This window comes from Ananas comosus, linkage group 1 (assembly GCF_001540865.1).
Source record: "Ananas comosus cultivar F153 linkage group 1, ASM154086v1, whole genome shotgun sequence".
Lineage (NCBI taxonomy): Eukaryota > Viridiplantae > Streptophyta > Magnoliopsida > Poales > Bromeliaceae > Ananas > Ananas comosus.
The window spans coordinates 8,902,435-8,966,829 of record NC_033621.1 but is presented as its reverse complement, the minus strand read 5'-3'; the positions used below and the strand labels follow the sequence as shown (position 1 = coordinate 8,966,829).

The 64,395-nt window shown below is 37.3% G+C and overlaps 3 protein-coding genes and 1 long non-coding RNA gene across 9 annotated transcripts; all 4 read left to right on the top strand.

Annotated features, from left to right (window-relative positions):
- On the top strand, window positions 4,326–5,183 carry LOC109709809. Its single transcript, XR_002216213.1, has 3 exons — window positions 4,326–4,367; window positions 4,474–4,539; window positions 5,138–5,183. It is a non-coding gene; the product is annotated as an uncharacterized LOC109709809 (long non-coding RNA).
- On the top strand, window positions 15,215–29,232 carry LOC109711570. The gene is made up of 6 exons (XM_020234740.1): window positions 15,215–15,812; window positions 16,007–16,253; window positions 16,876–16,932; window positions 26,917–26,934; window positions 27,050–27,394; window positions 29,193–29,232. The coding sequence occupies exons 1-6, from the start codon at window positions 15,215–15,217 to the stop codon at window positions 29,230–29,232; spliced, it is 1,305 nt and encodes a 434-aa protein (XP_020090329.1).
- Window positions 30,757–54,805, top strand: LOC109713036 (phytanoyl-CoA dioxygenase 1). 6 transcript variants are annotated; one of them, XR_002217035.1, is made up of 11 exons: window positions 30,757–30,971; window positions 31,058–31,179; window positions 32,022–32,082; window positions 48,017–48,085; window positions 49,677–49,795; window positions 51,655–51,702; window positions 52,609–52,756; window positions 52,867–53,011; window positions 53,089–53,175; window positions 53,423–53,631; window positions 54,577–54,805. XR_002217035.1 is itself a non-coding variant. In XM_020236963.1 (10 exons), exons 1-10 carry the CDS (start codon window positions 30,917–30,919, stop codon window positions 53,463–53,465), a joined length of 897 nt encoding a protein of 298 aa, XP_020092552.1. In that variant the 5' UTR covers window positions 30,757–30,916; the 3' UTR covers window positions 53,466–53,776. The 6 variants fall into 6 exon arrangements, 5 of the variants coding, with proteins under 5 accessions (XP_020092552.1, XP_020092566.1, XP_020092586.1 ...); XM_020236963.1 differs by lacking the exon at window positions 54,577–54,805 and having other exon boundaries at window positions 53,423–53,776; XM_020236977.1 differs by lacking the exon at window positions 54,577–54,805 and having other exon boundaries at window positions 30,758–30,971; window positions 51,655–51,675; window positions 53,423–53,776.
- LOC109711503 (ent-copalyl diphosphate synthase 1, chloroplastic-like) lies at window positions 53,872–61,642 on the top strand. The gene is made up of 6 exons (XM_020234623.1): window positions 53,872–54,093; window positions 58,893–58,953; window positions 59,515–59,606; window positions 59,708–60,008; window positions 60,187–60,370; window positions 61,418–61,642. The coding sequence occupies exons 1-6, from the start codon at window positions 53,872–53,874 to the stop codon at window positions 61,491–61,493; spliced, it is 936 nt and encodes a 311-aa protein (XP_020090212.1). The 3' UTR covers window positions 61,494–61,642.

Here is a 64,395-nt window from a genome sequence, read left to right as displayed (position 1 = left end):
CGTAACTTCTCCATTTTAGCTCATTTTCTCCTGAAACTTGACGCGTGTTTATGTAATTAAATTACACACATAAACATCTTCAACAGAGAGTTTAGTTGCACTGTAAAAATCTCAGTCCTTACAGTACGAGTAGTGGCGATCAATGCTAATATGCTCAATAGCCAACCGTCGGCAACTAGCCGACAATCACTGCCCCTCGGGGCACACTTACTCAAAAGGTCATCGAACTGTAAGGAACACAAGTACCGACCAATCAGGTCAACTAGGATGGAACCACTCAATGTCCTATCGAAGATATGCAAGTACTGATCAATAGGTCAAGTAAAGTATATACACAAGAATCGACCAATAGATCACAAGAGTGTATCAATATAATCCAGAACTACTGTGAGCCACTAGCCGACAATTCTACCCCTCAGGGTACACCGACCTCATAGCTCATCAAACAATAAAAGTCACGAAACCGACCGACTAAGTCGTATAATGTCAAATGACGGATCTGTGTAAACTATAATCATCTATCAGCACTAGCCGACAATCCCACCCCTCAGGGTATACCGACATCAACGGTCATCGAACGAGAGAAGTCAAGGAACCTACCGAATAGGTCACAGTACTAGATACTAGAACTGACCAACTAGGTCACGGATCTCACAATCAGTCATAAACCAGCTCTACTTCTATTTATGATACTAGACATGAAACAACCAAGTAGAGCGTAACAAGAATAATGAAGGTGCTAGGCTCAACATAATATATATATATATATATATGCACAATATAGTAACAAGAGAGCAAGGGTAAGAAGATATCACCGAGCGTGCATCACTGTACCGACTTCGGATCGAAGTACCCACCTGTACGTATGTAGCACTGATCTCCCGACTGCGAAAGAAAGTCAACCGGACCTACGAAGGGTCCACCGGGTTAGAATGTAACCCACAAATAAGAAACACTAGATGCACAACCCCACAAATAAACCCACGAGAATCGATTTTCCAAAACCGATTACCGTAACTCGCCGGAAGTCCCGAAAATCACACCGGGACTCCGCCGGGACACACGAACTATCCCGGAACGCACCGACTCGTGCTAAGAGTCACCGCTGCCACTAAACACAAACATTCGTGCGACATGGCAGCAAACATACCGCCTCACATCGAAACGATTATCCTCGGATAATCGTTCTGATCCGGGTTCCCGGAAGTGTCCAATTCGACATCGGAACCCACCGTCGCTCACCCGTCGTTTCCAAACTCTCGAAACAACGCAGTTGACCAGCCAACAAGGCTTAGCNCCTACGAAAGGTCCACCGGGTTAGAATCTAACCTACTAACATGTAACGCTACTCACAATCCCCACTCATGGCCTCACGGGAATCGGTTTCCCAAAACCGATTGCCGAATACACCGGAAGTCCTGAAAACCGCACCGGGACTCTGCCGGGACCTACGAACAGTCCCGGGACACACCGACTCAGGATAAGAGTCGCCCGCTGCCACTAAACACCTATTTTAGTGTGACTTGGCAGGAAAAACATTAATTCGTTGCGAAACGATTATCGTCGGATAATCGTTCCGATTCGGGTTTTCGGAAGTGTCAATTTCGACACCGGAACCCACCGTCGCTCACCCGTCATTTCCAAACCCTCAAAACGATGCAGGTGACCAGCCAACAAGGCTCCGCGACACCACAATTACTCACGAGGCACCGTCAAAAGAATTCCGAACTTAAACCGCATTCCGTCGGCGGATTTCACCAAAAAACGCACCGAAAATCACTTTCTGATTTTCACAAAGGCCTGGGACCTTGGACAATCAGTCCAGAGGTCACCCACAGCCCGCACACACTACCGACAGCAGCCACTAAAAGTACAATTGCATATAAGCCCCTAAGACTACACAAAATCGCATCATTTTATGCGATTATCGTGATTTTACAACCCAACAACGTAAACCGAGGGTATAAAAGCTAGGCCGAGACCGCCGTTGATAGGTCTCGATGTGCCGGAGGCCGTGCTCACACTTCGGATCACTACCGGCCACTGTGGAGAGCGCGCGAGCGATGCGAAGTTCAGCGAAAATTGCGAAAATTGTGCGCTGAAACTAAAACGTCTCAAATTCTGTAATCCGAGGCTCGTTGACTCCAACTAAGGTGAGCACTATGATTAGCATTGAACAACAATCACCGTGCTCACCTCCGAAGGCATCGGGGTGGCCTCGGATAACTAGAACAGTGCAAACAACCTCGCAACAGTGCACAGAACAGCTACACTAATGCTTACCGGACCATGGGGAGCTCGGGCACGGCCGGCGGCGGCCGGGAGGCGGAATAACCGGCGGCAGGCAGGTGTGCCCGGTGCTGGGAGGTCAGTGCACACGTCGGCCGACGACGGGAGGCGGCCGTGGCGGTGGGCAATGATGCCCTAGCCGCACATACCTGAGGAGAGCTTGGTCTAAGCCCGGCTGACAGGGAGCTCCGGCGACAGGATAGCCGGCGGTGGATGAGTCCGGCCGGCCAGGCGGAGCCGGCACTCATGCTGGCAGGCGGCGGAAGGCGGCGATGGCGGCGCAGGAATGACCCCTGCCTGCACAGGCCGAGCTCGTCCAGGGAGCCTGCACGGGGGCTACAACGCGGTGGCGGCACTCTGGGCTACAGAGGCTGGCGGCGGAAGTCGTTGGCGCCTCGGGGAAGGGCGTCCCGACCTACAGTAGGCAGCGGCGACGTGCAGAAACTGTGCGGCCCAAGTTCGGCTCGATCCAACACTAGGTGGCCGCAAAAAGTCCAGGCGACGGCCGAGGGCCCACGATAACGGCGGCGCCGGCGGTGAGGGATCGCCGGAGGCCTAGGAGGGCGACACGGCCAATCCCGAGCAGCGGCTGCGCGAGGAGAGAGAGATCAAGCAGACGCAGCCAGATCTGCCCAGGTTGGCCGCATCCTGCCAAGGCAGCGGTGGCGGGGCTCGAGGGGCGGCGGCGATCGTCAGGGGGGTCGCCAGAGGTTCGGTCAAGGCTAGGGAAAGGGGCTCAAGGGTGTAGATCCCTCAGGGTTTCTCTCGGACAGAGATGGTGGAGGCTAAGTGGACAGGATAGTGGAAGAAGAGCAAACTCGGCTTTATCTAGCGGCCGGGGAAGCCAGCCGGCGGCCGGGGCGCGAGCACGGCTAGGGCATGGACCTGCAGATGATGGCTAGGGCATAGCTGGGGAGCTGGGTCGGATGGATCTAGGGTTTCGTGCATAGAAACCCTAGATGCACATACCATGTGCACTTTCGCAGAAAAGTCCCCCCGCAGCTGATTATTTTAGTCCAGTCCCTGCCCTTAAGTGTATTATACACACAAGCACCTCAACGATCGATCTCGCGCGATTCGGTACATAAAATATAGGGGATTTCGCACGAGATACAAAAATGCCGCTTCAACCTCACCTTGGAAAACGTCTGATATCTAGCGATCCGTCCGTCGGATTTCCGAACGGATCATGCCAGTGCGTTCAGCATGACAGAGACATCAAATCCACAATTTTGTTTCACCCTGTTTGGTCACAAATTCGCGACAAAACCCGTCCTCTCTCCAACTAATCCAAATATCACACATAGGCCTAGGTGGAAACCCAAAAACCTTTAATTCAAATTCAAATTTGAATTCCCTACCACCAGTAGGTACCAAAAACATCTCTCACCCAACCCTAGGTCACAAGCACAGAGCACGAGGAGCTTTATAATGCAAGAACAGCAAAGAGCGAAAACCCTTTTTTCAATAAAACTCCTTTTTCTCGAAAATCGTGCATCAAATCTAAAATCCGTCAGTGCCATTGGTTCTAGAATAGCTGAACCGTTCAAAACGAGTTATTGGATCGCTATGAACAGAGTCCGATACGCGCCGAAAGCCAACTCTACTCCTTGGCTCCTCCGAAAAATCGGAGTTACTATTCACTTAAGTGATTAGAATTTATCGCGTAACTTCTCCTTTTAACTCTTTTTCTCCTGAAACTTGACGAGTGGTTATGTAATTAAATTACGCACAAAAACATCGTCAATGGAGAGTTTAGCTACACTGTCAAAATCTCAGTCCTTACAATCCGTTGAAGCAGAAGATGGATATGCCTATGTAATAACATTGGCATTTGCTTTATTCCAACATATTTTCCAACAATCTTTTATCAATGGTAGGTGGTAGATGGTGGATACTCTATATTTTTATTTTATTATATTATTATGTACAGAAGTACAAACTATGTACAGATGTATAGATGTACTTTTTTTTTATGTTTTGTTATTTGATGCTTTGTTATTTTTCTTCAGGAATCCATCAGTGATCCACTACGTTGATTAATCTACTGTTTGGTGTTGCATTCCTTCGGATCTCCGGTAAGACCTAATACCTATGTGCTCATATTTTCTTTGATTTTAGATATGTTTGTGGTTACATGAAAGATATTAATATATTACATATAATTTTGTTATTTTTCCTCAGGAAGCCATCAACGATCTACTACCTTACTTGATCTCCTGTTTGGTATTGCATTCCTTCAGACATCCAGTAAGTCATAATGCATATATGCTCATATTTATATGAAATTAAGTTAGAAAAGAAGTCATAAAAATATGATTCTGAGGCGTATTCTCAAAAGACCTCTATCTACATGCGTTTGTTTTTATATTTTTGTATTTATGATTTTGCTTTAATTAGAAATTTATTACTTTTAAATATTTTTCTTTGCTTTGTTTTTCAATAGAATATGTGTTTAAAGTAAAACACATGTCAAAACTAAAACGACAGTCCTATGTGTATTAAAAATTAATGGATTGTGTCTAAAATTTTATTTACCCCTTGATAAAGAAGAACTTAGCAAACATACAGTTAGAAAAGTAATTTTTATTATTTAACAATAACTTTAATATAAAAAAATTAATAAAATAAATGTGATACATCACGTAATTAATAGAAAATTAAAAAAAAGTTATGTATCATAGTCTGTAAAATTGAAAATTATATTCTAAATAAAAAAAAATTAAAACCACATGTACGTATATGCGGCCCTCAAGGATAGTTGAGGGTAAAATTGTTAGTTTGTTAACTTAAATAGTGCTTAACTCTCTTTTTTCTTTTTTTCTTTCTTCTTTTTTCTTTTTTTGAGTAAATGGCATCAACTGTTTATATCGACATCAACTTTCGCCGTTTACTTTGCAAAATCTGCGCAAAATTTTCGTTACCTCCTCCCAGATATGGAACTACTGTGGTCGCAGAGTGTAACGTACCGAAACCTCGGTAATTAAATTCGAACCTTGGTCAAATTGACCAAAGTGCGAGATTGGTACACTTCGGAGAGGCCGAAAGCGTCGAATAATGCAAAAGTGCATTTTAGGGGACCTTCGAGAGCTTTGGAAATCAAAATCTGTAAACTGCAGGTTTTGTGCTCTCGAGGACCGGTCCCTGGTGGGAGAGACCGGTCCCCGAATGCGTAGGCAGCGAGATGGCTGAGAAATCGGCTAAGTCCTGGAAAATCAGCTCTCGGGAACCGATCCCTGCGATGAGAGACCAGTCCCCCAGAGACCGGTCCCATCAAGGGAGACAGGTTGCATCGCGCGTAGCCTGCGCAGTCCGCAAGAGGAGCTCTCGGGGACCGGTCCCAGGTCGGGGAGACCGGTCCCTCACTGCGAAAAATGCCAGTTTGAGCAGTACACTGGAGATAAAGTGCGGGGGTTTAAATGCAATTGTCACAACACCTTATATGGCCCCATCCCCCTCCCCTTTTCACAGCAAACACCCCAAACACCACTCCTCTCATTTCCTCTCCTCTCTCTCTCTAGAACTCATCTAGGGCTTGAAGAAGAAGAAGAAGAAAAAGCTTGAGGATGGATTTTTGTTGGATTTGGTGGGTCTAGGAGCTCTCCAACAAAAATGAGCTTGCTAGAACTTGGGCCAAGGTAGGTTTTTAGTATGTAGAGCTCTAGGGTTTGGAGATTAACCTTAGATTTTGGAGTTTTGGTTTCTTTAGAGGCTTTAGAAGAGTAGTAGAGCTTTGAACACCATGAAACCTTAGTTTTCTTCATGGTGCTCTAATGGGGGGATTTCTAGGATTTGCATTTTAAGCCCTAGAGATGGTTGGGATGGTTTTAAATGAGCTTCTAGAGATTAAACAAGCTCTCTTTTACTTGTTTTAGAGATCAAAACCTAGGGTTTAGCAATGGGTTTAGTTAGGGCACCAAATTTGGGGCTTTTGCCCCCGAGTGTTTCTAAGGCGAATTGACCTTGTAGAAACCTAATTGGGGGTGTCCTCGATACGTTGTACAACTCCGTTCGACGTTATGAAAATGTTTAAGTATGGTTCATGTACAAAAGGGCCTAAAGTGGCACTATTTTGGTTGTAGGTCACGGTATCGGCTTTCGTAAAGTTCGGGAGTCGCCATATTCTACACCCATGCGACCACTCGAGGTAGGTGGTGCATTCCAAGGACCTCGAAAATCCCTTTATGTCTAAAGTGTCATGTTTGAACATATATGTATATATTGAGCATATTGCATAGTAGGGTTAATTGTGAGCTTTATTGCATGATTGTGAATATAATTTCGTATTAAATATTGGTAAGAATGTGAGAATTGTAAACCCTATTTATGCATGACAAGTGATAAGAATCTAGAAGGGTTAGTGAACAAAAGTGACACATGGACATAGATCTGGTAAGTGACATTGATGAGTTTAGAACACTTAGAAAACAAGTGTGACATTTGGTATGAGAACAAGAACATAGCACATAGAAAATAAGTGTGGCATGAGTACAAAACTTAGTAATGTATATAACCCTAGTGATAGTAAGAAATGCAAACAAAAGAATGATTGAGACTATATGACATTTCAACCTTAGAGTTCGCGGTCATTTGAGCATGGTCTTCCTTAAAGTTAAGGAATGGATTGAACTTGGAATCCTCAATGTAGGATTGATCGTACTCACCTTTAGTCCTTACTTGACGGTGGTAGCTCCTCCTCAGGCGATGTGCTCCGGAGTCGACATCACTGGGTCGTAGCGGGTATCTCCCCAGAGGACGGTCCTATCGGGTTGTAGTGGGTATCTTCCCGATTAAATAGGATTTTGGGTTGGTGAGTTTGTTGAGGGCGAAACCTACGGGTTAGCCAAGAGATTGAGTAAAGTAATTGTGATCCTGCATTCATCATGTGCATTATATCAAGCATCGCATTTTATATTGTTCAGGCATATTAGTTGCATTTGTTAGTTGGTTACTTTCTTTCTTCTATTCTATTATGCCTGATTAGACCTAGTGGGATAGTCGGCGTGGTTGGTTGCCAAACCCACTGGAAACTTTGTTGTAGTTCTCACACCCCTATTTCCACAGAGCCGGGACCGAGCGAGCCGGCAGATGACCGCGGTAAGGGCATCGCGCCCTAGGTAGAGACCGCCCGAGATGTTCTATTTCATAGTTGCATACCCTTTAATATATCATCTTTTGTATTTGATGATTTTAGTATCCTGGACATGTTTAAATGAATGATGTAAAGAATATTTATTTTAAAGGTCAAAAGTTATCTTTTGGGAGAAATGAGATGTAAAAAGAAATGATGCATTAATTGTAATTGATTTCCTAAGTGTAGTTATTTACTTTCACCTTTGGCTATGTCTTGCCCTCGTGCAAGCCATTGTGTATACTTCCGCTTATGCAAACTTAATACCCTATTGATGCTTGTTGTTGAGCCTTAGGCGGACAGGGGAGGCTCTGTCCGTTCGGCGTCTGTTCGACGCTCTCGAACCGGCCAAAAGGATCAGGCTTGAGGCGTGACACAGACGGAAAGCTTCGTTCTTTTGTTGATGTGGAGGTTCCTAGGGGTAGCCGATTTATGGAAATAATTATATGTTGGGGTTGGTTCTTTCCGGACTCTGAACAATCTGAGGAGGACGTTGCGCGGATTGCTATCAAGAGGCTCCGTGACGAACTTGGCTTTGAAGTTAAGGATATTAATTATGATGAAAAGATAAGTTACAAGGAGTTATACAAACGTAATTGTGATGAGCATACAGAACTTCATGATGAGTACGAGATGCTTAACTTGGACTTTGATCTTCTTCAGAAGACCTATAATATTTTAATTGAGGAAAAAAAACAAATTGCTGCCGAATTGAAGGAAATTAAGGATGGTATTGCTAGGTGTCACGCCTTGATTAATCACCCTAACGTTGGTCCGATGGATGTAGAATCAACTGCCGAAGTGGCAATATTGGGTGATGTAGAAACAACGGCGACAACCGAGGAAGATCCAGAAGCTCCTCCCGGTTATTATAAGATCTAACGTTCTCCGCTGGCCCGCTGGCTCGGTGAATGCTATCTTAGTCGGGTTCTTTTGTTTGTAGTTTTTGTCGACCTATTCACTATGTTTTTAGGTTGGTTTATGGTCTATATTTGGATTACATTGTTTGCCTTCTCTTCTGTTGTTTCTCCGTACTAATTGTGTTATTATCCGTCTTTATAATGTAATGTAAGGGAAAAAAAATTATTATTATGGAATTATTGGGTGAATATGTTGTTGACAATGCATATATATATGAATACCAAAAAAATTTGAAAAGTCGATACAACACTAATCATCTACATGTACCGTCTCTTTTTAGTTGAAGGGTGTGACTAGGAATGTCAAAGGATATGGATATTAAAAATTTTAACCATTGAATTTTAAGGAGCTATTTTTTATTAAATCTACATGAAAATAATTTTGTTAGAAGGTAAAGAGATAAGAAGCATAGGGCTTTCAAGCTGAGCAAAAGGCAAAACATAAAGATAAAAAAAACCAAGCCTAAGCAGCAGAACCATACTTTATTTGATCATGGTTACCGCCGGAAGTGGCATTTGAGATAGCCCATGCAGCATCCTTTTGAAGTTATTTATGGATCCAAAAATAGCATGAACTAGCTCTAGATACAACATCTTATTTTCTTTCAGAAATTTTAATGTAAATCTTAAATATAAATTTAAGCTGACTATATATCATTCCTTCGAAACACAATTTTGTGGCAAGTGTGTAAATCATCTGCTTTTGATTTTCTTCATATGGCTCTTTTACTCTTGGCTTGAATTTGGGGAGTAGAGAAGACACAAGTCATATGTTTTGATATTTCCGGTCGAATCTTTAACTCTTGCTTTTTAAGGACATCTTTTTATATGATCTTATCCCATGGTTCATGGCATTTGAGATCTTCATATAAAAGGCTAGAGTTCATTCCTGAAATAAGAGGTCGAAATTGTCAGGGTTATAGTTTCTAATGTACCATCAGTATTTGGAACCTGTAAAATCCAAGTACTAGAAGAACTGCATGATTGATAGATTGGTAGTTAATAGAATGGTGGTTGTTAGCTGATAGGAGGTTCATTTTGATAAGGTTCTCTTTAAAACCTCAAGTTTATTCTGTAAATGTATAAAATTAAATTGCAATTCTAAACTTGACCATGATCATTTGACTCAGCTTCTATGATTGGTGTCCACCTTAATCACTTCATCATTGATATTGGTTAGTTTTAACTTTGTTAGTTCCATCTACATTGATGTTCATCTTTTTTTTACATTGGTAGTTAATAGAATGGTGTTGTTAGCTGATAGGAGGTTCATTTTGATTATTTCTTTATTCTTTCAAAGTAACAGGAAGTTGGATGATTTTTACATAATTGTTTTGAAGGATCTCAATATCTCTAATTGAGAATCAGCAACCAAATCAACCAAACTGAGCGCATTTGACCTGCTTTAAAGTCTTTCAATTAATATGGCGCTTTCAAGTTGAGCAAACTCTGCAGTCTCCTTCTTAATGTCAAACTCTACAGTCTCGAGTAAATGTACTAAAGGACCAATAATACCAACGGCAATTAGAGCCTTAATTCATTTTCAGCAAAATTGAAAAATTTTGCTTTCTCATTCCCTCTAATGTATGAAACCGCATTCTTTCAGAAATTTGAATGTAAAGCTTAAATGTAAATTTAAGCTGACTATATATCTTTAGTTTGGAATTTTTTGTTCCTTCTCTTCTTTCGTTCTCCATCTTCGTGATTAGATTTTACTTAATACTAAAACTTTGAATTTAATTGTCATTTTTTCCTTCACTTGCTTCTCATTGTAAGAAAACAAAAAAAAAATGATATCAACTTGCATCTACAACTTCCTTTTTATTTTTTTTTTCACTACTTTTGCCTTTAAATCTGCTGCTACTTCTTCTTTTTCTCTATTCTAATTGTAAACTTAATCTTTAGATAGAGTAAATAAAACACAGCCTAGGTTGGGCATAGACTTCTTTATTTAAGATTTTGATTCTACCCAAGTTTGGTACTGACACCCATTTATTGAATATGTAATGCTGTAGTATATGATACCTGCCACATTTACTTCTGTTAACACTCCTTTAACAAGCTGCAACAAGGAAACAAGACCTTTTCATGATAAATTAAGTAGTGTCACCCAGCTTCCTCCTCCAGATGCAGCAAAGATTCCCAAATCGTACAAATTTTCAATGGTGCATGATGTAATTTTAATGACATAAGCAGCAAGATCCATGTCTTTGTCATCATTAGTTCTTTTTTTGTCCATACTCTAGTGATCTAATTTGGTGACCTAAGAATAAGCTCTGAACAACTTTCATTGCCGAATCCAGAACAAGTTGTGCCACCTTAAGAACTTCAGAAGCAAGTGGATGAATTTTCTCTCACACAAATAAATACATTAAGGTCCTTAAAACTAAAAAGATTATTCTACACCTTCCCAAAGTCTTAACCTGATAAACAAGATCTAAGAAATAAAATATTCTTCCTGGGTATGTAAGTCTTAATTTTGGTTACACTCAGAAGTAAAGAACGGAGCTTGAATGATAGCTAAATTTACTTGGGTATATTGATGTCAAATATACCTCATGTAACAAACTATAACTTCTACTTACATTGTGAGAGGCAATTCATTAATAGCGGATGCAGTGATAGATGACCTTTTAGAGGTGTTTTGTCGACATTTTGGTAATGGTATTTTTGTGCATATTAGCACCTCTCATGAAACATAGCAATCTATTTATTATTCAGTGCTTTAATTTAATTTCAAATTTGAAGAAGTGGAAAGAGACATGAATTCAGGTTTTTGATTAGTACCATTAATCAAATTTGAAGAAGTGGAAAGAGCATTATGTACAAGAAAGGATAGACAAGACAATGCTGGTTTCTGATGAGTGAACTCCATGGCTTCAGATTTTTAAGAGCCACTTGAATTGTTAGTTGTACTGACAATGTAATGTAGTCCGAACTTCACTCTTAATTCCTTTATCATGAAGATCTGATGCCTCTAGACCATTACTATACATTACAATTCAACAAGTTAGTAAATTACAAACATATTTAAAATAAGGCATGTAGGATGTGCTAAAGAATGTGCCACCTCTACTAGCTGTACTTAAGGATTGGGTACTTATTTAGATACAACATCTTATTTGCTTTCAGAAATTTGAATGTAAAGCTTAAATGTAAATTTAAGAGAAGCTCGAAAGGAGCAGTCACAATTTCTTCATTTGCCTATGTAATTAATGGCCTTTAATTCCTTTTATTTGTCATTGCCACATTTGTTAGGTATTCTGACAGAGACGAGCTAAAATAAATAAGTCATTACATGAGAATGAATGTTGTAGTCATAATTGATTAAAGCAAATAAATGATACTTGAGTAACTCTAAAAGGTTAAAAAATAAAAAAAGAGTAGCTCTAAAATGCATTTGTGGCAAAAACAAATAAAAGGAATTAATGATAGGTGTTAGTATTTATAAATCTGTTTTTTGTATTTTCATCCTTTTCTTTCGTAATAGGAGTTGATTGTTGTTTGTGTCCTTTTAATACAATNAACAATCAATATATATATGATGCATAACTAGATTATGCTTCCTTTGAAGTAGCAAAACAGATATGAGAAAACTAGAGGAAAATAATGATAGGTGTTAGTATTTATAAATCTGTTTTTTGTATTTTCATCCTTTTCTTTCGTAATAGGAGTTGATTGTTGTTTGTGTCCTTTTAATACAATGTCCTCTTTGTTTTAATATGGTGTACAGTGCAAATTTCTATCTATTTATTATAGTTTAAAATTGATCTGCATTATTTTGTTCTTTTCTCTTGATAGTTGCTAGCAATCTAGGCTACCACCAGATAATAGATGGATTATGCAATGATATGTAGAGAAAGGCGTAGACTTCGAAAGTCAGTTCTTGATAGCCGTAGAAACAGTATGGGATTTTCTACAACAGAACATTCAAATTACAATGGTGAATATTTGCTCTCAGATTATGAAACATCAGATATTTTGACAAGAAAACGAAAGCGTACTTCAAAAGTTGATAAATCAATTACTGGAAAGGCAATACAAGCAACAAGATATGTTGGACATGATATAGAGCAACATTACCTTGGATTACAAGAATATGAGTGCCAATCATGCGGCGCTCTACTTTGGTATAATGAAAGGATCAAATCTTGAAGTGAAAATATTCCTCGATTTTCGCTTTGTTGTGGAGACGGGAAAGTGGTTTTGCCATTATTGAGACAGACTCCTGATTTATTAGACAATTTATTGGAGTACAATAGCAACAGCAAGTCCAGAAATTTTCGAGCAAATATTCGTGTGTATAATTCCATTTTTGCCTTTACATCAATTGGGGCAAAAATTGACAATAAAATTAATAGAAAATCAGGGCCTTACGTATTCAGAATAACTGGTCAAAATCACCATAAGATGGGTTCTCTGCTTCCTGTTGATGGACAACGGCCCAAATTTGCTCAATTGTATGTTTATGATACGAAAAATGAAATCGATAATAGAATGAGAGTACTAAATCCCTCTGATGAACTTAAAAGTATTGATAGAAATATTGTTGGGCAACTTATAGAAATGTTTGATCGTGTAAATGAGATAGTGAAATCATTTAGGATGGCAAGGGATCGCTTCAAAGAAAATGATTTTCTACCTATACGATCAAAGTTGATCGACACACGTGCTGACAAAACTCAGTACAACCCCCCTTCATGTTCTGAGATTGCTGGATTAATAGTTGGTGATTTTGGTAGTGCTGATCGTCAAAGAGATATTATTGTTGAACATAAAATAGAAGGATTAAAACGGATTAGTGATTTACATCCTTCTTTCATGACTATGCAGTATGCTATATTGTTTCCTTACGGAGAAGATGGTTTTCTGATAGGAATGAAATGTAATAGTGATTCACAAAGAATAATTGGCTCTAGAAAAAATATTACAATGCGAGAATTTTATTCTTACAGAATCCAAAATAGGATAGATGAGGGCAAAACACTACTAAGAAGAGGTAGACTTTTCCAACAATATTTGGTTGATGCATTCTCATGTATTGAAGAAGACCGTCTTGATTATATAAGGAGAAACCAGGCAGATTTGCAGATAGAGATTTATAAAGGAATTAAGGATGCTATTGTTGCAGGTGATGTTGATGGTAATACTATTGGTAAGAAGATAATTTTGCCGGCAAGCTTCACAGCTGGTCCCCGTTACATGATTCAGAACTATCAAGGCGCTATTGCCATATGTAGGCATTGTGGGCACCCAAATTTGTTTATCACATTTACATGTAATCCACAATGGGTTGAGATACAGGATGCCTTACAATTTATTTCAAGACAAAAAGCAGAAGATCGACCTGATATTGTGAGTAGAGTTTTCAGAATGAAAGTCGAATCGCTAATGAATGATATTAAAAAAGGAAAGTACTTTGGAAAAACTATAGCTGGTATGTGTATTTTTTTTCCTTTTTTGTGGAAAAATAAATTAATAGTTGTTTCTTACTCCACTATATTTTTTTCTGTGTAGATTTATATACAATTGAATTCCAGAAAAGAGGTCTTCCTTATGTGCACATTTTAGTTTGGTTACATCCAGATCATAAGTTTCCAACAGTTGCAGATATAGATTTGATTATTTCTGCCAAAATATCAGATAGAGATATTGATCCAATTGGATATGCTACTGTTTCAAAGTTTATGATACATGGACCATGTGGCTCTGCAAATCTTAAAGCACCATGTATGGGTAAAGGTCGATGTTCAAAATATTTTCCCAGGGATTTTAGAAATGAAACAATTGTAGATGAAAATGGATTTGCTATTATAGACGAAGAAATAGAGAAAGATTTGTGACAAAGAATGGCATTAATCTCGACAGCAGATATGTGGTGCCGCACTGTTTACCTTTGATAGTTAAATATCAGGCTCATATTAATGTTGAGTGGTGCAACAAGTCAAGATTCAAATATTTGTTCAGTACATCAACAAGGGTCCAGATCGAACTAGAGCTATAATAGAAGATAATTATTTGTCCAACAGCAGCAATTCTATTAGACAATATGAGCAAGTTGATGAGATTAAAAGGTATTTAGACTGTAGGTATTTATCAGCATACGAAGCAGTTTGAAGACTATACCAGTTTGATATGCATTCTAAACAACCTACAGTTGAGCGATTGGCTTTACATTTGTCGTTGATGAATAACATAGCATATCATGAAAATCAGAGCTTAGTTAACATTCTCAATAGATGCAACGTGGAGAAAACAATGTTCACTGAGTGAATGGTAACAAATGCAACCTATGATGATGCCCGTGAACTAACTTATGTAGAATTTCCTACTAAATGGGTTTGGCATTCAACCGAGAACATATGGACGAGACGTAAAAAAGGGAATCGAATTGGAAGAATTATTTATATTCATCCAAATGCCGGTGAGCTTTATTTTTTAAGAATGCTACTGAATAAGGTTAAAGGGCCGAGAAATTATACTGAAATTAGAACTATCGACGGTGTTGTGTATGAAACTTATCGAGCAGCGTGTGATGCACTTGGTTTGCTTGGTAATGATATGGAATGGCGACAAGCATTAGAGGAAGCATCTCATTGGTCTTCAACTGCTGATTTAAGACAACTTTTTGTTACCTTGATCATATTTTGTGAGATAGTTGATCCTGTTAAATTGTGGAATGATTATTGGGAATTATTTACTGATGATATTTTATACATATTAAAGAATTTACTTGGGATTCGTGAGCTTCGAATGCCTAAAGTGGACCTACAAAATTATGTTTTGTTTGAGTTAGAAGTGGTTGTTCAACAAAAATTGTAGCTCACTTTCACAATTTAACCTTCCAATTCCAAATAGATTAATTTTGGAGGATATGAATAACAAGTTGTTGCGAGAGGAATTGGATTATGATGCAAATGCTTTGGAATCTGAACATGAGGCATTATCAAAGGGATTGAATGAGAAACAAACGACTATATATGATTCTATTTTGACTTCTATATACGAAGATAGAGGAGATGCGATTTTTGTATATGGACATGGCGGGACAGGAAAAACTTATCTATGGCAGACAATAATCTCTAAACTTCGTTCAGAAGGTAAAATAGTATTGGCTGTTGCTTCGTCTGGAATTGCCTCGCTTCTACTTCCTGGCGGACGAACAGCACATTCACGATTCAAAATACCTTTAAAAATTGATGAATTCTCAACATGTGAAATTAAAAAAGGAACACAGCTTGCGAAGTTGCTTCACCATACCAGCTTAATTCTATGGGATGAAGCACCAATGAACCATCGAAATTGTTTCGAAGCTTTGGATAGGTCATTAAGAGATATCTTACAATCAGATGATGGAAATATTGAACAAAAGTTATTTGGCGGTAAAACTATTGTCTTTGGAGGTGATTTTCGACAAATACTTCCTGTTATTATTGGCGGGACAAGGCAGGACATAGTTAATGCATCTATCAGTAAGTCATACATTTGGGATGTCTGTAAAATTTTTCGGCTCTCTACAAATATGAGATTGTTAAAATGTCAATCAGATGAGATATCTAAAGAAGAATCGGCAACTTTTGCCAAATGGATACTAGATTTAGGAGTTGGAAAATGGATACCATTAAATTAGACAATGAATAAGAGGCTACTTGGATCAAAATTCCAGATAATATGCTTATAAAAGATAGTGGAGATGGTATTAAAGATATTGTTTCTGCTGTATATGATGACATCCAACAAAACTACAATGATGCCACATACATAAGAGATAGAGCTATTATTACACCTGTGAATGAAACAGCCGATGAAATAAACAAATATGTCTTATCTTTACTACCAGATGAAGATAAAGTTTACATGAGTTCTGATTCGATTTGTAAGTCGACGACAAATGCCGATGACAATGATGTTCTGTACCCTGTAGATTTTTTGAACTCTTTAAAGTTTAATGGTGTGCCTCATCACTAACTCCATTTGAAAATTGGAGCTCCGATAATGTTGTTACGCAATATCAATCAAAGTGCAGGCTTGTGTAATGGCACTCGATTAATTATTACTCAGTTGGCGTCGAGGGTTATTGAGGCTCAGATATTCACTGGAAATCATGCTGGTGAAAAAGTTTATATCCCTCGCATTATAATGCATGTGATGGAAACAAAGTGGCCTTTTACATTGAAAAAAAGACAATTTCCAATTCGTTTATGTTATGCTATGACAATCAACAAAAATCATGGGCAAACATTGAAAAAAGTAGGCCTTTATCTGCCAAGATCGTTATTCTCGCATAGACAGCTTTATGTTGGAGTTTCTCAAGTCACCTCGCGCAAAGGATTACGAATTTTAGTTAAAATAAAGAAGAAAGTTTGAGAGGATATACACAGAATATTGTTTATAGTGAAATTTTTGATGATCTAAATTAATGTCAGATTAGCTGCTTTTATTATGAATAGTAAGTGTAAATTGATGTTATAAAAAAACTTAATTTGTGCACAAATAAAGAATTTGTTCTAATATTTTTATTTCTTTTTATAACAGAATAGCACAGGATGGAATTTATGCTTTTGGGTCAGCTGAATCTACAGCAACAGCATGGTAAAATCAAAATTAGAGTTTCTAGGCTTTGGGAATCAACAATACCACACCTTAAAAATCAAGTATTGAGCCTANATCGAGATTTGTGGTTTTTGGCCGTTACACCTATTCACCCCCCTCTAGGTGATAGATACAATCTAGATAGATCCTTGGGCTCCTCAAAACTTTCACTATCGAATTTAATAATAGCCTAATTTATGAAAAAGAATCTATTGGTCCAGTTATAATTATATTTGCCGGCATGAGTGTGAGGACGTACAAAGGTAGTTTTAATATATAATTATTATTATTATTTTTTGCATTGCTGTTTATAGTTCACATGGTTATAGTTTACTTCATTATGTAGAGAAACTGTACCTAGCTATCAACATGTTCAGCATCAAGGGTTTATGTTAATTTAGAAATGCCTAAAGTATCAGCATTTCAAAATACGTTGCAAAGGTAATTGCCATTATTTGCATAACTTATTCTCTATAATTTTAGTAACTAACTTTGATAAATACTTTTATGCAGAGGACAAACAACTGTCAGTTCAATTAAGCCAATTGAAGTGGCTAAACAACCAATTATTAGTCCTTATGAACAAATGTTTGCTAATCGAAAAACTATTAGTGATTTGATTGCATTAAATCCGGCAGACGTTGAGGTGAGTATATTTGTTTACTATTTGTAATTAACAGTGAACTTCATTTCTATATCTTCTATTCTCTACAGTTTGGTATATATATTTTTCCACAAGCAATTGATGACATATGCTTATTTTGTGACTTATTTTCTATAGAATATAAAATATACGTGTGAAGCGAAATTGGAGGAAATTGATACAACCTACGGCTGGTGGTATAAGGCCTGTTGGTGAAAGATTATGGTGGTACTTTCTGGTGTACCCAATGTGGGAAAAATGATCAGTCACCTGTGCCGTGGTATATTTATAATCCCAAATATATATATATATACTGTAACATACCGGATTTTTAATTTAAAAGTGCATGTAAATAAAAATAGTGTGAGATACTATTTTTATTGGATTTAAAGAGGTAAAATATAAGTCTGGAATGACTCGTGCTGAAATCGGAACGAAAACAGAAGATTTAGAATTTTCTGTGAGAAACGGAGCTAATATTTTAGCAGAAAATGCACAATGTTAGAAAATTATGAAAATTGGAGAATATGTCAAAATTATTTTTATGAGGCTAAATTTAAAGTTTCATGTCATTCTGACAACCAGAAGGTGGAAAAATAAAATCCGACTGCTATCTGCTAGAGATTACAGTTCGGTAGAGCTTTCGGTGACCAAGACGAGGGCGAAACTGAAAGATTAAAATTTCTTTCCTTAAGTTAAGTAAAACCGAGCATGACTGTCAAATTTGAGCTCAAACGGACATTCAGAAGGGCAGGCGAAAATTATCTATACTTGAGTTGATAAACCGAAATTAAATTGTGTATTGTTGAGGTGGTTATTGTGTAACAAAAGGAGCTTTTCTCCTTCTTCTTCCTCAACCGAGCACCACACCAGCCCACACACGCACACATGGAGGGAGAAAGAAACCTCCCTTTCTCTCTCTAAATATCTCTCTCATCTCTCTAGATCTCTCTCTAAAAATTTGAGGGTTGGTGGAGAAGAAGCTTGGGAATGCGTTGGAGGTGTCGGTTCGGGTTCTCGTGCGGCCGTTTGAGCGGCGTGCTTCCGTCTCGACGTTCAAATTTCGGTAAGTGTTTAGGATTTGGTTAAATCCTTTATGCTTAGTATTCTAATGATCCCTAGACTACTAAATGCATGTTTTCTCCATGAGATTGTGGCACATTTGGAGTATATGTACATGTTAGGGCTTAGAAATGGGAATTTTGTCATAGATGGGGTTTGATCTAAATTGAACTTATATAAACCTAATTGCTAGATATTCCGACGCGTTGGCGAAGTCGGTTCGGTGATTCGTCGAGCCGGTGTGAAGATATTAAAGAAACAGATGTTTCGGCTTCATTTTCGCCTGGAGGGCCGAGGCGACGTCCAAAAATCACGAGAACGGATCCGGACCATCGTGGCATCAAGTTATAGACTTTTAATTTTCGGATTGTGGATTGGAGGTCATTCGGTGGTCGAGCGTGAGATCGGGCCGAACCGGGCGGCGGGTGCCGCGGAAGGCCGATTGCAAATGACTACAAGCAATCGGAGAGCGTTACGAGGTGGTTGTGCTCACCGAAATGTCTAGCTCGCTTCCATGTCGAAGCAAAGTAATATTTCATTATTGATGCATACATGTATAGTGGTAGATTGCATAAGGTAATATGGATGCATGAACCTTATTATGTTTGAAGTTTATCACCTACCGTTGAGATAGACATGTTAATACATTGAGGAATATGTTAGAGGTAATATGCGTGTTGATAAATTATGGAACATGTTAGATGGCATATGAATGTTTGGTATATATATATAGACATATAGTGGAATATGATAGATGAATATGCATGTTGACATTGTGGAGTATGCTGGATGGAAGTATGCATGATGGAAAGTTGTGAAATGTGCTAAAAAGTATATACGTGTGGAATTGTGACATTGTGGCATTTGATATAACAATGAAAACTTAAAAATAAAGTGACATGTTGACATAAATGTATGAGTGGCATTAATGAATATAATCAATGCTTAAGAATGCTAGAAAGAGAACACTTAGTGTGTGTGGCATTAATGAGAACAATCGAGTGCATGAAAACGAGTATAAAGAACAAGTAGTGTAAATGACACTAATGAAAGTAAAGAATGCAAGTAAAAGAATGATAGTGACATTATGACATAATAACTTTAGAGTTAAGGGTCATATGTGCATTATTTCCTTATAGTTAAGGAATGGATTAAACTAGACATCCTTATAGTTAAGGATTGGATCATACTCACCTGTAAGTCTTTGCTCGAGGGTGGTAGCTTCCCCTCGGGCGATGTGCTCCGGAGTTATCATCACTGGGTGTAGTAGCTTCTCCAGATGACGGTCCCGTCGGGTATAGTAGCCTCTCCGATACTGGGATTTGAGTTGGTGAGTCTATTGAGGGCGAAACCTACGGGCTAGCCTAGAGATTGGGATCTAAACAGTAATCTTGCATTCATCATGAATTGACTCAAGACCGAGTCGAGTGGCATAGTTGGCTAAGGTAAATGTAACCTTAGGAAAGAATGACATTTGAGCAAAATGTGGCTAAGAATAAAGAGTAAAGAATGGCGAGTGATAAAGAATTGCGAATAATATAAAGAATGGTAATTGATAGAGAGTAGAATCAATAAATCTACTTATATGAGTTGCATGATTTATATATTGCATGTCTTCAGGCATAAACATATATTTAATATTTGCATTGAATATTTGTGGATATCTGTTGGACTAACATGTTTACAGTGCCTCCTTTGGACCTGGTGGGTCGAGCTTTTTCCTTGAATGGCCGTACCCACTAAAAACTATGGACAATAGTTCTCACCCCTGTATTGCTTTTGGAGGTACAGGTTCGCACGTGAGCGGCGCGGCGGCGCGAGGCAAGAGCGTAGCTCCATAGTTAGCGCCCTACCGCCGAGATCAGAGATAGCGGTACCCTAAGTCGGCTTAGCTTAGGGGTTTAGTAATGAAAAGAATAAGATTTTAATAATTTGTAATAATTTGGATTGTATTTGGAAGACTGAAATGTAAGATGCATGTAATATATAAAATTTGAGATGAATGCTTGTAATAACATAGTTGTAATTATGTTTTTGATACTTTCTTATGCAATCCTTGTTTGAATACTGTTCCTGGTTGGAACCTTGTATATTGCATTGTTTGGATTATGACGCCTTGGACGTACAGGGGAGACTCTGTCCGCGGTACAGGGGAAACCCTGTCCGTTCGACGGTCTGCTGGCGTGCCCGAAACCGACCAAATAGGCGGGCTCGGGGCGTGATAGATAAGATGGTATCAGAGAATAAAATAGAACATAAAAAGAATAATAGAAATGGTTTAGTTGGACCTAGGAGACCCTAGGATAGTAAACCATAGGAGATTAAGGCTCGTGAGAGACGATGACTTGTGACTTGCGGCGAAAGGATTATGGATTGGGTTGTGTTATAAACCTCTAAAACGGATGTTAGAGGTTGACTCAAGGCGAGGTTTATTCTCAACCGAGGGTGTTCATGTTGGGTGCACACAACATGAAGCCGAGTGATGAGAATAGACGCCCTTGCGTAACTTTCGCCCGATTTGAGGTCGGTATTAATTGCCTCATGTTCGACCCGGAGGGTCGAGGAGTGACTAGAGTTGTCACAATTTAGGAAGCGATAGCACTACGTAGGCGATCTTCGTTTAGATCGGCGCGGAATGGGCCAAGTGGTGTCCCTGGGCAATTTGAGGCGAGCAGAGACTTGGAACTTCGTGAGCTTTGGTAGCCCTCATGACCTTTGAGAAATTAACGGAATTCTCGTCGTGTTAGATCACTTTTGGTCAAATTGACCAAAGTGCGTCGAGAGAAATAGCTGGACAAAATTCAATTGACATTCCAACAATGTTGGAAGGATTAAAAATGAGTTCCAAAGGAGTTAGGAAGGTTTTAGCATCGATCGACGCGAAATAGAGCCGAAACGGCGCGAAACTGATATTCTGGAACTTGTGTTACCGGTTTAACACCAGGGGTGTACCGGTACAGCATCGTAAACCGAAAGAAACAGCTCTCGGGTTTGCCTCTACGAAATGTTGTAACCGGTGACAGACTAGAAGTGTACCGGTACACAGTGTAAAACCCGAAACAGCAACTCTCGGGTTTGGGCTGATGCGCGAAGATGTACCGGTACCAGTTGATGGTTGTACCGGTACGAAGGGGCCTTCGCAGCAAACTTTGGTCTACTACAAATATGAATGGGGAAAGGGTTTAAATGCGATTGTGACATCCTATAAAGACCCCATCGACTCCTCCTCTCTTGTTCACAGTTAGAGACCACCCAACATGTGGTTTTTCTCCCTCTATTTCTCTAGGAGCCCTTCCTGAGTGTGGATTGGTGGAGATTAGAGGAGATTTGAGGATTAGACTTTGTGGATAGAACAAGGTGGTGCAATTGTGCGGGGGGAGCGTGAGTCTTGTTGCAAGAAAAAAGGGAATAGGACGGCCAACGAGTGGATTCAGCGGTCCGTTAAGTTCTCAACTAAGTGCAATGTGTTCGCGCTCGTGATCCCGAGTTCTGGGGACCTACTGTATTCGGTCCTTGGTGAGATGTGTCGTTTGTGGGTGTTTTCGTTACCCACAGCAGTGTGAGCTGTAAGAGGGCAAGTGCTACAGGTGTGGGCAACCGGGCTGTGCGCTGGACGAGTGTCCGCAAGGTGACAGCCGGGGCCTGACACTAGCGACAGCCTATTCCTCTCTAGGACGGCCTGCAAGTGTGCCACCTGCGGCATGGTCGGGAGAGAAGGCGTTGAGGGCAATGCAACCTAGGGGTTCGCGAAGAGCACCGGGTGGCTGTAGATACGCGACCCATGTTGAGGAACCTGCTGCTGACGACGTCATTGCAGGTATGAGTTATTGATGCAAGCATGTGTTTTGCATGATGTGAAGTTGATGCATTACATGCAATGGTTATGTGGTTAATTACTATTGTCGTGCATGAGCATAATAGAGACCGAGTGAACGGGTAAGTATAGATACCCGGGCATGCTCATGTTGTGAGGGCGTAGTACCTGCCAGTACAGGTATAGAGCCAGATGGCACCAGCGAAGTGCTAGTAGTGATCTATGGTGAGAGATGATAAAACTCATGATAGAGATGGAAATGGTGAAGCGACTCTCAGAGCAACTTGATTAGTAGATTGCGAGAGTTGAGCCGTGATATTTGAGGACACCTGAGTAATCCGGAAATTTCGGATGTCATTCCGGTAGGTCGAACAGTGAAAGTAGAATCACTGTTGACGGAATAGTCGGTTAGTAGCCAAGTTTGTCCTGTGGGCCTAGTTGTACCTCAATGTGAGGTAGGAGAATGTGTTTGGTAGACGGTGCGCGGGGGCAATCTTGCCCAAAGCCAAGACTTAGTGTAGAACGTTATAGTAGCATACAACGCTCGAGTATAGGTACTCGTGGAGTGCGGATTTGGTTCGGCCGAGTGAGTGTGTTGGCAGTAGCACTTGAGCGTTGCTAGGTGTGAAGCATGCCATGGATCACTCGTAGGGCTGGTGGCTCGCACTAGGTGCTTAGGAGCCGGTAGTGATACGTGTTGTTCGTAGAGAGTGTCGTGTGTGATGACGGTAGCGGGTATTGCTTGGGGACGATCCGTACCTGGACCATTTGTGGACTGTAGAGCCTGGGTCCATGTGAACAGGCGCAGTCGGCTGTGTGTGACAGCAGCCTACCGAAGGGGCAGAGTTGTGGTCGGGGCGGTAGTCCGAGCTTAGACCAGGGTATGTGGAATGCCACGTACTAGATCGTGTGGTCAATAGTGTACCGAGAGTTCGGTTGTGAGTCAATCCGAGGATTTATAGTGGTTTGGGGTCATAGTTGCTCCTGGTTGGAGTGTGTGCGAATTCCCAAGTGAGAATTTTCGCCCAAAGATGATTGGGTTTGCATTTGAGAGCGAGAGACGCTGCGTATCAAGACAGGTTAGGCGATAGGTCTTTGTGGCACTGGCAGTCTGTAGGCCACCTATGAAACTGAGAAAAGCGATTTGGCGAATAGCCTTGTCGAGGAGTTCGACTTGAGTTCACGAACGAAACGTTCGTGTGAGCTCGTTGCGAAAGTGATTTGACATTGACCGTGGCATATGGTATCAGGAGATGAAGTGCTCTTGGTGAGACCTTGAGCTAGTGGGAAGCCATGTGTAGTTTGAGAATTGGAATTGGGATACGTCGAGGTGGGCCATCAGTGCGGAATTGGAGCACTCACGATGGAGCGATGCACCGGTGATATTGCAGCAATGTCGGTGATCGAATCGGGATGTATTCCCTAAAGGAAAGGTAAATACAAGGAAGAGTGCCTTGTGTGCCAGGTGACACATGGTGTTGGAGCGCTTAGAGTCGTCCAGTTTCGACTTGCGCTGCCACTGAAAATTATGGAGACCGTAATGCACTTTATGTGCTGCGCCTTACAAACATGTATGCGTTTGATTTCGTATCCTCCGTAGCGGGCCTTTGAATCGTTCCGGTGAACGTGAGGCCATTTCGGAGTGGGAAAGTGCATTGGTGCCCTCAATTGCTCAAGGAGCTGAATTGAGGCGTGGATTGAATTTCGCGGACGAAATTCTTTTTAAAGGGTGGAGAATGTAACATACCGGATTTTTAATTTAAAAGTGAATGTAAATGAAAATAGTGTGAGATACTATTTTTATTGGATTTAAAGAGGTAAAATATAAGTCTGGAATGGCTCATGCTGAAATCGGAACGAAAACAGAAGATTTAGAATTTTCTGTGAGAAACAGAGCTGATATTTTAGCAGAAAATGCACAGTGTCAGAAAATTATGAAAATTAGAGAATATGTCAGAATTATTTTTATGAGACTAGATTTAAAGTTTCATATCATTCTGACACCCAGAAGGTGGGAAATAATATCCGACTGCTATCTGCTAGAGATTACAGTTCGGTAGAGCTTTCGGTGACCAAACGGGGGCGAAATTGAAAGATTAAAATTTCTTTCGCTAAGTTAAGCAAAACCGAACATGACTGTCAAATTTGAGCTCAAACGAACATTCATAAGGGAAGGCGAGAAAATTATCTGTACCTAAGTTGATAAACTAAAATTAAATTGTGTATTGTTGAGGGGGCTATTGTGTAACAAAATGAGCTTTTCTCCTTCTTCTTCCTCAGCCGAGCACCACACTAGCCCACACACGCACACATGGAGGGAGAGAGAAACCTCCCTTTCTCTCTCTAAATATCTCTCTCATCTCTCTAGATCTCTCTCTAAAAATTTGAGGGTTGGTGAAGAAGAAGCTTGGGAACGCGTTGGAGGTGTCGGTTCGGGTTCTCGTGCGGCCGTTTGAGCGGCGTGCTTCCGTCTCGACGTTCAAATTTCGGTAAGTGTTTAGGATTTGGTTAAATCCTTTATGCTTAGTATTCTAATGATCCCTAGACTACTAAATACATGTTTCTCTATGAGATTGTGGGACATTTGGAGTATATGTACATGCTAGGGCTTAGAAATAGGAGTTTTGTCATAGATGGGGTTTGATCTAAATTGAACTTATATAAACCTAATTGCTAGGTATTCCGACGCGTTGGCGAAGTCGGTTCGGCGATTCGTCGACCCGGTGCGAAGATATTAAAGAAATGGACGTTTCGGCTTCGTTTCTGCCTGGAGGGCCGAGGCGACGTCCAAAAATCACGAGAACGGATCCGGACCATCGTGGCATCAAGTTATAGACCTTTAATTTTCAGATTGTGAATTGGAGGTCGTTTGGTGGTCGAGCGTGAGATCGGGCCGAACCGGGCGGCGGGTGCCGCGGGAGGCCGATTGCAAGTGACTACAAGCAATTGGAGAGCGTTACGATGTGGGTTGTGCTCACCGAAATGTCTAGCTCGCTTCCATGTCGAAGCAAAGTAATATTTCATTATTGATGCATACATATATAGTGGTAGGTTACATAAGGTAATATGGATGCATGAACCTTATTATGCTTGATGTTTATTACCTACCGTTGAGATAAAAATGTTAATACATTGAGGAATATGTTAGAGGTAATATGCATGTTGATAAATAATGGAACATGTTAGATGGCATATGAATGTTTGGTATAATAGACATATAGTGGAATATGATAAATGAATATGCATGTTGACATTGTGGAGTATGCTAGATGAAAGTATGCATAATGGAAAGTTGTGAAATGTGCTATAAAGTATATACAAGTGTAATTGTGACATTGTGGCATTTGACATAACAATGAAAACTTAGAAATAAAGTGACATGTTGACATAAATAAATGAGTGGCATTAATGAATATAATCAATGCTAAAGAATGCTAGAAAGAGAACACTTAGTGTGTGTGGCATTAATGAGAACAAACGAGTGCATGAAAACGAGTATAAAGAACAAGTAGTGTAAATGACACTAATGGAAGTAAAGAATGCAAGTAAAAGAGTGATAGTGACATTATGATATAACAACAAAATGTGGCTGAGAATAAAGAGTAAAGAATGTCGAGTGATAAAGACTTGCTAATAATATAAAGAATGGTAATTAATAGATAGTAGAATCAATAAATCTACTTGCATGAGTTGCATGATTTACATATTGCATGTCTTGAGGCATAAACATGTCTTTAATATTTGTATTGAATATTTGTGGATATCTGTTGGACTAACATGTTTACAGTGCCTCCTTTGGACCTGGTGGGTCGAGCTTTTCTCTTGGGCGGCCGTACCCACTGAAAACTATAGACAATAGTTCTCACCCCCGTGTTGTTTTTGGGGGTATAGGTTCACACGTGAGCAGCGCGGCGGCGCGAAGCGATAGTGTAGCTCCATAGTTAGCGCTCTACCACCGAGACCACAGATAGCGGTACCCTAAGTCGGCTTAGCTTAGGGATTTAGTAATGGAAAGAATAAGATTGTAATAATTTGTAATAATTTGGATTGTATTTGGAAGACTGAAATGTAAGATGCATGTAATATGTAAAATTTGAGATGAATGCTTGTAATAACATAGTTGTAATTATGTTTTTGATACTTTCTTATGCAATCCTTGTTTGAATACTGTTCCTGGTTGGAACCTTGTGTATTGCATTGTTTGGATTGTGATGCCTTGGACGTACAGGGGAGACTCTGTCCACGATACAGGGGAAACCCTGTTCGTTCGGCGGTCTGTTGGCGTGCTCGAAACCGACCAAATAGGCGGGTTCGGGGCGTGACATATACACACACACCAAGTGCATGGTGTTATTTGAAGTACCCCACTTTGATTATATATATATATATATATTAGCTGCTATTATGCTATTTTTCCAAATATTTGTCATATGTTATTTTGCTTAATCTAATATCAAATTTGTAGTTGTTGCTGCTTATACAGGTATATCTTCTTCTTTTATTATTTCACCATTTGCAATATCAATTCTGCTTCTTTTTTTACTTATCTATTTAAATTATCGTATGATGAATTAATATAGAGATGAATTTTTTAATAGGTACAAGCTAAATACCATTGTTATAGATGATACTGGGTCAGCAAACTTCACAATTTTTGAAAAATCGGCACAAGATTTGATTCGAGTTTCAGCTCAACAATTAGCAACTGCAACAAATTCAAATAGATTTGTCCTTCCTCCTGTTGTTGAAAATGTTATTGGCCAAACTTTTGTTTTCCAAGTTTCACTAGAAACTGGCAGGTTTAATACAAGCATGCAATCATTTAGAGTCACAAGAATTTTTCAATCTTTTTTGTCCGCTAAAGTAAAAATTGAGGAGAAAGATGAGGATGATGCAGATATTTCGGGAGATGGTGCACCGGCAAGTCCTAATGGAACAGAAAAGTATATATTAGACAAAATATCTACAAGTCAAATGCTCCAGTCAACGTAAGAATTCTTATCTAATATCTTTTGAGTAATGCTTCTATACTTTTTTTTTTTGTTACCGTTCATTCACGCGTATTCAACGACTCAAATTTAGTTTTTTTAAAATTGTGACCTGCAATAGCAGGTCACTTTGGGAGAGGTACCAGTTACCAGGTACCTCAAAAAAGGATATTTTTGTCTTTTAATACATGGGCAATTTAGTCATTTTACATCTATTATATTTTCAAATTTTTTATTTTTTCTTTGTTTCTTTTTGCTCTCTCTATCTTTCCTTTCATAATTTGGCATTCATATAAGAAAAATTTCAAATGATTTGACAATATGATCATTGAATTTAAACTTTAAATAGTAATATAAAATTTCCCTAATTTAAATTTCACTTTTAAATTTAAAATTTAATATTATATTCAAATTTATATTTTAAAAATTTAAGTTTCATATAAATACTTTGAAATATGGTAAACAGAAATAATTGTTTGAATTCTAGTCTTCTGGTTTAGGTTTGATTTTGGGTTTCGAAAAATTGGTCAGTTTTGAATTTGAATATGAATTTTTGAAATCTGTCGAGTTCGGAAATAAGTTTTGTGATTGTTAGTCAGATTCGAATTCAAATTCCTAACTATTTTTTTTCTCACCAATAATTCTAATCTTTTTAATTTATATGTTTAAAATTATATTTAAAATATTTATTAGCTCTAACAGTTAAATTATTATTCTGTTTAAAATATTTATTATCTTTACCAGTTCCAAATTGTTCTTAATGTTATTCGGTTCAATAGGTTAAAATCAGATTCTTGATAGAATAGGTTAAAGTCTGATCAGTCAAATCAATCGGTTCAATCTAGTTTTTAAATCATTGAATTTAAAATTTAAATAGTAATATAAAATTCCTCTAGAGAAATCTAGTTGTAGAAATCATACTCTCTAAGTTTTTATGCATTACGTTTTAAACTGATGCGAATAAAATGTATTTTAAATCTTGGTAGAAATTTAGTTTTTAAATAGTAATATGAAATTCCTCTAATTTAAATTTCACTTTTAAATTTTAAGTATTTAATTTTTAAAATTTAAATTCATCGTATTTAGAAATAAAACTATTTCTAAAATTTCTATAATTTAAATTAATGCATAATTTGAGAAACACTAAAACATTTAAAGTAGATTCCTAAATTAATGCCTAATAATTTCATAAATTTGGTTAATCAATTAATTTCCTAAATTAGTACTAATTAATGCATAAATTTAAGACCTCAATTAAAAGTTTCTTTAAATATTGTATTGTTTAATTACCAAGCTAACCTTGAATAAAATAATCCTTTTACCTGCTAAGTATTAAAGTTACATTTTTACCCTCTATTAATCAACGGTTAAAATCTTTTTTATTTTTTTTTTTAAAAAGTACTGAATCATTTCTCATATCTTTTTACTTTACATGGTATTTTGAACATCTTCGTCAAGTTTAGTTTATTTATTTATTTTAATTATTTTGTATGTACAATTTTGAAAATTATCAAAATGAGAAGCTTAAATAACAAGTTGGAGGAAACTACGAAGAAATCAAGAGGGAAAAAAAGAATGCTAAGGTAATAATAGAAATTTTTTTTATAAAGCAAAGTAGATGGTAATTTTAATTGTTTCATCAGGAAAAATTTAATTACTAATATTATTTTCTATACACACTTTTCAAAATTATGTTCATAAGAATTTTTAAAATATTGCCTTAAATAACTTGAATCTGTACTCTTATTTGCAGTTTAATCCAATCTTCTGATACCGATGAAGAAGAGAAGTGAAGAATTTTCCAGCAAAACTGTCATAAGATTAATTTCTATAATATTTTAGGAATATTTGAAGGATATGTGTAAGAGACTTATTTTATTTTGAACTTTATAGCATGAAGTTTATAGTATGAAGTTTATAATATGAATTTTAGAATTTGATAAAATTCTGAAGTTTCTAGACTATTTATTGAAGAATAGTGTTGTTTTGGGGTTCTAAATATAATTTTTATTTTTTAAAATATTATATTTGGGATTCTATTATTTACCCGCCGTATAGTACGGATTTCTGCACTAGTAAACTATTAAGATAAACAAAAATTGTTCACGAAGAGAGTTATTTGTAACAACTATAAAGGGCAAGGGACATTGTTAAAATTTTTTATGCAAGGGTAATTGAGATATAAGGTAAAGCGTAGATATATAAGCCTAAAATATATAGCCAAATAGTCCAATATTTTTTTTCCTTTTAATGAAAAAAGAACAAAAAAAAAAAAAAGAGAGAAGGAGAAGGAGGATATTGACATCCCCCTTCTCTTCCTCCTTTTCGTCCATTGCTCACATGTCATTGCCATTACAATATCGACCTCTCGACCTTCGTCATTCTTTTGTTAGGGGAAAAACCATTCCAAGATTTTCGCCCTCACGTCTGCATCCTATATCTGCGGCAATAAACAGTAGAGACAGAGAAGAAAGGAGAGAAAGAGGAAGGAAGGTGGTGGTTTAGGAGGAAGAAGAAGAAGGGGACGGGAATTAGATGACAAGAATGGGATAAATAAGTAGAGAGAAAAATAATATTTTATTTAGATTTTAAAAATTTGGGTCAAACTACAAAATCCTCCAAAAATAAATTTTATTTAAAAAAATATAAATCTAATAAATTCTTTATAGAAAATGATAAAAATAATTTTTTAACAAATAATTATTTTCGAGTATATCTTACGCCCTATGTGGTTGGGGAACAAAAGTGGGGATAAGGGGTTATCTCCCTTGTTCTCCAAACACTAATGCCAACCCGCTAAGTGTGGTAACTAGGTGGAGTGGGAACAACTGTTCTCATCCATATGTTTACTTTTAAAATTTAAAGTTTAAAAATTTAATTTTAAATTTTAAATTTTTAAAATTTAAAATTTATAATTTTAAAATTAAAGTTTAAAATTTTAAATTTTAAATTTCAAATTTAAATTTATTTTGATATTTAAAAATTTTAAATTTTAAATTTGATATTTAAAATTTGAGAGTTTAATTTTAAATTTTAATTTCAGATTTTAAAATTTAAAAATTAACATTTTAAATTTAAAAATATAAATATGAATTTAAAAAAATTAAAATCAAATATAAGTACGATGATAATATTATTATTTTCTATTTATAACTATCTATTATTTTTTTTTTATCTTATTTATTTGAACGTTACTTTTTTTATTTTAAAAAATAATTAATTTTCATCCAAATATAAAATTTATCTAATTTTTTACTTATTATATCTCAACTTTATATTTATTCCTGAACTAACGAAGCTTTAGTAGGAAATACTAAACAGCCCTGTGGAGCGGTTACCAAACACCTCCGTCTACGTTCCGTCGCTTCGAAATTCCGCGCGGCGCACGTGGGCAGACGAGAACTCCTCTCCAGTATCATTCGGAGCCGAATCGTCCTCCCTTCCCAAATCCGTCGTAGCGATCCCTTCCTTATCGCCATGGCCGTCGTCGGCAGTTTGAGCGCCGAGCAACTCCGCTCCTTCGAATCCGACGGTGATAATAAGTGAAACCCTAGTTAACCCATCACCCCCCATAAAGCTAGCGTTCGTAAACCCCTAATTGATGCTTTACCTTGCTAGGGTTTCTGGTGCTTGAATCGTTCTCGAGCGAGGAGGAGGTGAAAGAGATGAGGGATCGCATGGCGGAGCTCCTGGACGGCTTCGACGGCGCCTCCTCCAGCGTCTTCTCCACCAAAGATCATGTAACCACTTCATCTCTTATTTTTGAATTGATCAATCGCGTTGGAGATGCTAGGGTTCTTACACCCTCTGTTGAATCCTCCAATCACCGATTTTAGTGAACTCGCAAATCAAAGCTCATTAAAGTCTCCGCTTGGAAACATTAGTGGTGTGATTTGAGTTGATAATGCGATATTTTGGAATGATTCCTATAATTCTGTATGAGGAAACATTGGTGAGTGTATAATTTTAGTTGATTTACTATGGTTTTGCATGATTCTTGTAAATATAAGCAATCCGATGATTTGAGGTTGCATTTTCCATAAAATTGTGTTTCTCGTGCATAATAAAAACTGTCTATCCAACAATACCTTTTCAATTTCTTTAGAAAGGCCATATGATTAAGAACAAACATGAAATTTAAATAATGGAATGCAACCAAATTCCATTCGTTCTAAACAAAAGAATTCAGGTTCAAAATCAATTTACTTGAATTCAGGAAATTGCAAATCAATTTAATTCTATGATGATTTGATACCAAACAGTGTTTAAGTGTAAGCATATCAGTTGGTTTGAGGTTGACATATTTCCCCTGTAAGAAAAATAAATACTAAAAGCCCTTTCTAATTTCTTTATGTTATGTGCCACGTGATTTGGGATTAAAAAAAAACGTGAACAATTAACTTCAATTCGAGGTAATTCATCCCAAAGAAAAGAATTCAGGTTCGAAGTCCAATCACTTGAATTCACATAATTGCAGATCACTTCAATCCTTGATTTAATAAATTCAAATTTATTTTTATTTATAAACTCAAATATTTTTTTTCCTTTTTTTCACTCTTCCATTTCTTACCCCTAATTGCAGAAACAGTTGAAGGATGATTACTTCTTGGATAGTGCAGAAAATATCTCGTTCTTCTTCGAAGGTGGGCAATTTTTAACAATTTGGCTTTCATTATCCTAACATTATTGGTGTTTCTACTTTCTTACTTTTTAGTCAATGGAAATTTGGGGATTTTTGAGATTGCTTTCCGTATTTTTCTGTGAAATTGATTTGTTCCTTAGATTAGGTTTTACTTTTTTTCTAAATTGATATGCCCCTTTTGGGGACAAAGCAGCTTATGAAATTGATTTGTCCCTTCTCATCTCTCTCTCGGTCTCTTTCTCTGTCTCCCTCTGTATTTTATGACTCTCTCAAAGGCTCAATCCCCTCAAAGCAATCGTTTTTCTGTATCGATGTGGTAGAGCCATATCATTTGGTATCAAAACCTTGTATTGTCTTGTCTCAAACACAAAAAGAATTTATGGAAGAAAGAGCATTTGTAAGAAAAGAGAAGATGAATGCTCAATTCTCCAATGTCGACACCCGACTTGATAAATTAGAGACCGAATTGAGGATCATTAGCGACTCAATCAAGGAACTTAAAAATTTGATCATCGCTACGAAGACAAAGATGGGTGTGCGACCACACGTTTTGTCTAAAGATATATCCTCTTGAGTTTCGATAAAAGTTGGCCTTTGCTCCCAACTAGTCAACCACCGTGTCACGCCCCGGGACTCAGTGGAAGCCCGCCCGGCACGTGCCTAGACCCGCCATATGCCTAAAACCAGTGTTTTAAAAAGCCCAAGGCGCATCAAGGCGCAAAGGCTGTTAGAGCCTAGGCGCAAGGCGCAAGGCGCGCGCCTGAGAGAGGTGAGGCGCACACTTGAAATAAACAAATATATGATTATAATAATGCTAAAAACAAAATAACACATGCAAAAAGAACTAAAGTAGAGAACAACATACCTTTTCATCTTTAAATAAAGGCAAGTATGAAGCTAACTAGTAATGCCAAACTAATAGTACGTCAAAAACATACCAATTATAAGCATAAGATCATCAAAAAGTAGGCAAGTAGTAATGTAGCATGCATAAAAAGTTAATAACTTAAGTTTTAAGCGAAAGAACATCAAAAAGGCATCATAGAGAAACTAAGTATTCAAGGTCAAGGTTTGGAGCAATCGAGCCAAAATGGGTCACACGGTCACACTAAAAATATTAATTAGTTTTCATTCATCAATCATCATGTCCACCACTTGACGAAGAATACTCTTCTTCTTCGTCAGATTTGTCATTTCCAATGTCTTCCTCTTCTTCTTCATCTTCTGTTTCGAGAGCATCATCAAAATCAGGCTCTTCATCATCTATGAAGGTAGTAACATTCCGAGTGTGAGAAGATGAAGCTTTTGTCTTTCCTTTACCAATGCACTTGGTGGAAGTTGTGGAACTGTGTGATCTAGTACGGTGTGAAGGTTCATCCACCCCTGCTGCTTTTGCCACAATACTCCATGTCAAAGAGTCATCTTCCCAAACATGATCATCATCTTCCCTCTCATCATCATTGTCTTCATCCATTTTTCCAATCAACCATTCATTGCTATCATCAATTTCACTCATTGAGATAGGGTCGATGGTGTCACGCAATTTATACCGCCGCTTCAATGCTCTATTATACCTTACATACACCAAATCATTTAAGCATTTTTGTGTGAGCCTATTTCTTTTCTTGCTATGAAGCTGCAAAATAAACAAACAACCTTATTGAAATAAAAAAAATATAAAGTTTTAAGTATTAAATAAGATGATTTGATCTTGCAACTTACATGTTCAAAAACACTCCAATTTCGCTCACAACCGGAAGCACTACAAGTGAGACTAAGAACCCTAATTGCAAATTTTTGCAAGTCCGTGTTGATGATCCAAACAATTTCCACCACTCCCCTGTTCATTCAAATATTCTATTAATAAAAATGTATATAAATGACTTCATTTTTTTTCTTATCTACTTACAACTTATAAGAAATAACTACTAAAAGTTTAAAATGTATACGGTATAAATTTTGCTAGATAAGAAAAAAAAATTAGTATACCTGGTGACTTTGTATTCCTTTGTCGAATTGCCATATTAGTTCCAAAAAGTCCATGTGCTTCACGATACACACTTAGTTGATCGCATATTTTATCTTGTTCTTGAGCACTTGGAATCAATTTTTGCAAAGCTTTATATAAACCCGTCATAATCTCTTCATCTCTAAGGATTTCTGAATTTGAATAAAAGAATTCAGGATTCAAGAAATGGCCAGCAGCATGTAAAGGGCGATGAAGTTGGCATTCCCATCTTTTATCAATAATATTGAATATATCACTGTATTTCTCCTCTCTCTCTTTAAAAGACCTTGCAATTGCTTCTTTTGCTCTATCCATTGCCTCATAAATGTAACCCATTGCCGGCCTTTTCTCACCATCAACAAGCCGAAGTACACGAACGAGAGGACCAAAAATTTTAAGAATAAAAATAACACTAGTCCAAAATGTAGGCATCATTACAATGGTAGCCGCCCCTTTGCCCGCTTGTTCCTTTGCCCATTTACTCTTGGTCCAATCATCCGATGTGAACATTTTTCTCAAGTTGCTCTTTTGCTTATGTAGTCGTTGAAGGGTAAGAAAGGCGGTTGCGAATCTTGTAATGCCAGGCCTAAGCAACTCTCTTTGGCTGTGAAACGTCTCATCATGTTTACTACGCCGGTGCGGGTATAAATATAACTATTCAATGTCGTTGCTCTTTTCAATGTTCTATGCACCTCGGGCATTTTCCCAATGTCCTCAAGTATTAAATCAATGCAATGGGCGGCACAAGGTGACCAATACAAATGTGGTCGCTTTGCTTCTAACAATTTTCCTATTAAAAATTCACATATATTTCAAGTTAAACAAATATTCCACCAAATAATATAAAATTACGTATCAAATAATGTAAAAAATTTGTAGGATTTCTTACCGGCTAAGACATTATTTGATGCACTATCGGTCACAATTTGAATGACATTGACCTCCCCAATACGTTCTACCATACTATCCAATAACTTAAACATCTCTTCGCCAGTTTTCGTGTAATTGGAGGCATCAATAGATTCAATGAACACAGTGCCCATCGGAGAATTTACAAGAAAGTTTATAAGAGTCCTTTCCCTCCTGTCCTTCCATCCATCGCACATTATAGTACATCCAGTCTTTGCCCATTCCTGCATATGGCAGTTCAGTGAATTCTTCGTTTCTTGAACCTCTTTTTGAAGAAAAGGAACCCGTAATTCATACATAGAAGGTGGTTTCATGCCAGGGCCGAATCGCCCAATGGACTCGATTGCCACAGTAAAGCTATCATAAGTAGCAGCATTGAAAGGTACTCCAGCATCATAAAACCATTTTGCTAGATCTCTGCAAGCCTTTTCTCTCAACTCCTTTCTACAAACTTCGTTGATAGTAGTTTGCTTCATTTTTCCATCATTTTTATTTTGATCTACCTTCTTCGCATTAGAATTGAAATACAAATCCAATGGTCCTTTTTGTCTTGGTTTTTTTTTTGCACTTTTACTACTACCAACGCTACAGCCGCTACTTTTGCTTTGCATTCTTTTTCCTTCAGAGTTCAATTCCTCAACATCATTTTCCTCGTCATCGTCATTTAAGTTATCTATATCTTCAAAGTCAGGTATGAAATCATTTTGCTCCTTCTCTGATATTTTTTTAACCATAAAGTCTTTGATTTCCTCCCTCACATGTGGTGGACATCTGGAGCACGCTTTTGCATTTCGAAAGCCTCCAACAATATGCTGTTTTGCTCGGTAAATTCCTCCTTTTGTTACTTTTTGACAAAAATTACATATAAGATCATTTTTATTTTTTTGATCTACTAAATGTACATACTTCCATGCAGGGTCTCTTTTGGATGCTTCGGAATCCATTCAAGAAATTCAACAGCAAGTTGGCACTCTACAAATATGGAAAAGAAAACAGAGTCTTTACTGTTTTTTTTAAAAAAACAAAAAACAGAGTGTTTTCTGTTAAAAAAAAAGGGAAAAAAATAGAAAAAACAGAGTCTTTACTGTTTAAAAAAAAAAAACAGAAAACAGTTTACAAAAAAAAATAGAGAAAGCCAAGTGTTTATTGTTTATACAAAAAAGAAAAAAAAAAAAGAAAACAGAGAGAGAGAGTGTGTGTATTCACTATTTAAAAAAAAAACAGAGAAAGCCCCTCGATTTCGATCAAATAAGGAGCGAAGTCGAGTTCGCGAAACTCATAAACTCTTTATTCTTCAGTTTTTCGCTTCCAAACAGAGCAAGTAGGCTCCTAAACTTTTAATTTTGACAATTATATCTCCTAAAACTTTTTAAATGGTTCGATAAGTTCTTCTTTTCAAGATAAATTATTAAACTCATTCTCGATCAATGTCTTGTATCTGATCTTATGAAAGCTCCATAACAACTTAAAACATATCTTTACTGTTTAAAAACAAAAAAAACAGAAAACAGTTTACAAAAAAAAAAATAGAGAAAGCCAAGTGTTGCTGTTTATGCAAAAAAGAAAAAAAAAAGAAAACAGAGAGAGAGTGTATCTACTATTTAAAAAAAAACAGAGAAAGCCCTTTCTCTGTTTAGTGTTTACAAGAAAAAAATAAAAAAAAACGTGAGGTAGAGACTGTAGAGAGAGAGAGGAAGAGAAATTAAAAACCAATGTGAGAGGGGAAGAGATCGCACCTCGCCCAGGCTTGCTCGGGGTTGAACCTCAGAGAGTGAGCGAGAAAGAGAGAGAGAGAGAGGTGATGCTTGGGCCGCTTGGCTGCTTGCTCGAGCCGTGGAGAGCCAACGAGAAGGAGAGAGCCGTGGAGAGCCAGCGAGAAGGAGAGAGAGCGAAAATGGCGGATGGTTGCTCGAGCGGAGGACTCAGGAGAGAGAGCGGAGGACTTAGGGCTTCTCTTTTTTCTTTTTCTTTTTTTTTTTACACTTAACGGGTAATTGGATGTTGGATCCAAAGTCCAACCCAACAGCTTTTTTTTTTTTTTTTTTTTTGTTTGCATCGGGCGCGCCTTGCGCCTCAGTAAAGGCGCGCGCCTGGGCGCAAGAGGCGCGCGCCTGGGCGAGGTCGCCCGCCTAGGAGCTGCCTAGGCGCGCGCGATCTCGCCTAGCGCCTAGGCGCCGAGGCGCGCGCCCGAGGCGCGCCTTTTAAATCACTGCCTAAAACATATAAGGCGTCTAAAACAAAACGATAAAATAGAGCAAATAAAGGAAATTTAGAGATATCAGAGCATTATACAACATCTAGCATCTAAAGCAGTGTGAAGAGTAGAGAGCTAAAATCACTAAATAAACCAAAAGTAAATACAATAGGAATCCTAATACAAAAGCTAAACAAGTACATAGGTGGTCTCTCTATACATGGTACTCAAAATCTCTCTCTCTCTAATACAACAAAAGAAAGAGTAACCACCTAAGCTCAAAAGCAGCTCCTCTCTATCTAGCTAGGCGACACCCTTGCCGCGATCCCGTGCCTCCGCCGGTGCCGAGGCTCTGAAAAGGAAGCATAGAAACAGGGGCGTGAGAACTATTAAATAATAGTTTCCAGTGGGCAATTACTGACTTCAGTGAAATGCGCCACTAGGCCCAAAAGCTACAAAACGGGGTCAGTAAAAAAGTATAGACAAAAGCGATAAGTACAACGAGTAAATAAACAAGAATGCTTGCTACCACAAGATATCTCTACTTAGCATGACTTTGCTCAAGTAACAAAAGGCTACACTAGCATGAATGTACCAAAGTATCACTAGTATGATGTCCACGAGCTAAATAGTAAAGATGTCATTATTTACTATTCTAGTCAATGTCCACATGGTATAATAAATGCTAAAAGTCAAATCTGAAGAGACCCGCCCGAAGGCTGTCTAGCTCTGAGACCCACCCGTAGGCTGTCTGGCCGGTGCCGAGCCTAATGGCCCCGTGGTAGTCAACATCTCCACTCTAGGGATGAGCATAGCCCACGGCAATCCACTTCGGCGCCCAATCCCGCACGGCGAATATGTATCGCAATGGCTATCTCCGGAGTGCCGGCTTGTAGGGAGCGACCCTCACAAGCATGTGCGAATGAGCACAATGGCAAGTAACGCAAGATCCGTCCAAGTATCAAGTCCTCATGTCTAAAAACATGGAATGTATATCGAATGTCACAATGGCTTATCTCTAGGTCATCATGTCTAAAGTATAGAAAGTAGTAGATGTCCATGGCCTATCACTAAGTCTCAATACAATAGTCTCATAGTTTGCTAGTCCAAGTGCCCCTTTATGACACTTTCATTCACTAAGTCCAAGCTTAAACCAAATGTTCATAAATGCATAGTTGAGCTACTTTAAACATATGAGACATGTTTCCAAACGGCTAGTGCGAACACTACTCATATGCATTTAACAATACCCAGAATGCTCTACTATATAGAGTGAAGATTATCTTGCACATAACACATGCATTTTAAGTGTTCTAAAATTCACATAAATTTCATTTAGCATAGAGTTGCATTTAAAAATGACGTTACGACGAGTATAGAAAGCATGGGGGCCATTTCGCCCCGTTTTTATGAAGCCAAACCCACCACAACTCTTGCAACTTTTCATAAGTTCTGACGAAGATGCCCACTAGTCTCCTAGCACCCTAAAGATGTAGGAACAAGAGTCAAACGGACCTTACGATCAACCCTAAGCTCAATCAATAAGCAACATAGGCTAAGGTGGAGAAAAACTCACCTAGGTGAAGAAATCCTCAGACAAAACTCAAATAGACGCCAAATCCCTTCCAAAGCAACCTAATCCAGGGTTCTAAACCCATCAATAGAGCTCTAAAAGCCACAAATCCAAAACCCCCAAAAATAAACCCTAATTCCACAATCTAGGGTTTCATCTAGTAAAATCTAGAAAACTTGTATTAAATGGAGAATACAAGCTACCAACCTCAAGAGAAGCTCCAACCCAAGCTCTAAACTAAGTAGGGTTGAAGTTTGATCCTCCACGAAGCTTCAACCACGAGCTCCAAGCCACCAATGTTGAGATGAGAGGCAGGGAATGATGCTCCAAAGCCTCCAAGTAAGCTCCTCTCCTTCTCCTTCTTCTTCCTCTTCCTCTTTTTCTCCTTCTCTTTCTTTCTCTAGAGTGAGTGTGAAGGGGAGAAATAAGAGTGAGAGCAAGAGAAAAGACCATATAAGCCTCCTATGGTAACAAAATCCACTTAGGTCCCTCAACTGTGCAATCTGTGCACTGCTCGGTCTGGGCAGTTTTCGTGCTGGGGGACCGGTCTCCCCGACACCTGGGACTGGTCTCCCCGACACCTGGGACCGGTCTCTCAGCCTGTCCCGCAAAACCAACGTTCGGGAACCGGTCTCTCGGGCCAGGGGACCGGTTGCCTTGGCAAACAGCCGCAACCACGCAACAGGGGACCGGTTGCCTTGGCAAACAGCCGCAACCACGCAACAGGGGACCGGTCTCTCCCCGCCAGGGGCCGGTCCCCGAGAGTAAAAACTCTCAGGTCAAAGCCAAAATCCAGGATTTTGAACCTTTTAGGTCAGAACACCGTCTACGACCCTCCACCAAGTGTGGAAAAGCTCGGTACCCAACCAAACACTCGAACCTTGCAATTTGCAAAGGTCCAGTGTGTTACACCATAAAAAAGGTCATTGATCACTTCTATAGTGTTGGAAAAATCTTTCTATTCTTTTATTAAAATATATCCTTTTTTGAAATATTTTGAAGCGCAAAGTTTAAACAAGTATTTTGAAATGAATGCAAGAATTGATAACAAAATGTTATAAAGATGATGAGGCCTATGAGTCGAGGCATGTTAGGCACTGTCCTAGAAGCGAGATTGCACCTCCACGTGTGACACTCCAACAATCACTCTAGTAATATAATGACCACGATCTATACCGTCGGCATGTCTCCAGGATAGTGCAATTCGAATCACTTCGACTTTTAGAGATCCAACAAGTAAAGGAAGAAGATGTGCAAAGTTCAGAGAACTAGTACAAGAAGAAGAAAAAGAAGCAAAATAGTAGCAACCCCAAAAACCTCTACTTAACCTCTTCTGCATCCTCTCCTATATACAAATAGGAGCCAATGAAAATTGCCGCCGTATGCAGCCAATGGGAGGTAGGGTCCAACGGCTCTCTAGAGCAGTCTCGGGTGAGCCGTCACACCTTACCAAGGTGCGGCTTTCGGGTTAACCGTTTAACATTACTGAGTTGTGTCTCTCGGGTTAGCCGTTAGACCTTACCGAGGTGAGGAACCCAGGTAAACCAAAAAATAAAAATAAAAGATAAGGCGAACCGAACCACGAAGCCAAGGTTGCGTCGCCCGACCTGGCCCACCTCGTGCTCGTGTCGTGTGTGCGTGCGTGTGTTTTGTGGATGGCACCACTTATTATCGCCCAAGCAAACTAGCTTGAAAATGGAGTATAAAAGTATAACTACATGTCATGAGTTTTTAATATGGGACTAAACTCACATATAGTAAGTTATGCAATGGCTCCCAGGCTAAGCCTATTTGACTTTGGGCCACCCAAGAGGGAAAATGAAGTTTTAAATCACTTAAATTAAATAAATACTAACATATAGAGAATCCTATGATGGTGCAAGCTTGCATCACACCCTTTTGGAGTTTTCTCGATTTGATGGAGAGGATTTGATAGCAAATGCAATAGTATTCACATTTAACCAAATACTAGAAGCCAAAAAGGTTTTGCTCATCTTACCACACGGAGAAAGAAGCTTTACAATGGTTTCAATGGCTCAAGAAAAGCCCCTCTGTATACGTCTTGTCTCAACTATATATACGAAGATTATACAGGTAAGTAAATCTAAATTACAGCAAGGCCTGAGCCCAATTCGAGATGCTTCTCAACCAAACTATAGAGTTAAATGAAGATTTTTTTTGTTAGTTTGTTAGCGGCTTGCGAGAAGATTTGAAACATGATGTCTGTTTATCCTATTTCTATGTCAGCATCATTGGTCTTGCTTGTCTAGAGGAGTAGAAATTGATAGCTTAGCATCAGATTATGAAACCTTCTCTCTTGTTTGCTTTCACAACATCAACCTCTAAGAAGATGCTTCTACCTATTAAACACCTTACATCGACTGAAACTGAAACAAAAGCAATAAGTGATTGGGACCTTTCCTACAACTATGATGACAAATATGGTTCTGAACACCGATGTAAGGTGAAACAACTATTCTTGATTGCGGCATATCTAATGAGAATATAGAAGATAATCTAAATGGAACAAATAAAAGAGCTTTGGAAGAATTTTCTCCAGAAATTTCTATCCACGTCATTACTGGATCTTTATTGTTTGAAACAATGCAAGTGAAGGGATTGATCAAGCAGCAATCAATCACAATTCTTATAGATTCAGAGAGCACCCATAATTTTAGTTATACTTTTTTAGCGAAAAAGATGCAGTTTTGAATAAGTGAAGAAAATATCATTGATGTGACGGTGGCTAATGGGGACTAAAATATCAATAAGTGGCAAATGTTCCAACCTATCTATTACTACAGAAACTTATCAACTTAAGACAGATCTCTATTTCCTTCATTAGTGGGCTATGATGTGGTAGTTTGATATCAATGGGTTCGAACCCTTTGACCTATTATTGAGGACTGCTCAAGGATGTATGTGCAGTTTACAATTCAAGGGCAGTAGGACGCACCTAAGGGGTTAAAAATATTGCTTTCGCAAATAAGAAATAGCTGCTTAAGCAATAAGATTGAATCCGGTGGGTAAAAGCTTCAAGAGCATGCTGTGGATTTTCCTCCTTGAGGACAAAGCTGTTTTCGAGAGTGGCTGAATGATATATTCCTAAGATTTAGCTTTTTTTTTAATTACAAAAAGTCATATTGTCATTATATAATAGTTTCTTTATTTCCAATAAATTAGAAATAGGGTTTAGGGCATGTAAAGATGTATTTTTAGGGTTTGAGAAACACTGAAGAACTAGTCATCTTTTGTTCTATCTTTTTTCTCCTCTCTCTCTCTCTCTCTCTCTATATATATATATATATATATATATAAAGCAGGACTGCTGTGCTCTTAGGAGCACGGAGGCCTTCATGTTTCTGAGCCGTTTTCGATGATGGAATTTTTGAATCGACGATCGGCTCCGTTAGACTTGATCTAGCATATTTAAAGTTTATAGAAAATAATTTTTGCGGTTTTTTGATATCATTTACCTAACAATCGAAATGATTAACATCAATGGCTGAAAATAAAAATTCTATAAAAAGTGGTGATATAGTACTAAAATTTTCGATCAGAAATATTGATCTTGTTGTAGATAGTATAAAGAATTTTGTATCAAAATTTCAACTGATTTGAATATTTTTACACCGTTAAACTTAAAAACGGCAGACATCAACCATTAAAAATTACTGATTTTGAACCCTTTCGATCACAACGTAAATGATATCGAAAAATTATTTTCTAGAAACTTCAAATACGCTAGATCAAGTCTAACAGAGCTGATCATCGATACAGAAATTCCATCATCGAAAATGGCTCAAGAGCATGGAGGCCTCCAAGCTCCTAAGAGCACAGCAGTCCTGCTCTCTCTCTCTCTCTCTCTCTCTCTCTATATATATATATATATATATATATATATATATATATAGAAGGTTCGATCCCGTTGAAGCGGTAGTTTGTGCCTATCGATGTGGTAGAACCATATAAAAAAATGTTACTCTTTGATTATTTTATTGTTAAGTACTTACTGAATTTTACCCTAATACTTTCTATGGAAGGAGATTTTGAGGATCAAAATGGCAACCTAAGAGGGGGGTGAATTAGGTTTCTAAAATAAAAAGCTAAATAATCAAGCAATTTAAAAACCCAAAACAAATAATAAAGTGAGGAGTTTAAAGAAATGCAGACTCAAAAAGCACACAATCGATTTGTTTCGAGGTTTGGCACTTGGCCTACGTCCCCGCCAACTTCTCAACACAAGAGAACGTTGGATCTCCACTAGATGATGCTTTTGCGTGCAAGCACCAAGCCTTCACACCAACACCTTCTTCTTTTCAAGCTCCAAGACTTTTCTTTTCTCTCTTTTATAAGATTATATCTTGCTTCAAATTGCACTCAAGTTTAGAGAGATAATTGAGAGCTAAGAGTATTAGAAACACTGAAATTTTTAAGCTCAAAAGGACTTTCAAATTGCTGCTGAGAAAGGCCTCAAAACCATTTATTTATAGCCTCATCCAGCTCCAGGCCGTTGCATTTTTGGGCGCCCTAAACATGATTTCGGGCGCCTAGAAGTTGTGCACACGCACTGCACTTCCAGCTGTTTGTCAGACAACGTGCGCCGCTTTTCCAGATTCGTACATTTGGGCCTCTAGAAGTTGTGGGCGCCCAGATCACGCGCGACAGCTTTTCTGACATACCCAGACCACATGCGCCGCTTTCTCTGAGCGAGAACTTTTGGGCTTTCAGAAGTTGTGGGCGCCCAAATTTCCACGCACGTGCGCAGCCTGCACAGCGCCGCGTCAAAACTTTTCGGGCCGATCAGTCGTATTGTCCGGAATACGCAACTTGTCAAGTCAAACAAATCGGTCGCCCTAAACAGACATTCGGGTGCCCAGATTAGGTGAAGAAATTTCTGGACCACCCGAACAGCAAACAGGCAGGATCCAAAAACACATGAGATTCTGATCCACTTTAGGGCGCCCAGAACAGAGTCCAAAACAGTAACTTTGATAGAAAACGATTTTAAGCAAATTTTGAATATTATAAAATCCTATGCACCTTATAGAAGGAGATAAAAATCACTTATCACAAGTTTGATTAAATAGAGATTTGTTCAAGTGAGCTATAAAGTGATAAGAAGAAAAAGTCAATCTTAGCTCAAAATTTCTCACTTTAATTTTAAAGCATAATGTTAATCAAATTAAGGAATACAGAGAGTGAGTTTGTCTATTTGACAAAGGAAGCAAGCATAGCTTCAAGTGGTGAAGCTTGGTGCTAGAAGATTGTCCATTTTGAGTCCTTTTGAAGATAGAGAGGTCTAAAACACAAAACTCAAGATAAAAGATTAGTCTAATAATCGTAATTATTTGTTATCATCAAAATCTAATGAAAGATTAGGGCCACTAAGCCAACAGATTTAGTCCTACTAAATTATAAAGTTAACATAGTAAGATTCACAACGAACCCACACGTGTGTTGTGGTTGTTTGATTGAGGTACTTTCGAAAACTAATCCACTAATATTAGTAACTTGTTTGGCCTAAATAATCTAACAAAATGTTTCGCGTCCAAGTTATCAAAACTATTTTGTACTTACTATATACTGGAGTATAGTCGCTACTCTCTCTGGCTTGGAACTAAATGTTGAAGGCAGAGACTGAGATAAATAGTACGGGTTATTTTTTGTCACCTCTTTATTAATTTGAACCTTGGAAGAACTTTTATGTCACGTTTAGTTTATGGATATTCAAATTTATTAATTCATTCAAATTTATTAACTCTGCTTAGTCGTCAGCATTATGGATCCCTTATTTGCACCTTCCCCTGCATATTCTTGTCTCGGATTCGGATATGCAACCACTGATTTTTGGATAGTTGATTAAATTGTACCACTATACAATGCAATGGCCAATGGACTAGTATTCTAGCTATAAGAATCTTGAATATTTATTGGCAAGATTTGAAGCTCATATAAAGTTGAAGCATCTATACATATGGTTTAACTTGTAAGTATCTTATGGGTTATTTTTCTTGGCCTGCAAGTGGTTCTTGACCAAATAAGAAAATCTATTTTCAGGATGTAGTTCAATCTAATGCAACTTGAGGATATGCTTCCATTTAGCTTGCTTTTGTACGTTGCTTTCTTGGCTTCTGATGGTTTCCCTTTAATGGAAAGTTCTCAAATAATACTTTTATGTTGGTTTGATGGAGAGGCTACTTTTATGTTTGTCATAATGAGAGAAACTAAGCGAGAAAAGTATATTGTGCTGAACTTTGGCAGAAGAAGCCTGCTTGATTGGAACTCGTGGGTTTCTTAAATCAAAAGTAGATTGTTAGACCAGTCAACTGTAATATGGATTTGGACAATTGAACCTTTATAGGCACAGGTATAGAGTTAGTTCATGTTGACTTCCTCTCCCTTCTTTTGAATAGTTCTTGTCCCTAAGGTAAGATCCTTCAACACTAGGACGTGGTCTCGTAAGCTATATCTTGCGAGCATGCCTTGCATTTACTACGTACATCTGCATTCCATTATAGCACAATTTGTATGTTCCTGCTTATGTTTGTGTTTAACAGACGGTATCTATTGCATTTGGAGTCGTTCTGTGAATGCTTTATCCTTGTCGCTAGTAATGAGCAAAAGAAGTAGGCTTTGCTGCTTGTACTCATTATTTGAAAGTCTTAACAAGATCTTCAGTGTAGAGAGCAGTATAAATTTTATCACTGCATTGTTTTGTTTCTCAAATTTAGCTTGATGATCATGTGGAGCTGTTTGTGGTAAACCTCAAAAAATAGTGTGAAATTCAGCATGTTTTCAAATGGTGTTTTCTAATTGTTTTATGCTGAGATATTTTGTTTTATCCTATTGAGAAGTTTTTATTTGAATGATACTCTGTATACTTGAGGGATAGTTGGATTTATTTTTTTCCAATTTAACCCTTTAAAAATTTATAATTTGCCAAATGATCCTGTGATTTTTTATTTTTTTTGAGAAATGGGTAGCTTGCTTCCCGCTTCATATCTTGTGAAAATTTTATTTGGCCAAATAATTCTATTTTGTCCAACTCAACGGAAAGGTGGAAGAACAATTGAAAGACTGCTAATCGTTTACCATCTTTAATGAAATTTAGAAGACGGTGACGGTGAATTATTTATTGTATTTCCCTCACCAAAAAAAGTGATGAATGATTTACCGTTTCTTTCTATTTTCCATATATAATTCTAAAAAACATATAAAAATTTTAACAAATCTCATATAATCCTAACAACCTAAAAATCTTGACAACCTACCCATGCAATTCTAACAATCAAACAAACATTCTAATAATCCACATGCAATCCTTACAACCTCACAAAAATTCTCACAACCTATAGAAAAAACGATAAAAATTTGAAAAGGTGAATAATTCACCGCTTTCTAAAGGTGGTATATGATTCACTGTGTTCGGCACTGAGTTGGCAAAAGGAAAGAGTTGGCCAAACAAAACTTCGGAAGGGTCATTTGGCAAAGCAGAAATTTTTATAGGATTATTGTAAAAAAAAAAAAAAAGTTTTTAGGCCTTACGTTAGTGATCAGGGGTTAGGTCATTGATAAATTATCTCATTGGGATGCTTTTTTATGTGGAATGATTTGGTTTAATGCATTGAATTTGTAGGTTTCTGTCTTTGTTAACCTTTGTCACTTATCTCACTAGGCTTGTGTGGTCTCTCTCTCTTTCTCTGTCTCTCTCCATGTATGTTTGCAGTCGAGCAGGGCAGCAATCTTGTTCCAGTCATGTTGTTGCCACACCACTTTCTATGCACACCGTTCCACTCCGCCTTGTCATCCTGCGTTCTCATCCCCTCTGTGCTGCCTCCACAAATTAATGTTACTACACCACCAATCATCTCTTGACAATGGAAATTTGATGCTGTCCCACTTCCTAGTTGAGCCTATCTTAATTCAGATTCTAGGACCCAATGAATCCTTTTGGTTAAAGATGATTTTATACCACCCCCAAGAAATCAAGCAGGAAGGATTGGAACAACTTCTACCTCTTTAATTCTCCTGTCTGTAATCTTCTTTTCTTTTTTTTTTTCTTTTTTTTTTTTTTTTTTCTCTTTTTTTTTTGATCAGGTGTCTCATTAACCTATTTCAGCAACACCAACATAAAATAAAAGTGTTGATTCCACCTTCAATGAAAGCCTGTTTTTACTCCTTTTTACCTGTAAAATTAACTGTCCCTTATTTCTATAGCAGCTAGAATAACATTACACTATTGCAAATAAGCCTGAAAGTTCTGCTTTTCAAAATGCCCCCCTTTGAAAGATTTCTTTAAAGGCCCTCTACTTTCAGATTTCTGTTTGAAAATTTGCTTTTACAAAACTTGCTGGCATTTTAGACTTCATCATCAAGCCCTTTGGTATATTTATATGTGATGTACGCAGGTATCTTATTTTACAGACAATAATAACTTCAACTTATCTTTTTAGATCAGATGAAATCATGAAAATAACCTTGATGTTTCAGTTCGTATATTAGAGGACTATTGACCTTCTTGTGCATATCCTGCAGTAACTTTTTATCATGTAGAACTTCAGAAATCCAACCTAACCTCATCTAACCCTCCGAACATTTAGCTAAACCCAATAGCACAATTAGAGGTCCAGTTGTGCTATCGATGTGGTTAGAGTAGGGTTGGGTTTGCCTTCAACCAGTCCTAATTGTTCTAGTTGTACACTTTATATTGATTTGTTGCATAACTCTCCATGCCCATAGACAATTCGAGTCAACTTATGTGATGGTGATACAACTGTTAGTTCTAAGTGAATTTTAGAAGAAAATTTAGGTACTCAAGAGCGTTGCACCTTTTGACTGCTTTGATTAGGACTGAATCTTTTGATGTATGCGCAGATATTAATAGGCGTAAAACCTAGAAGTGGATCATTATATAAAAAGCATTGCACCCTTACACCTACATATGTGCCTCAAGATGTGCAAAGGATAGGTACTATTGCTAATCTGTTGATTCTCAATGCCTTCACTGCTACTAGTTCAATCTTGAATACTTGAACTATGGGTGAAGCTCCCAATGATCAACGTTATGCAAATGCTGCCTTTGCTATTCTACAAATGCTACCATTCACAGTACCAACAATAGTAGGTTATCCTGGGATTTTATTGTGTGATCATCTTGAGACATAGTGACTAATTATTAGCCTCAAATCTCTTTTATTTGTACCGTTTTTAATATTCGAATCCCTAAAAACATTTTATGTGCATTGCAGAAAAAGCATTTGGAGAAGATGGATGCTTGAAACAGCCCAAGGAACTCTCAATTAATAAAGTTGGCCATGGTATGTGTCGATTCTATGTTTATTAAACTAATTAGATTTTCTTAATAAGAAAAAAGTCAACTGGTCTGAAATCCTTACATAGTTTAGAGGCATATTATATTCACTATAGATAAAGAATAGGGGATACAGTTTTGTTCCTTTTGAATCATTTAGTGAAGGTGCACACTGTAGTCGTGCTTGCGAAAGAGATGTTACCTGGTGTATTTTTGCTTTGATTTTAGATTTTATAGTCCATGTGAAATTCATAATTTCATATGGTAGTTTACTAGAATATTGAGTTTTGGAATCTCTTGGTCCGAAATGATGGTTTAGTGGAGAAGGGTAAAAATTAATTCAAATAATTTTGATGGACGTTAGCCTTGGCTTGCACTTGTAGTTTCCTTTCTCGTTTTAATATTGTTATAAATGTGTAATCTTAACGGAGTTTTACTGCATACTGTAGTGGGTTGTTAAACTTTGAAAATTCGGATTTGACTGTTCATTTGGTTGATATAAAAAACTTAATAAAGTTCTTGTAAAATGTATCGCCTGAAAACATATAGATGTTCATCAAGTAACAGAATATTGCGTTAAGTAAATATTCTGTTAGAAAGTTACAAGCGGCATTATATTCTCACTTATATTCATTGATTTTTTAGCATCTTCAACTCACAAGGCATGTTAACGAGAAGAGATTTTCTCATTGGCTTGCCTTATATTGGTAGTGCATTGAGCTGGGTTCGAGTAAAGTGGTTAGGCTTACAGTGCTTCAGAATCTGCTGACTTGATTCAGACCTAGATAAATTCAAGTCGGCTATACACAAATGTAATCCAAAATGACTGTAAACCCACTGCAAGTTGTCGATTTTCTTCAATGCTGCCCAGATAGTAATTATCATCAGGATTGTTACTTTATGGAAATAGCATGTCCTTGCTTCCTGTGTGGTTCAATTTTTAACCTGTTAGATACCCTGCAAGTAGTGAATCTTTGGCTTCTATTTATTACGAGTCTGTGACAATGTAGATCCTAATCAGGATGTAGATTTTCCTGTAAAATGGTAAATTGACTGCTGTTGTAGTTGCATGGTCGAGTTTTAACTTTATGAATATGCTTTGTTCTGTGGTCAGTAGTTTAGATATGTTGGATCTGTTTATTCTTTTTTCTTTGCATACAAATTCAATTTGTCAAAGTTTTTTTTTTTTTTTTTTTTGAGCATACATCTCAAGCAAGAATTTAAGTGCCGTGACATGGGGTCGTGCCGAAAACTTGCCGGCACGGTACGGCACGGTGCGTGTTGAGCCGTGCCGATGCATGCCGGTTAAAAAAATTCTTGTGTGTCAATACATAATAGCATGAAATATTTATTTTTTTTAGTAACAAAATATTTTAACTATTTATTATGTCTTTTTATCACATCTTTTGAACTTTATTGGGAAAATAACTTACTAATTTAAAGAATAGAGGGTTTTGACCTGTGCCATCGGCACGGGGTCTATATCGTGCCGGTATCTTGTTGGCACGGTACGGCACGGTGGATACGGCCCATGCCGACGGGCACTTAAAACCTTGGTCTCAAGTTATTTAATCTTCTTTACTTTTATCTTTATGCAGCTTTAAGTGAATTGGATCCAGTGTTCAGAAAGTTCTCCTTCTCAGGGAAAGTCTGTAGCATGCTTTTCTCATTAGGTTACAAGAGACCCGTGGTTATTCAATCGATGTACATATTTAAGGTAACTTGTTCTTTCATGTAGTTCTAACCCATTTAGATAAGAAACTTACATTTCCATTCTGTTTCCTTTGTTAATGTATGGTAATGTGATACATAGCTTTTATTGCTGTCGAAATTGTGATTACTTATTAGGGCCTGTTTGCTTCATAGTATGCACTATTCTGGTAATCCTCCATAATTTCTATTGAAAATATTCAAATCATTATTATTTAACTCAAGTTATGTAGTTGTGAAAGATGTTAGTGAAGTAGTGTAATCATTGTGGATTCCTAGGTGGTAGGAATACTAGATTATCATGGGTTAGAAAACATTTTCTTTTTTATACTTGATTGGAATCATCAGTCGTCCATTAACGAAAATATGCTAGTTCTTTAACAACATCCCAACTCAAGTAGCTTGATAAAGTTAGTAACAAACTTGCCATTCCAAATATGAATACACAACATTCCCAGAATATTACAAATCTTGAATCAAACGGTCCATCGGTAGTATATTTGCTTCTGATTACTTTTTAGTAGTATATTCAATGTTTGAGTAACAAATATTAGCTTGTTAAACTGGTTTTATTGTACTTTAATTAGCTTTGAAAACTGCTTTATTACTACCAAACAGTCTGGTTTATCAGTACCCTTCTCCTTGAGGAATGGGTCTTGGGTTCAAGTCACTTATCCGACGTGAATAATGTGTGTGTGCTTGGGAGCCTGCAGCTTGTTCGCAAAAATTAAAAGAGGGCAATGTACACTCACAAGAATTAAAAGAGGATATAACATGTAACCCTTTGGACTAGTATTTTTGTGAAGCCTTATGCACTTGACCTTACTTTTCTGGGAGTCAAATTTAGGAGTATCTTTATGGCTGCGTTTGGTTGGAGAGATATTCCAGAACAAGGCGGGATATCCCCCAATTAATACCCAAACAAGAAAAAAAACGGAGGGGAATTTTTTATTTCGGGCTTAACGGGTTGTTCTAAAACAACCCGTTAAGCCCGTTCTCCTCGAAGAACTAGGCGGAACAAATTGGGGTGCGCTGTTAGCTTCCCATTTTGCCCTTTAAACCCTTTGCCTCAAACAAACCCAAAAAAAATAATAATATTGCGAGCCAGGAGAGGGATTTTTTGTGGAGATTTTTTTAAAAAAAATTATAATAGCCACACTATTTTGATTTATTAATTTTTAATTTAATAAAATAAAAGAAACAGATCGAATGATTAATTTAATAAGTGCTACTCCATTTTAGATATTTATATTTTTAAATCAATTTTGAATAAATTAAATAAATGTATAAATTGAATACTACTAAATTAATATTATCAAAATAATGTGCAAATATACTTAATTTGTAAATTAATTTATTCTAATACTTAATTTATTAAATCATATTTGAATATTCTATTCAAGGGCAAATTTGTCATTCTATTAAATTTTTATCTTCCAACACCTTATTCCAACATAAACATCCAAACACTATTAAGAATATTCTCTAGGGACAAACAAACAACATCCAAACGTAATTTACAAATTATTCTAGCTTATATCGGGATATCCCCTGTTCTCGAGCACAACAAAAGTTGTTCTCCAAAATTCAGTTCTCAAACCAAACGCAGCCTATATGTATAAAATGTATGCGTAATTGGACTAAACTCATTGGAGAATGTTGCTGATTTCTGTGTCTAGCATATGCACATATGAGACAAGCCAAGGGCATGCTTCTGCACTTATCTTTTATGAAACTTACTCGACATGCCGTATTTGCTTAGGACAAGTAACAAATTTCCATTGATTTTGTTTTCTAGCAGTTATGGTCTATTAGAACTGTTGGAATACTTGCAATTGTAATTGGAAGCCGTCTATATTTTAACAGGAAAACTGCAAATCAGAGATGGTAAGCATATTGCAGGTTGAAGTGAAGGTAGTAAGTTCATATATAAAATTGCCTGATTCTGACTCTTGGATTTGGTTAATGATACTGTTGGAGGAGAGAGCATAATATTACTGTGTTAGCTACTATGTATTTGTCTTTTTGTGTCAAATCCAAGGGATGCATTGGAACTGAAGTTTGATTTAGAAGAGTTAACCTAAATGAGGATCATTCTGTGATTGTGATTCAGCCGAAAATTTTATAGGGTTCATCCATTGAATCACTGTTTTCATTTTTAATACCCTTGGAAGAGGCTGTTCCTCACATCTTTTTAAGGTTTGTTGGGGCTTTTCTTGGAATTTGTTGGATTGCTTAGAATTTGATTAGTTGATTGTTTGCTTTTGTCTAGTCGAATGTTGATCTCAATTTTGGAGGTACTATTTCATTTTATGAATTCTCAATGCATATGTGTGAATTTACAACCGAGTCATGTAGACACGTAAATAATTTTTTGGATGGTCGACCACCATTTGAAATGCCTTGTTGCCCCCTTACAAAGATATATGGAGTATCCATCTTCTGGACAGCAATTGCATAATTTAGTATAGGCATTATAGTCTGCTCAAGATGGACCTTTAGACATGTTCCTCCACGTTTCAAAAATAATTTACAACTTCCGGCTGAAAAGGCGTTAAGCTTGTTGTTCTGGACTTCGATCAGAAAATGGGAAGCCAGATTGTCTCAGATTGGTTTAATAGTATAGAATTTGGCATTTCAAATTACTCTTTACAATTATTGCTATTATTGTATTTTATTAAACGGGAAGCATTTACCAGTATCTAATTTTATCATGTATGACATAATCCTCTTCTGTTGATGCTTAAGCCATATACTTTTAGTACACAGTCGAATGTTTGTGCTGCGTAAATTCTGAGAGATTTATTTCTTTTAATGTAGCAACCGGGCATTGGTGGAGAGGTAGTACCACACCAGGACAATTCGTTTTTGTACACTGAGCCTCCCTCATGCACAGGATTGTGGCTAGCACTGGAAGATGCAACAATAACTAATGGTTGCCTGTGGGCAATACCAGGATCTCACAAGAGTAACTTCACCTCTAGTTAGCTTCCTTTCCTAGAATTAATTATCTGATTGGCATGTATTTAACTGATGGTAGCATTCTTTTGCTTTATTATATTCCTATCTTAATATTAGATGGACTCAAGAGGCGTCTTATTAGAGGTGAAAATGGGGTTCACTTTGACCGTCCTTCACTATCCTATGATCAGAAGGATTTCGTGCCGCTAGAAGTGAAATCTGGGTCTTTAGTGGTTATACATGGCAACCTCGTGCATCAAAGGTCATTTCTACTTTGTTGTGTTTTGCACATCAGTACTTGGTATATGTTCTCTTTTCTAAACTTTTGTGCGTTGACAGTTTCGAAAACCAGTCTCCGAAATCTAGACATGCCTTGAGCTTGCATGTGGTAGATACTGATGGATTCAAGTGGGTCGGCGACAATTGGTTAGTATCCAAAAACATCTCGGAGAGAATTCTTTTAGTTTCTTCCTTTCACGGCATTGCTTCTTGTTTTTCTTTGTTATTGAACTTGAAACTTGTAATATAGAATCATATGATTATTCTTTATTATGTTGAGAAGGTATTTTACAATTACCTGACACGAAAAATGGCAGTAGGTAGTTTGAGGGATCTTATTTTGTAGCTGTAACTAATTATTACTTTGTTTCTTGAATTATACTTGTTATATCAGGATCAGAAGGAAAGTAGCACTAGAGCCCCTCTATGTATATTGATTCCAGCAAATATGGCGGCTGAGATTCTCTATGTTCTCTCGGCATTTGTATTTGATGCCAAAATAACGTAACATCCACAAGAAACTGAATCTGGAAAGGGCAATAAGCACAACTCTATTTTAGATTTGGTACCAAAATAAGCAACACCCACAAGAAATGTAATCTGGTGAGGGCAGTATGTGCAGCTTTATTTAAGATCGTTAGCTGATGTTTATCTGTGGAACCACTTTGAATGTTTTTTTTTTATGGGTTTTTTTTAATGGTTTTTTTTTTTTAATGGATTTGATGTTCTTTATTCCGAGTAAGGCTTTTTTTGCATTTAGCCTCTTAACAATTTTTTTTTTTACAAATAGCTTTATAAAATTTATATTTGCAAAATTAGTTCTATTTCTGTCACGTAAGCGCCATGTTGGAAGTGGAGTTTAAGTTGAATATGGTGAATGGTTTACTGTGTTCAAACACGGTGACCACCCCTTCTACTCCTACCAATAGGTTGCTGTGGAGGTGTGGTGATGGTGGGGTCCCCTACGAGAGCTTTGAGGTCGTGTATGGAACCACTGCGGAGGGAGGTGGAGAATTGGCGAGGCCGGGTGTGGCGGCGGCAGCGAAGGAGAAAGCGGCAGAGGAGGCATAGTAGCGGAGAAAGAGAAGAGGGGATGCGGCGGGCGGCAGAGAACTCGCGGAAGGGGGTGTAGAGAGAGAAAGAGAGAGAGAGAGAGAGATATGGGGAAGCTCAGAGAGAGGGGAGAGAAATTGTGCGGAAAGGAAATTATACGTGACGCTTGAATACGAGAAATCATTCACCGTGTTCGAATACGGTGAATGGTTCATCATGTTCAACTTAAACTCTACTACTAACATGGCGCTTGTATGTCGCTCATGTGGCAAAGACATAATCAATTTTGTAAATATAAATTTTATGGAGTTATTTGTCAAAAAAAGGGGGCTAAATGCAAAAAAAAACCATGTGGAGTATGTTCTTTTTGTTATGTTCTTTTTGTTGTGTGGATACAAGTTTGTATGTACATAATATGTTTTGAGAGGTTGCTATTTGAAATGTGCTTAGTTTTTGGGCTTGCATATGATTCAATTCTTTTATGTTTTGCTCAAGGTACATTAGGCCTAAGATTTAAAGTGCCGTGGCACGGGAGCGTACCGCTATCTGTCTGGCACGGTAAGGCGTTGGCACGCTTGCGTATCGATACATGGTATGCTTGTGTGTCGATGGATACGTATGACCTCCTACTGACACGCTTTGGTACAGACTTATTTTAATTTTTTTGGTTTCAATAAGCTCTTGTAATGTTATTTTGAAAGATTTAATCAAACAATTATGAATATTTGCTATGTATAGTTTATTATATTCATCAATTAACATACTTATTAGTTTTTTCTGTATGTAAAGTACAATTATATCTAATACAGAATAAAAATTTTTACAGATTAGGATTTTTAAAATGCAAAGATATTTTTTCTTTTTTTTTGCCATATTACAGTCTTTCGTTTGTAAAATATAAAAAAATAATTTTAAAATTATTTTAAAAATTATTTCAAAAAATTATTTTTTAATTAATTTTTTAAAAAATTTAGTAGATTTATGAAAAAAATTAAGCGGTNATTATGGGGCCCATATAAAATTTTTTAAAAAATTTAGTAGATTTATGAAAAAAATTAAGCGGTAAATTATATGATAAATAAATTAAATAAATTTAAGTATCAATTGATTTAATTTATTTTTTAATTTTATCAGTATTTTAAATTTTTTAATGTAAAAATTAAATTTTATGTTTCATGTGTCTTAAAATTTATTTATTAAGTTTGATTTTGTTTTCCTAATTCGGCAAAAGTTTCGTGGTACGATAAATTTTGATAAAATAATTTGTAAAGAAAAAATGGATATATGTGGTGTAAGCGGAGGGCCCCAACCTGCAGCACACTACTGACATCCGAGGGGGGTGTAAGGGGCTTCGTCCCTTTTTCGCAGTATAGATCGGATATGTAAATTTAAAAAATTTTCTATATTGATAAACAAAAAAAATTAAATTATAATTTTTTGACTTGGGTGTGGGATATCTAGAATGTTCCGGGTATCCAAAAAAACAAAATAAAAAGGAAAAAAGGCAAAAAAAAAAAGAGCATAGTGCCGGCAAGCACAATAGCGCTACGGCACACGCCGTCGTGCCGCTCCGTCTCGTGCGACATGGTCCCACATGCTGCGGCATGGAGGGGAGGTCCCAGACCTCTCCAGTACTATGCCCCCTTCTTGAGGGTACAGTACGTGCCGCCTCATGCCGTACGGCACGAGACAGCACTTCAATCCTTGATTAGGCCATTATGGAAGATTCAATTCGCTGAAGTAGCTGATCCATGATACTAAAAGAACAAATTAACTCGGCATTGTAAACTTATCATAAAAGAAGAATCAAATCTATTCTTTCTACTACCTTAAAAGGAGGGTTTGGGGGGACCAAAGGTTGACGCGTGTCCCCCCAAAACCCTCCTTTATTCTGTCTCTCTCTCTCTCTCTCTCTCTCTATGTATATATATATAGGCTGTAATACTATCAATAGCACCAAGCTAGTGGTGCTATTGTGATATCAAAATTTAAAATTTTTATACTTTCAAATTTTAAAGTTTTAAATTTTATATTTTAAATTCTAAATTTTAATTTTAACTTATAACATTTATTTTCAAATTTTAAATTTGATACTTTCAAATTTTAAAGCTTTAAATTTTAAATTTTAAATTTTATATTTAAGATTAAATCTATATTTAAAAGTCTAAAATAACAAATTTTAAAATTTAAATCTCTAAACTCTATAAAATTAATTAATTAATTTTATTAATAATTAATTAATATATTATATTTAATTCATTTTATTAATAATACGTGTAATAAATCGCGTAATAAAATCTAACCTCATAGATGCAATTTAAATCAGTAAAATATCGCTGTATAAAAAATATAGAATTATTTTAGGAGTAAAATTTAAAAATATAATTGTATATATGTGTTATATATATAATTATTTTTTATTAAACAATTTCTTCTACAATTTTATTTTTCTTCTATTTATTCAAAATTATTTTGATAGATTTATCTCAAATCCTTTTTATATAAATCTTTATAAAATAAATTATTGTATAAGTTTACTTTGCGCATATACTAATTTTAATAAATTTTGTTTAAATAGATTTAACTATTAAATTATTTTTATATAACTTTTATTTAATTAATAATAAGAGTTATAAAACTATAATAAAAATATTAAAAAAAATAAAATTTATTATAAAAATAATTTTATATCCGCAGCATCGCGCGGGTATTTCACTAGTAAGTAAATGAAAGCAAGGTTTGGTTTCACTATGAAAAAATATAAGTAAAGAAAAGAAAAAGTAAAAAGGTGCATCTTTTGATCTTGCCTACCTGTTTACCCTTCAAAGGCGAAACAGAAAAAGGTTCAGCACCATATTTTAAGACGTTGCTTGCATAATTGTTGATTACCTTGTTAGCTGGTTGTAATAACATTTCAGGACGATAGTTGCTTTAGTTGTCTATTCAGGAATGGCATGTCTGTTTTAGAATGACGCGCACACATATGCACACGCGTGCCACGCTTTGCGACCACACGTGCACGCACGGCCAGGTCGCAGTTCGTTTTGATGTTTGACATTATTATTAATATTTAGAGGTTATCGGGTTAAGTTGGATCTGTTCAGACGTAAAAACGAAATCCAATAATGAACTTAGTTGAAGCTGGAGTTTCAGAACATGTTCGAACGCCAAAATAGTTTGTGGCCGTCCGAAAGTACCATGTTGAATGGGCTGAGATATTTTAGAGGATCCAAATCTTGCTGTGGACGCTCAGAAGTTTTGAACGAGGTTGGTTTTGGATACCCGAAAGTTTCGGGCAAGGTCATGGACGCTCGGAAATACATTAAGTGCTCCGTTCGAAATATTGAGGTTACTACTCACACAAAGTTGTGGGTGTCCAGAAATTATTGTGGACGTTTGAATTTTCATGGGTAAGCTTAGTTAAGTGATAAACGGTAAGCATGTGACTCACCATAGCGGTTTCGAATACTCCATTGATATTCTGGGCGACTGAAACAATTGCGCTAGCATGTGCTAATGAGGTTTCGGACATTTGAAAATGGTTCTAGGCATCCAAAATGTGTTTCGAATTGAGGGCCTCTGTTTAGTGATTTGTTGGAAATTGAATGGCTTAAATGCAATTATTGCATTCCCATAAATAGACTTTTGTTTCCTAGCAGCTCCATCTTTATGCTGAAAGAAAACTTCCCATCCTTTTTTTCATCAATTTCCTTCACAAATCTATTAATTATTAATTATTAATTATTTTTTTAGAGAGATAGGTAGCACACTACCCGCTTCGTTTATTTCATTTAGAAATAAACTTAGCAAGAAATGTGAATCAACTAGGATTCGAACTTGGGTCTCGGATACCAACCATCAAACCCTTCGGCACTTGCTCTATAGACGGTCGGTATTAATTATTAATTATTAATTAAATACATGAAAGGGCAACCTTTGGGAGCCCTCCCTTTATTTTGGGGAGGGATTATGGGGCCCATATAAAATTTTTTAAAAAATTAATTCCACATTGGTCCACAATTTTTTTGTTATACATTATTTATTATTTTATTTATTTATTTATATTTATATTTATATATTTTATTTTTATCAATAAGAACTTATGAAAGGGCGATCGGTTTTGAGGCCTCCCCACGCTTCGCGTTCTCCGCTTACCCGATCGCGGCCCCCCCCGCCTTTCGTAGCCGCGACGCCATCGCTTCCCCCGGGAACGCACCCCGATCGGTTTTGACGCTTCCCGCGCTTCGCGCTCTCCGCCTACCCGATCGGCGGCCCCCCTGCTTTCGTAGCCGCGACCCATCACTTTCCTCCCTCGGGAACGCAACCGCGCTTCATTCTACGACGCGGCGTTGGCCCCCTCGCCGTCCTTTCGTCCTTCCGCCTTCGTGATGTGCTCTCGCCTTCTCTCGCCTTGTTGCCTGTCCGTCCGACGAATCTCGCACTTCTCTTCTCGCCTGTTCCTGTCCCGTCCGACGGATCTCCGCCTTCTCTCCCCTGTTGCCTGTCCCGTCCGACGGCTCTCGCCTTTCTTCGCCCTGTTGCCTGTCCCGTCCACATCCCGTCCGCCTTCTCCCGTACGCTCCGCCTTCTCTCGCCCTGTTGCCTGTACCCGTTCGCTTCTCCCGATCCGATAGGCATGGCGCTCGTGGGCTCTTCCTCGCTCTCTCTTCTGCTTTACCTCTCTCTGGCTATTATAAATACTAAACGGTTTGACAATTTTTTTTCCCGTCTTTTTCTCTAATCTCCCTTGATTTTTATCCCCTGTTTTTGATCGCTGTTGTTCCGTCATTCTTGCCTTGTGGTGCGCGCAGGTGCGAACGGGTGCGGGCGGGCGAGCGGAGGAGGGCGCGTGTGGTAGCGGTGGTCAATTAGGTATTCTCTCTTCTGATCAAAAGCAACTCTTCCTTTTTTTTCATATGGGCATAACTCTTTTGCATTATTTATTAAGGTGGCCTAATAAATTAGATCTAGAAAATTGTAGTTCTTCACTGTTCTCAGTTACCCACTTTTTGTGATCCGGATCAAGAATCCATGACAAATCAGAATGTGCGATCTAGATTGCAGTTTGAAGGGTGAAGGGGGATCTGTGATCATGGTTACTATGGGCACAACCACTAACAAAAAAGGCTACAAATATAGATGCAATCGACATTTACAGTTTGTAGCAGCTTTCTGTGTACTTCAATGAAAGTAAGAACAGTTAATATTAGACCATGAAGCCGAAAGGAAGCCCAATATGAAAACAGATCGAAAATCATTAGTTTCAGATGTTATCTCTTACCCTTTATTTCTTTTCACGGGAGTTTCATAATTTGCACAAGAAGTGGAATATGTTTGTTGTGATTTGATGCTTGGATGGAGAGATTCTTGTGCTTTGTTGAAGCATTAATTAGGTGCAACATGGATCATGAGATGTACTACTTCAATGTGCAGAGGATGGTGTTGATTCTATTGGTGATGGAGTTTCACATTCCAATTGGTTGGAGGAGAGTAGTAAATTGGATGATGAGCACAATCTACTTGAGGTAAACTCAGAAGCATAATTTGGAATCTGAGGATCCCTGTTTAATTTGCATGTTAGAATTTGGTAACTGAATTGTTAATTTTAGATACATTGTTGTTTAAGGTCGCCGGCTTAGATTTATGGAAGATGATACATGACGTAAAGGCGACGTTGGGCGCGATCAATGATGGAGAGATAACCATTTCGGCATATGACACTGCATGGGTCGCATTAATAGAGAAACAAGACGGAGGTAGCGGCCCACAATTCCCGTCTAGCGTACGATGGATCGTCGATAACCGACTTCATGACGGCTCGTGGGGCGACGCTGCCATGTTCTCCGCCCATGACAGGATGATCAACACTCTGGCTTGTGTTGTCGCATTGAAGTTGTGGGGTGTTCACCTTGAAAAGTGCGAACGAGGTGCATTCGATTTTGTCGTGTATAATTGATCGAATTAAAGACTATTTGCCAGCTTTCCTTTCTAGGGAATTGAGAACAATTCTTTTGTATGATATCAGAATCGGAGGTTGTGAGTTCGAATCTTTAATTTTATTGGGTAATTGATATATACAAATTTGACATTTGGTTATTTTGTTAGGATTATCATTTCTTCGCGAGAACATGTGGAGGTTGGCGGAGGAGGAGGCAGAGCTTATGACTGTTGGCTTTGAGATTGCTTTCCCTTCCCTAATAGAGATGGCCAAAAACCTGGGCCTGGATCTTCCTTATGATGATCCAGCCTTGAAGGATATATATGCAAGGAGAAGTCTAAAGCTCAAGAGGTATCACTTTTCATTTCTCCTAATTAATGTATAGTATTATATAATTAAGGGGTTAATCACGCCATTAACTTGTTGTGAAGTTTCATTTAATGGTTGGACAAAAGTGAAGCACAAAAAATAGTACTTTCAAAAAATAATATTTTATTTGTTGTTTGGTTTGCGAAAATGAAGATAAAAATCATTTTAAAAAAGTGAATTAAGAAAGTGAAGTAAGAAAGTCAATTATAATTAAATCTCACTTTTTTTTACTACGGCACAAAACATTTCAAATCGTCAAAAGAGAAAAACTTAACTAAAAGGTTATATTTTGGTTTTAATTTTAATTTTTAAATTTATTTTTAGAGTTGAATTTAAATTTAATTTTGAATCGCATGCTGTGCTTCCTTTATTTCCATACACAGTTAACCCTTGATTAACCTGCCAGAAGAAAACAGTCATTGTCAGCGGCAGGAAATCTGCAGTAAACCATTAAATATCATCCTACTAAGCTGCATCAACATAATAGATCCCGAGTAGATGGATCCAGCGACATGCACTGGGCAATGATAAGTACTAAGTACCAAATTCGTCCATTTGCTAAAGTGTTTTTCTCTATTTTCTGTTCATGGAAAAAATTTCCTCAATTCTCTTTGATTTGCTGTACTATTCATTTGATTAGGAATTAGGACCCAAAAATTGATGTCCTCTTTAGTGGTATTGGATTAATGAGGAAGTAAATATGTTGTATTTGGTTTTGGTGAGTGTTTAACATGTGATAGTAACAAAAATTCCATGCTAGATAGTTTTTGTGCAGTAGCAATCTTTTTTTCTGTCTTCATGTTTTTGTTTCGCTTTGTTATTAGTGCTTAAGGTTGCTACTGCACTTCAATTGATGGTCTGCATCCTCCAAAGCATCTTGCAGTGCTCTTGCATAATCATATCTAATTTTTTATTTCCTTAACTTCATCTTCTTAGTTAAAAAAACTTAACTCTAAATAGAATTTGTATGCCTTATTGAACCGAAAAAGTTGTACACATCTACATTAACTGCACAATGTCTTTTTGTAGGTCAAGAGGATTGAGTGAAGCAGTGCATGAAGGTATTGAGTTGGATTATTCTTATCAGCGCGAAAATCAAATATGAACCAATTCCATAATCAAAGAATAACTGGGTCTGTTTCCTCACCATTGCCCATTATACCTTCCCCTATCGAAGAGAGGTATCCGAAAACGCTGGATTCTCAATCGTTTTTTCTCGAAAGAGAGCTTAGAAGCAACCCTGTGAACCCAGTTCAAACTCCTTTTGTATCAAACAATGGGATTTTTGGGCCATTACCGTCATCGGATTTGGATGCAGCGTATATTTCAGAATCATCTAATTTTAACGCTTCATATCCATCGTCATACTCATCATATCCTGGAACAGGTCAACCTTCAGTGAGTAATTATCCAAAAGAATCCACTGAAATTGCATGGCATCCAGAGCCTCTTCAAAGAGTACTTGATTATCCCGATAATCCCAATTTTGGTAACAATTTAAGCCATGGCGTTAATGTTATGGCCTCTGATGAGATTAATAAGCAAAGCGAGTGGTCAGATTTGATGGATTTTATGAACGGAAACTGGGGAGAGCTTCAGGGTGATACAAACACCACCGAATCTAAGCCTGAGGTATTTAACTTGCACTTTTGATATTGATTTTTCGAAGGCATTCTTTTTCTCGGTATCATTTACATATATTGTTTGGGAAGTAAAAGTATTGTATATCTAGCACTTTTGAAACCAGTTTGTGTTAAAAAAAAACTTAGAGGATTGGTTGTAATAGTTGTAAAAAAAAAAGGCGAATTACTTGCACACCAGTGTGAATTGATGCTTAATATGATTTCCTAATTGCTAGAGCATTTTTCCTCTTGAGAGCTGGCTTTTGTTAGTTTTTATTTGTCAGTTATCGCTACTACAAACTGCACTTATACGCATGCAAAACCGTCTTCTGTAGGTAGCTCTTCCAGCAAATCAGGCACCTACAAGCTTCTCAGTTCACCATCCACAAACTCATCCATCATATCCTCCACAACCTATATCTTAAAATTTTCCTCTGATTTTATAGGCTGGACTTCCTTTGAAGTGATATAAATATAACTTATTGTTGATCAAATCTTATTGTGACCAGATCTCACTGGCTGTTAACAATTAAAAAAACTTAATCAGTAAAGACCATTAGAAAAAATACAACATATTGATGCAAATGATCAAGAAAGGCACAATAATACCTTAAAAATATTCATAAGCAAACAAGAACAATATTTGCTGTTAACTTTCAAACAACTCCTGATGATCATTGTACCATCCTCAGCCTATATCTTAAGATGAGCCAAGTCTCCTATGTTACTTGCGATTTTCTTTTGCAGCTGTGTGGGCGGAAAAATTGGAAAAAAAGGGAGGTTTTGACAGCCTACTTTCTAGACAACCGCCTCATAACGTTCCCTATTCCTTCCTCAACCTATATCTTAAGGTTTGATGGAAATAATATCTGAGCCTCCCTATATTTTATATGTTTTCTGTTTTTTTTATGTTGGCTATGGTTTTACTATTGCTTTTATTATTATTGTTGTGTATATATATATATGTGTGTGTGTGTGTGTGTGTGTGTGAACTATGTAAAGGTATTATCTTTCTGTCCTGCTTTCTGTTTCTAAGTATACTCACTACGAAAATAAATATTATTCAAAAATATTAATAAATAATAATAAAAAATAATATTAATAGTTTTAATAATTGACTATTGTATCGACTTTCCGCTGCAACACGCGGGGTTCCTTAACTAGTTATACATGAAAGGGCAACCTTTTGGAGCCCTCCCCTTATTTTGGGGATGGATTGTGGGGCCCGTATAAAATTTTTAAAAAAATTAATTGCACATTGGTCCACAAATCTTTTTGTTATTTTTATTTTGATCCCTAATTTTTTTTTGCAATTAAAATTTTAAATCTCTTGATTTCATCGCGATAAATGACACCGTCAAAGTCCCTAAAAAAAGACCTCACCTTATTTTGAGGGGGTTGTGGGGCCCACATATAATTTTTTTAAGAATTAATTGCACTTGGTCCCAACATTTTCGCTATTTTTTATTTTGGTCATTAATCTTTTTTTTTTTGCAATCAAATTTTCAAATCTAATATCTTAATTTCATAGCAATAAAATGGCACTGTTAAAAGATGTTTTAGAATTAACGATATTATCATACCATCGCCTTATTTAGTTTTATTTTGCATGTCAATTTTAGTCCCCAAATTTTATTTTTCACTTTAGTCATCAAAAATAAAAATTCAAAATTTTGAATTTAAAATTCGGAATTAATCTTAAAAAATATGAATTGTGAACCCTAAAGAAGGTCTCCCAAATGGGAGGGTTGTGGGGGCCCACATGCCATTTTTTTAAGAATTAATCGCACATTGATCCCAACCTTTTTACTATTTTTTATTTTGATACTTAATCTTTTTTTTTTGCAATCAAAATTTCAAATCTAACCAAAATGGTACTATTAAAAGAGGTTTAGAATTAATGATATTATCATATCATTGCCTATTTAGCTTTATTTTGCATGTCAATTTTTGTCCCTAAACTTTATTTTTCACTTTAGTCCCCAAAAATAAAAAATTAAAATTTTGAATTTAAATCCAAAATTAATCTCAAAATTAATTCGAAAATTTATGAGTACAAAGAAGTTTATACTCATAAGAGTATAGTAGCTGAACTATATATATATATATATGTAGAATTAGGCTGGAATACTATTAATAGTAAAACGCTCTTTTTGCTATCAAGTTTTTAACCCTTAGATGAAAAATTGTAAGGTCAGGATGATATTAGTCAGTTAGAGTTGAGTGGTCCCCCTAGAGTTGAGTGGTCCCCACTGGGTTATAGTATTTAATCCAATGGTTAGAAATAATGGAAAGAGTTGATTCAAAGGCTAAAAAACTGGTAGCAACAATGGAATTTTGCTACTAATAGTAGCCCAGTCCAACTCTCTCTCTCTCTCTCTCTCT

Bases quoted from the DNA above. Each gene is read 5' to 3' on its own strand.
- LOC109711570 (XM_020234740.1), top strand. From the start codon at position 15,215: ATGAATAACAAGTTGTTGCGAGAGGAATTGGATTATGATGCAAATGCT. The intron at 16,254-16,875 runs GTACCCTGTAGA...TTTTTATAACAG, and splicing joins GCCGATGACAATGATGTTCT to AATAGCACAGGATGGAATTT. The intron at 27,395-29,192 runs GTATATATTAGA...TCTTATTTGCAG, and splicing joins AGTCCTAATGGAACAGAAAA to TTTAATCCAATCTTCTGATA.
- LOC109713036 (XM_020236963.1), top strand. From the start codon at position 30,917: ATGGCCGTCGTCGGCAGTTTGAGCGCCGAGCAACTCCGCTCCTTCGAA. The intron at 30,972-31,057 runs GTGATAATAAGT...TTACCTTGCTAG, and splicing joins CCGCTCCTTCGAATCCGACG to GGTTTCTGGTGCTTGAATCG. The intron at 48,086-49,676 runs GTATGTGTCGAT...ATCTTTATGCAG, and splicing joins AATTAATAAAGTTGGCCATG to CTTTAAGTGAATTGGATCCA.
- LOC109711503 (XM_020234623.1), top strand. From the start codon at position 53,872: ATGTTGGAAGTGGAGTTTAAGTTGAATATGGTGAATGGTTTACTGTGT. The intron at 54,094-58,892 runs GCATAGTAGCGG...TGGTGCGCGCAG, and splicing joins AGGAGAAAGCGGCAGAGGAG to GTGCGAACGGGTGCGGGCGG. The intron at 60,371-61,417 runs GTATCACTTTTC...GTCTTTTTGTAG, and splicing joins AGAAGTCTAAAGCTCAAGAG to GTCAAGAGGATTGAGTGAAG.